General features: G+C 41.5%; 1 protein-coding gene across 1 annotated transcript; it reads right to left on the minus strand.

Moving 5' to 3' along the window:
* Positions 1–16118: 16118 nt before the first annotated feature.
* ALX1 (ALX homeobox 1) lies at positions 16119–54970 on the minus strand. Its single transcript, XM_033953469.1, has 4 exons — positions 54618–54970; positions 46677–46981; positions 27470–27598; positions 16119–16804 (listed from the first exon to the last, which is right to left on the minus strand). Exons 1-4 carry the CDS (start codon positions 54841–54843, stop codon positions 16484–16486), a joined length of 981 nt encoding a protein of 326 aa, XP_033809360.1. The 5' UTR covers positions 54844–54970; the 3' UTR covers positions 16119–16483.
* Between the last annotated feature and the right edge of the window lie 17119 nt (positions 54971–72089).

The following is a 72089-nucleotide window of genomic DNA, read 5'->3' on the forward strand; positions in this document are numbered from 1 at the left end:
TACAGTATAAAATAATGAGATATGTGTATGTTTATTCAAATTTGATATCCCGCCAAATCTTAGAACAGTTCTTAGCGGTTTTGCATAACAATAAAAGTCAATAAAAATGAAAGAATGGAACGCCATACAAATAAAAAGACAGTCCTAAAAGCAATTGCAATCATTCAAGAGAATAAAACATGCAGACAATTACGTCCTGATGTGCAAGGGATGCCTGATATCCTCTCAATCAGTGAAAATGGTCAATTGGAAAGGAATCAATTCCAAAAGCTAACTGGAACAAAAAAAATAGGTTTGTTTTGTTTTTTTTAGTTCATGAAAATTTTTATTGAGTTTTACAAAACCACAATAACAATGTCTTGAAGGCCATGAATTTTGCTTCAGACCGAATATTATTGGGAAGTTGATTCCAAAGGCTGGAAAGCAAATATCAAACAAAACTATTTCTGATCCAAATCATTTACAAGTTCTGGACAGATATTTCACCCAAAAACCTTGGACCCAGTATTAAAAGGGGGTTAACTGGTGAGATAATTTGTGCACTAGGGGTTCCTTTTACAAAGCTGCGCTAGGGCCTTAACGTGCGGATTAGTACATGCTAAATTGCCGTGCATGCTAGCCGCTACCGCCTCCTTTTAAGCAGGCTGTAGATTTTCGGCTAGTGCGTGCTATAGCGCGCGCTAATCCGGTGTGTGCGTTAAAAACATTAGCGCACCTTTGTAAAAGGAGCCCTAATAGCTTCCATTTTTCAAAAATGTATTTTTTTGGTACAACGTCAAAAGCGCGGCAGACATGGGCGCACCGACAATCTCGTGGCGACATTTGCATGCAAGATAAATGTGCGCCACAGCTTCCGCCGGTTTGAGGGCTACCCATTTGTGCTGTGTGGGGGGGGGGTTGGGGGAACCCCCTACTACACTAAGAACACCTCAAGCTCGTCTTGGGGGGGAGTTAGGGGGAACCCCCAGTACACTGAAAACTCCTGTTCTCCTTCCTGTTTTCGCTCTTTGGGAGTTTTCAGTGTAGTGGCGGGGGTCCCCCCCCCCCAGCGGGAGCGTGAGGAGTTGTTAGTGTAGTGGGGATTCCCCCCTACACCCCTCCTCAGAGCACAAAGGGGAAGGCCTGAAAGCGGCAGAAGAGGCAGCGTGCTTTTGTCCTACACGCAAATGTCGCCACGGAGTTGTCAGCGTGCCAATGTCCAGCGCGCTTTTGACAGGGTCACCATTTTACTTGTTCCACCAGAGTTTTCTAAGTTAACGCTATCATACTATGAACAGAAATAGACAAACTGATGTTTATATCTTGTTGAAAACATGGTTAAGGAAAGATCATCAGTCTTTTGGGGGGGGGGGGGGGGTTGAGAAAACTTACCCAGCATCGAGAAGCTAGAAACAATTCGTGACAAGCTCCCTCATATTTCACTCTCTTTTAACAGAATCCTGGAATCGTTGCCCAGCACATCTATAAATTTCATTCTCATCACTGCATGCAGAATGCGTAGGTCAGACATTAGTTAAGTGCCATAGCAAAGGTCCGTAAATCATCTCCTCTCAATCCACGTTACCTTCTCTAAGCCACCTGCACATGGAGACTGCACTAAGGTAGACACCCCAAGAAGAGCAATGATGGGAAGAAAATGCTGATTATAAAAATTTTATTTACAGAATTGTAAATTATTCCAAACTAGACGTACCCCTACCAAAGAATTCCATTTACTGTGAGAGGGAGAAATTTTATCCAGCTATTAAAAGAGTAATTCTATAAGGGACCACTTAATTTTAGGCATCAAGAATACATGGGTAAATAGTATGTGAAAATGTTCACATGTAAATCAGCAGTTTTCTGCTAAACGGTATTGTGTAAATATACCGCTTAGATGCAATGGTGCATACTTTTTTGGGGGTGGGTATTCACCCTTCAAATACCCACATAGAAATTTTTTTTTTTTTCTCATATAAGCTAACTTGCATGGCTACTTAGATATTCTGCCGTATAAATAATAGGGATCATTTTCAAAACAGAAAAATGCCCAAAACAAGAGCACAAAGTGGCAGATAGATGGCAGGGCTTCTTGCAAAAATGTCCAAATCGTTATTTTCAAAACTCATTTCTTTTCCTTAGAATATTCAAAAACAAAGGGCTAGATGCACTAAAGTCAGCGATCATCACTAAACCTGTTTTCACAGCTTTAGCAACGATCGCTTTTACCGACCCGATGCACAAAACGGCACACCGTGTGTTTTTCCACTCAATCGCCCATTTTGTAATCCAGCCATGCAAATTAGCTAAAACCCCATGCAAAGAAGCCAAGGAATTGATGCACTAACATCGCTTGGCTATTAAAAAAAAAAACAACAACCTGAGGTTTTAGCGATTGGAAAAAAAATGAAAAGTCTGCCTGTTTTTTAGGGAAGGAGTCATTTTTATTTCAATGGCACAGATATTTTGCATGTGTTACACATGCAAAATATCTGTCCCATTTTTAAAAATGAAAAAAAATCCCCCACCACCAATGACAGTCCTCTTCTATGACCTACGATAAATGTGGCACAAGAAAAAATTGGCAGGAGGGATACCCCCATGCCATTCCCCCCCCCGCACCAGACACCCCCGAGGCATTCCCCCAACCCATACAAAATGGCAGTAGGGATGCTCACTCCCTCCTGCCACTGGATGTCCCATCCCCCACCCCTGAACCTCCCCCTTACCTTTGGAAGAGTTGGAAGCAGGAAGTCTGCTCTGAGGCTCCTGTTTCAGGCCGCCAGTCGTAAATGATGGGTCTTCTCCCCGGTGTATCATGTGATGCACAGGAAGAAGCCAAAAGCCCTGATTAGTTCAGTTGACTAAGGCCTTTCCCAAGTATCCCAGGATACTGAGGGAGGAGCCTAAGGCCCTGATTGGCTTCCTGCTTCCAACTCTTTAAAAAGGTACAGGGTAGGTTCAGGGGGGAGTGGTGGGGGGGGCGTTCGGTGGCAGGAGGGAGTGGGCATCCCTCCTGCCATTTTTGAGGGACTTGCGGGGGACAGTGGCTTGGGGGCGACTGGTATAAAGGGGGGGCCATGGCGTGGGGGTGTTATGCGTTATGCAAATATGACTCCCTAGTGGTAGTCATGTGAGACTCCCATGATAATAGCCATATGCTAATTGGGAAATTAGCATTTGGCCATTAATTAATTAATTTTTTTAATTTATTTCCCGCCTAAAACCTAGGTGGGTTATAAAATAAACATACACAAAAATCATCTACTAACAATTGAGGAAACAGGAAATGAAGCCACTTCACAGCTGCGCTAAATGGTCTCAGCACATGGGAAGCCCACTTATTAGTGTTAGCGGCAGCGCAGGACACCTTTTTGCGCAGCTTAGTAAAAGGGCTCCAAGATGATCTGGCAGATAAAAGAAACACTATGGTTGAAAAGATTATTTTTCAGTAGCTTTGCGAACAACACAAGACATCAGTATTGGGATCGAGCTTGCACTCGCTTCCTCAAGAGCACCAGGTAATCGAACACATTTGGAGTGTTTCTGCTACGATGGCTATGCAACATTAAGGGTTCCTTTTACTAAGGTGCGCTAGCGATTACAGCCCACGCAGGAAATTACTGCGTGCTACGCTTCCAGAACTAACGCCAGATCAATGCTGGCATTAAGGTCTAGCGCGCGCGGCAATGTAGCGCACGCCATTCCACGCGTTAAAGCCCTAACGCAGCTTAGTAAAAGGAGCCCTAAGGAATAGCTTCCATTAGGAATATACAGTACATAGAGAACCAACAGTGGATCTGAGCACTCGTGATTTCTATAATCAAAATATTCAGAAATAATGTTTATATTTCCTCCACCATGCTTAATTTATGAGCCATTAGCCATTGTTTAGTGATCAGTGGCTATGATTCATTTCCTGTAAACTCTCTGACATTATCAAGGGTATCTTGGATTAACCTCAGCTATGGAATTTCTCATCAGAGCTCACTTTATTTATTTTATTTTATTTTATAAATCTTTATTGATTTTTAAACTTTGACAATCCAATACAAATATCTGAACATAAATATTTCATAAAACGCATTATTAAACATACAATTTATACTTAGAACAATCATTTTCTCCCCCCCTTACCAAATTACTACACTAAGACAAATTATGTAATTATAATATTATAATTAAGTATTTTAATAAACACAGTATCTTTCCCTCCCCCCTCCCTCCCCTGGATGTGTAAGGAATTCTACCAACCTAAAAAAAATAAATAAATCAATACATTACAATTATTATGATGTAACAAATATTACATTACATTACATTAGGGATTTCTATTCCGCCATTACCTTGCAGTTCAAGGCGGATTACAAAAGAATTATCCAAGATGTATTACAACAAGAACTTACAAAAAAAAAAAAAAAAATTGGTCATTTTCAAAAAGAGTAAGAAATGGGTAAGGTTATTTGTTTGGGATAGTTGGCTTTAGTGAGAGGTGGAGTTTGAGACTTGTGGTATTATTTCTTTTTTCAGAGTTTTCTTGAAGAGTATAGTCTTTATTTCTTTTCTAAAAGTCTTGTAGTCGAGGGATGCCGTCAGTAGATTGGCGATTTGGTTGTCTAGTGTGGCTGCTTGAGTGGCCAGGAGGCCATCATATAGTTTTTTCCGTTTGACCTCCTTAATTGGGGGGTATGAGAATGGGATGTGAGTTTTCCTATGTCTGGTTGCAGTGTTGTGGATGAGGCAGTTATTCATGTAGTTTGGACTGTCTCCGTATAAAGTCTTAAATAGTAGGCAGTAGAATTTAAATTGTATTCTTGCTGGGATCGGAAGCCAGTGCGATTGGAGATATGCTTCTGTAATGTGATCATGTTTCTTTAATGAGTAGATGAGTCTTAGTGCTGTGTTTTGGATAGTTTGTAGTTGTTTTGTTATGGTTGTAGGGCATGGGAGGTAGAGGATATTACAGTAGTCAAGTAGGCCTAGTATTAAGGACTGAACTATGAGCTGGAATTGAGTCAATGGACTCCACACTCTATTAAATGTACTGCTAAACCTCAAACACTTTGCATTCATTTTTTCATATTTATACGTGGTACAAACATTTGTCCACCAAAACGTGTAATTTAGTTTGTCATACCTCTTCCAATTATGTGTAATCAATTGGATAGCTATTCCCGTCATTATCATAAAAAGTTGACTTTTATATTTATCCAAAGAAGGCTTGACATGTAAAAGCGTACCACAGATTATGGCTTCATATGTTAGGGGAATTGCTGAATCAAGAATAAGATTAATTTGTCTCCAAATTGATTTCCAGAAATTAAGTATCAAAGGACAATAATATAACAAATGATCCAAAGTCCCTATATCATTATGACAATGCCAACATCTATTAGACCTGGAATTATCTAACTTTTGTAAACGAACTAGGATCCCAAAAATCCTATGCAATAAAAATAACCAAGTTTGTCTCATAGATGCATCGCTTTAATTGAAAATGTGCTAAGTAGTTGTTAGAGTCCTTTTGAAGATTTATTCGTTATATCAAGAGACAAGCCCATAATGGATAGACATTGCACGCCAGAAAATTAAAACAAAAGCAAGCCGAAAATAGTTAAAAACTGATTTAAAAGGGGTTCCCTGAGTGGCGAAACTTTAAAAAATCAATATAGCTTGCTTGGCCTATGCTTCCAGACAGATTTGCAAGGGCATCAGGCAGCCAAGTGGTATAAATTAATTTTGGAATATTTGAATAAGAAACCAAAAACAAGCCTAAGGGATATTTGGAGCATTGAGGTAAAGCAAAATATTTCTGCTACTCAATGGCCATGGATTTGGTCTTGGAGGATGAGATGTACGGCGTCAGCATCTATGAGACAAACCTGGCTTTTTTCTGTTATATAGGATTTTTTGGACCCCTGTTCGTGTGCAATAATTAGATAGTTCTAATAGATGCTGGCATTGTCATCTTGATATAGGGACGCTGGATCACATGTTGTACTTCTGCCCCTTAATATTAGGCTTCTGGAAGTCGATCTGGGTTACAATTAATAGGATATTGGGTACCTCCATGTCTGTGTCTTACAATAATAATAATTTTATTTCTTGTATACCGCTATACCGTGAGGTTCACAATGTGGTTCTCTTTGGAACTATACTGCAACCCAAGTCCCAAATTTCTGCATCTGAGAATAAATTACTTCTTCTTTTTTTGTGTGTGTGTTCAATCTTTTTTATTAAATTTTGTCATAGAAGATAAATAACAAATAGGATTGCTATACAAATCACAAAAAACTGAAAGAATTGTGATAGACTGAATCACACTTTTTGGTGGGAATCCCTATGCTTGTGTTATCGATACGAACGTATGAATACAGAAATAAAGGGTTATGGTAAAAATTTTAATAAGATTTGTGGCCCTTTAGCAAATTTTGTATCCACCAATTAATAGTTCAAGCCTTCCATTTTATTGAGTTTTACATACATCTGGATTGGGAGGGAGGTAGGGATGGGTGGGGGGGGAAGATGGTTATATTATTATTGTTAATAATAAGTGCTGTTTATTGGTACCAATTGTTGTATTTTTGTATGCACTTAGTATATTATTGAAATGAATAAAGACTTATAAAAAAAATAAAAGTGGTAAAGACCAATTTTATAAATTGTTATCTAAAGACAGGCACTGAGGGGATAGTTTCTGTATAGGACGCCGGTCTTAGCAGCTGCCTAAGAAGTGGCTGAAAATCGCACAACGGTGTCCTATACAGAATCACGTGTGTCTGTAAAAACAGATGCCTTACCCCAAATTCTGTAACCGGTGCCCCTGTCACCGGCGCCTGTTACAGAATAGCACCTGCCTGATTGAAAACCCTCACCATCAGCCAATCGCAGTAAAGAAATCCCCAATCAGCTGAGCTAGCAGGCCTCACCAAAGCTGAGCAGCTGCAGCAGGGTCCTCCCCCCCCCAAGAAGCCCCCAAATTAACGGGAGGTATGTCCACTCCCTCGTTCCACTACCTCCAAATCCCTGCCACACCCTGGAAAGTAGCCCAAAGGAATGCCCACTCCCTCCTGTCGCCACCCTCAACACTCCCCCAACTGGTAACACTCCCAAACCCTCCAGGCCCCCCAACACACCCCAAACCTCCAGATCCCCCGGCACCCCCAAACCTCTAGACCCCACCTTGCACCCCCTCATCCCCATACCTTTAATGAAGAAAGGCAGGCCAGAGGGAGGCTTTCACCCTCCGGCCGGCAGGCCCACTTCTGCAAAATGGTGGATCTTCCCCTTCCTGGTGCATCCTGGGATGCACCGGGGAGGGGCCTAAGGCGCCATGCTGTAGGTGTGATCCCGGAGCCTACTTTTTAAATGTATTTTTAATCGGTTTAAAAATGGTGCATTCAATTACTGCGCCAATTAAAGCTGATTAATGCAATTAAGTTAGTCGCCAGAAGGCACAATCTAGGCACCTACCAGCACAGAACTTTCAGCGCCATTGGCAAAATTAGGCCCTAAGTGCATCCGCACCTAAATTTAGGTGTAGGCATTTGTGCCACATTTTTGTTGGTATAAGTGACCTTACTTAAAATGAATTGTTGGTGATTATATTCAAGAAACAATAGCAAATATCAGTTGATAGTATGGAAGAACAACTATTTTGTTTACGCATGATAGAATGACACACATTCTATGGATTGACAATATCAACACAAATCTTTGAGGCACTTATTTCGACATCAACTGTGCATATAGGAGAGTGTGGTATAGTGGCTAGAGCTATGGCCTCAGCATCCTGAGGTTGTGGATTCAAACTCCTCGTGACCTTGGGCAAGTCACTTAATCCTCCACTGCCCCAGGTATATTAGATAGATTGTGAGCCCAATGGGACAGACAGGGAAAATGCTTGAAGAACCTGTATGCAAACCGCTTTGAGTATGGTTGTAAAACTACAAAAAGGCGGTATACAATTCCCAATCCTTTTCTCTGATGTCATAATGCCTCATTCCACCAATAAGAGCCAACCTCATCAGTGATATCACAATGGCTTCATTGTTCTATATTTGGCTCACTCCTGATATTGTATTGGAGGAGAGTGTGGTGCAATGGTTAGAGCTACAGCCTGAAGTTGTGGATTCAAACCCTGCACTGCTCCTTGTGACCCTGGAAAAGTCACCTAATCTTCCACTGCCCCAGGTACGTTAGAGCCCACCAGGACAGATAGGGAAAATGTATGTAAACTGCTTTGAGTGTGGTTGTAAAACTACGAAAAGGCGGTATACAAGTCCCAATCCCTTCCCCTTATTTCCTTCTATGAATGTAATTTCATTGTTTTCTGCTTACGAGTTAATCAGGGCAATCGTCAAAGTATCTACTGCAGCTGTTCAATCATCATTTAGACCAGGGGTGCCCAAATGCAGTAGATTGCAAAGGCAACGCAAGTCGATCGTGTTGCCTTTGCGATCTTGTTCTTCCTGCCTCCCCGAGCCAGGCCAGGCATGTACAAGCACCGGACCCAGAAGCCTTCACCTCCAACGTCAATTCTGACATCAGAGAGGAAGTTCTGGGCCAACCAATTGCTGCCTGGCTGGCCTGGAACTTCCTCTCCAACATCAGAATTGATGTCGGGAGGGGGAAGGCATTTGGGCCTGGTGCTTGTACGTGCCAGGCCTGGCTCAGGGAAGCAGGGAGAAATCGGTGTGGTGGCTTGGGGGGGGGCAGGGAGAGAAAGAATCGAGGAATGGAGAAATTGGCGCAATGGCTTGGGGGGGCAGGGGAGAGAGAAAGAAAGGCAGGGAGAGAGAGAAAGAAAGACAGGCAGGGGGAGAAAGAAAGACAGAAATAAAGAGGGGGCAGGGGGAGAGAGACAGAAAGAAAAGGGGGGAGGGGGTGGCAGAAAGAAAGAAATATTGGATTTACAGTCAGAAGAAAGAAGTGCAACCAGAAACTCATGAAATTACCAGACAAAAAGGTAGGAAAAAAGATTTTATATTCAATTTAGTGATCAAAATGTGTCTGTTTTAAGAATTTATATCTGCTGTCTATATTTTGCACTATGGCCCCCTTTTACTAAACTGCGATAGTGGTTTTTAGCGCAGGGAGCCTATGAATGTCAGTTGCTGAGAGGGGCATTCAGTGCAGCTCCCTGCGCTAAAAACCACTATCGCGGTTTAGTAAAAGGGGAGGGGGTATATTTTTCTATTTTTGTATAGTTGTTACTGAGGTGACATTGCATAAAGTCATCTGCCTTGACCTCTGAAAACCCCCCGAATACAAATGATAATTAACATTTTCTCTGCGTACAGTGTGCTTTGTGTTTTTAAAAAAATTTATTGTTGGTAGATCATTTTGATTTGGTCATTTTAAAAGTAGCTCACAAGCCCAAAAAGTGTGGGCACCCCTGATTTAGACTGTTGGATCTCCCAGATTGGAAAGTTAATATAGTTCTTGCAAAAAAAAAAACAAAAAACTAGCTATGCTAGAAACGTAAATATGTGTGTACAAAAAAGGTACATTATAAAGAGGCACATGGACTTCTTACTAATCGAAAACGCCCAAGTAGGCATTTGTAAAACTGACTTATTAGATGTTGTTTTGTCTCTAATGTGTCTAAATCTTAAGGGGGCATGTTAGAGGTGTGTTTTGGGCGGGATTAGGGCGGGCTTAGCACTTGGACATTTTACAGCGATAATCAACCATTTTACAAAACGTCGAAGGCACAATTTGGACTTTCTGAGCTAGTCCTGTTTTTAAAATGAATAAGGGCCAAGAAGGTACCCAAACTGACCAGGTAACAACTGGAGGGATGAAAATATGGCCCCCACATGCTCCCCCCAGTGGTCACTGACCACCTCCCACCCACCAACTATCTGCATGAAATAGTATATATCTGTCTCTATGACAGCTGCAGATACTATGGCTAGCAGGTCTCTGGAGTAACCTGGTGGCCAGTGCTGTGGACTACAGAGAAGGGGACCTAGGCCCATATGTCACCCTAACTAATACACTTCTGATGGAAAATGTGAGCCCACCAAAACCCCACTGTACTGCCATATAGGTGGCATCTATTGAGGTGGTAGACAAGTGGTACAGTAGATTTTGGGGGGAATTTTGGAGGGCTCACCATATAATGTACAGGAGTTATGGTGAGATGTGTATCTGGCACCTTAATGTGAAGTTCACAGCAGTGCCCCCTAGGATGTCCCACTGCTCTGCTGGTATGTCTGTGTGGCCAGTCCATTAAAAATGCTGGCACCTCCTACATGGAAATGGCTTGTTATGGATGTTTTTAATTTGGACCTTTTTTTTCGATAATGGCAAAATAAATTAGACATCTAGCTGGAGAAAACAGCTGGGCCATTCTTGAAACAGAAAGACAGACAGATGCCTTGTGGGTTTGAAAATGGACATATTCTCCACCAGACTTTTGGACATTGTTCTCAAAACATCCAAAGTCGGACTTAGACATCCTATCGATAATGCCCCTCTTACCTCTCAAATATATGACCATATCTTCCAGAGCATACTGCAAGCTTGTCAGGTGCAAGGTAAGTGGGTATTTATGGAAAGGTGGTTAGATGAAGTCTAGGCTGCATGGTTCTGGTCGAATGCTGGACAGGGGAGAGAGAAAGAAAGGCAGGCAGGGGGAGAGAGAAAGAAAGACAGGCAGGGGGAGAAAGAAAGACAGAAATAAAGAGGGGGCTTTTTTACTTTCTCTGTCAGCTGCAGGGGTCATCCTAATTCAAGGCCAGAATGGGGCTGGGGCAGTAAGAGAGGGAGGAAAGGGTTGGAGGATAAGAGTGCAGGGAGTGGTTGAATGTTTGGAATTTTGTAGCAGCCGGAGATTGGTGGGGAACTATTGGGAAGAGAGAGGAATGAGAGGAGAGAAAAAAAAAAAAAAGAGGGATAAAATGATTATTTCCCTCTTTGTCCTCAAGGTTAAATGCACTCCCCTCTTCCCATCCACTAATTTTAGAAGTTATTTATTGCTTGTATGTGGTTCTTTGGGTTGGATGTTGACGTTGCAGTGGTTTCTTGAGCCAATTGTTCATGTTGTAAAGAGACATTCAGGTGTAACCAGTGGGCTATTGCCTACTGGTGAGGCAGATGGTTTCTTGTAGAAAAGACTAACATGTCTTGCGCTGAGGCAACAGTGGAAATTGACCCCCTCCCCACTCCCAAAGAGTAATTGTGCATGTTGCTATATACATCTATGAAGGATTCATAAGGACTTGTATCCTACGATTCTCAACAAGGAAAACATTAAGTCTACCTTGTGCTCACCATCTAATGAGTTTTCTTGACCTTCTAAGGCACAAAGGGGAGCTGAATTAGTAGAAGTCCAAGCCTTGTGAGCGGCAGTGTCTCTTACCATATGTGGAGTTCATGCCCATGTATTTTTCTTTGCCTTTCTGAACCTGGTGACTGCCTTGCTTTCAGGGAGGATGCCTTCTCACTCATCCAGAGGAGCTTGGAATGTGACAGGGGGAATGACCAAGTAAATCAAAAAGGGCAGCAGTCCTCCAGATGCAAAGGATTTATCTTCTCCTTTTCTCCCCCATCAGAAATGTTAAAAACACATTTTCTAACACCTTAATTCCTATGTGAAATCTTGGTAACCATAGACTGTTGGCATATAACGTCACGAATGAAATGCAAGATGTTAAGTGCAGAACGGATTACTTTCTCAAATGCTTGCTTTAGGCCTGACATTTCCTCTCAGGTCAGACTCTGGCTAGCCCAGCAGGTATTTGTTTCAGCTTTGCAGACTTATGCATTCTAAGAATTTTTTATTTACCCGCGTCAGTTTTTGCATGGAGTGCCTAATCACACGGTCCCTCGCTCACTAATCGCGTGCAAAAATGTTCACCCTTTGGATTGATTTCTGTAGATTGCACCTAAAAAAAAGACCCATGAAAGTCCAATAAAGATTTTAGGCACAACCATGCTTAAAGTTAGGCATGGTTTATAGCAGTGTCTCGCAAACTTCTGGAAGCTGCGGCACACTAAACCCTGTGCCATGGCTGAAGGGCATCTGGAAATGTGCAGATGTCGACATGATGATGTCATGCGCATGCATGAAGGCCCTCCAGATAGGGCCCTGAGCCGCCAGTGGGGGGGGGGGTGCTATAAGAGGAGAGGAGCGTAAAGGAAGAGATCAGCGGCGAGAAGGAGATGTGCCAGCGCCGGCTGACTGCCTACACAGCGTGCCTCTCGCTGATTGTTAAAATGCCAATTATTAGCACTAATTCCAACCAAAATTGCATACTCAATTTTTAACACTTTTTATAGAATTAGGGTGCATATAAATTATTGGCAAGTTGACTGTTAATTAGGACTAGCAACCAATTAGATTTAATTGGCGCTAATTGACAATTGTGCAGGTAACTGTATTTATTTACTAGCCTAGAAACTTACACCTGGATTCTATATATAGCGTCCAAAGTTGCGTACTGAAATTTGGGCACATGCCCAAGTTGTGCACAAAACTTAATTGATCATCAAGGTCTTAGCTAACAACCAATCATTGCCATTAACTGGCACAATTAGAATTTGCACACGCAATTCATCACATGCTATTCTATAAGGCTCACATCTGAAAAAGGGGCATGGCCGGGGGCATATCAGGGGTGTTCTAAAAAGTTACATGTGGCATTGCAGAATTTGGCTTACATGAGCCTAAGTTGGTCACTGGCATTTACATCTGGTTTCAACAGGCATAAGTCTAGCGCCCAAAAGCTAGGTATGGGATATGTAACTAGGTACTATTCTGTATAGAATAAAGCTTAGTGCTGACTTTTTCTGCACCATTTTTAGAATTTCCCCCCTTAGTGCAAAAAATCCATAGCATATAGCTGCAAAGAGGCGGGGCTGTGGGAGGAGCATACACTGCATTTACATGCTACAGTTCTAGAATACTGTTACATACACAACTGTAACATTTAGTTGCAGTCATTTACAGAAGCCATCAGCAGCCACACTTAAATGTTGGCAAATAAATTCCCACGTATGCTAATATTCTAGTGAAGCTTGAAGAATGGTCTGAAATTTGGCAGCTAAGATTCAATGTTAAAAAAAAAAAGCAAGGTCAAACTTTTGGGCTGCAAAAACCAGAGGGAATGGTACAGTTTGGGAGGTGAAGAATTTTTGTTGATGCATCGGGGAGGGGCCTAAGGCCCTGATTGGCCCAGGCACCTAAGGCCCCTCCCATAGGAGGGGCTTTAGGCACCTGAGCTAACTGTAGTCTTAGGCCTCCTTTCCAGTGCATTCTGGGATGCACCTGGAGTGGCCTAAGACTCCGATTGGCCAGATCCATAAGGCTACTCCCATGGGAGTAGCTTTAGGTATCTAACCAATCAGGGTCAGGCCACTCTAAGTACATCTCAGGGAAGGAGGCCTAAGATTCTGTTTGGCTCAGGTGTCAAAGCCCCCTTCCTTTGGGAGGGGCCTTAGGTGCCTGGGCCAATCAGGGCCTTAGGCCCCTCCCTGGTATATCCCAGGATGCACCAGGAAGGGGAAGGCTCACTATTCTGAAGAGGTGGGCCTGCTGCTGATAAAACTACTGGGTGTTCCAGGTGGGCTTCAGGGGTGGGGATTAAGGGGATCATGTGTTTGGGGGGGGTGCTGTCAAGTGGGAGTGCTGTACAGAGTCACAAAGCTTACAATCTAAACAGACAAGAGAGACAAACAGGATGTCATGGATACAGTTAAGGAGAACGGTTAATCAGCTGGCTAGGTTGGAGGGCAGTGGGGAATAAGGTTATGGATTGAAGGCTATATCAAAAAGGTAGGTTTTTAGTCTGCTTTTACACAAGGAAAGGGAAGGGGGCTTGGTGGACAAATGGGTAATTTATTCCAGGCATAGGAGGCAGCTAGATGAAAGGAACAAAGTCTTAAGGACTTAAGCCCCTATAATGTATGCCTATAATGTAGGCCTGGCCTACATTACAGATGCCTAAGTTTTAAGTTAGGCGCAGTTGGGCGCAATTCTGTAAACAGTGCCTAAGCGTGATTGACAAGCAATAGGCGTAGCTGGTTTTAAGAAAAGTCTGGACAAGTTCCTGGGGGAAAAGTCCATAGTCTGTTATTGAGGAAGACATGGGGGAAGCCACTGCTTACCCTGGATCGGTAGCATGGAATATTGCTACACCTTGGGTTTTAGCCAGGTACTAGTGACCTGGATTGGCCACCATGAGAACAGGCTATTGGGCTTGATGGACCATAGGTCTGACCCAGTGGGACTATTCTTATGTTCTTATGTTACATTAGAGGTGCCAACCTTTAGGCACCATGTACAGGATTTCCCCCTATGTGTTAACGATATCCATTATATTCCTATGGGCATCTTTAGTATTTAGTGTGTACTAACATGGGAGCGCCTGTTGATGAAGTCTCCCATTAATACTTAATATGTAATTACCAATTAGCAGAACTAATCACATGCATAAAAGTCAAATTATAGACCTCTTCATGCACATTTTTCCTATTTAGCAAATACGTATCAATTTCATAATACAATATCTACCCACTGGCATTTCAATCTGCTCCAAGCACACTTAAAAATCACTTAAATATTTGTTTGGAGGAGTAATGAGCTGAGGGCTATTATGCTTACTTCTCTGGCATTGAAAACCACTTCAAAAGTGCATAACTCCTTTTGTATCCCCGTGAAGGTCTATTTGAAAGATCTGGTATTTATTTATTTATTTTTTATTCAATTTTCTATACCGTTCTCCCAAGAGAGCTCAGAATGGTTTACATGAATTTATTCAGGTACTTAAGCATTTTCCCCGTCTGTCCCGGTGGGCTCACAGTCTACCTAATGTACCTGGGGCAAGGGGGGATTATTTTAATTATTTTAATTCTATCTTTAAATTATTTATTCATTACTTGTTGGAATATTTCATTTCTATCTCTATCTCTACCTCTGTCTTTTTATTTTTATTTTTCATACTGTTTCTTCAGGTACTTTAGTTAGATTGTGAGCCTTTGGGACAGTTAGGGAATTTCCAAGTACCTATCTTATTTATTTAGTTTTTATTTATTGTATCTTTAATGCATCATTTTTGTAAACCGTTTAGAAACCTCACGGTTATTAGCGGTATATAAGAATTAAATTAAAATTAAGTGACTTGCCCAGGGTCACAAGGAGCAGCATGGGTTTGAACCCACAACCTCAGGGTGCTGAGGCTGTAGCTTTAACCACTGCACCACACTCTCCCCATGATTGTACATGGTGACACATGCTTCCTTTATGTGAAATCCTCACTTACACATCTAACCACTAGCATTTACAAAAGTATTCTTGCGTGTGTGACCACATCTCCAGTCATGGCCACTGGGGCTTGCGTCCATTTGAGAAGCTGAAAGCTATGCCGTCGGCAGTTTCTCTCCAGCAGGGTCTCCCAAAGTGGACAGGTTTCAGCGGAGATGCCAGACTAACGATGTACCACCCATCTGGGCAGCAGCAGATGGGCATGTTGGAGGCAGAGGATCACATTTAATGCTACGATGGCGACAACATCAAATTTATACTGCACAGAAGAAAGCCCCGACAATCTACTTCTGTATTCTCCATGAAAGTCACTAGGACTCAATTACGAGTTGATGGCATCTATCATAATCATTTGACCACTTGCATGCCTAAATTGGCTTTTATAAAATATTGGTCAATCAGTGTAAAAATATGTTCAATGACATGATGGTGTGTACATTACCAATTGGTGTGCACAGGGGAAGAGTCTGGATAGAAGTCTGGTGGAGTCTACAGGTATATGCGTTGATTATAAAATACACAAATTTTATGTGTATATTTGCATAACCTAAATATGTACATTTACACCTTCTTGAGAATTTACCTCTTTAAAGACCCAAATGATGCCACTTTATTTTGCAAGTGTATCTTTTTATATATAAAATTTTTATATATAAAATTTCTGTTTCCACTGTACTGCAAAATTGCCCATGCTTTTCACGAAGCCATATAGATAAGTATTTTACAAAAAGCTCTGCATTTAGCAAGTCTTTTGTAAAATACTCTGCAAACTGTGCATATCAAGGCTTATGCATTCCTTTTCCTACCTAAACAACCTATACAAAATTGAACTTCATAGGTAGTAGAATGGTCCAGATAATTTTTTAGGATTTATTTACTAAAAAGGTATCCATCTTCACAATTACTACATTGTATGCATTTCCAACATCAACCAATACCTCCTGCATGAATTAACTTCACAGCAGTTTCTTTCAGAAGGGTTTAAAAGAGTATTTCAGCAAATTGTTATAATAAAAACCAATTTTTATATAAAAAATAGGATTTGTTAAGTTTAGTGCATGCTACATATGTTCCTTGCGCAAGGCCTTTTTTTTACAATGCTGTTTTCACAACGATACGCGTTTAGGCGGGTTTCACCATACACCATGTCAAAGTTTTTACATACTGCAGAGCAACATGTCCTTTAAATATTAGAGATGGCTGCAAATGTTGTTATTAAATACATAATATTTATTACATGGCCCAAGAAATGTTAGCGGTGTGCTCCTTGGCTTTCATGCGTAGCACAGCAATACTGGAGGATCTTCTTTCAAATTCTGGTTTGGCTTCATACGAGTGTCCATTGGTAGATCCCGAAAGCAAAGAGTCAGTGAAAAAATTGTTGAGGGGGACGTGGCCAAATTGGTTCTGGTGGTTTGAAAAGCCCGTGTAGCCGGAATCAGTCCGAGAGGAATGGGAATAAGGCGTCATACAGGAGGAAGTATCGCGTGGTAGCATGCAGGAAGTAACCACGGATCCCCCGGTGGCATTTCCTGCCCACAGATTGTTCTGGATCTGAAAAACATAAAACAACAACAAAAAAAAAAACATTTATAAATTTTCAGTAAATCAAGCAGTCTTGATTCTGACCCTTCCATCCTCTTCTGCTCTAACCTAAGAATGATTTTTCGTCTTCATGTCTTCTAGTTTCAAAAAGTCTACTCTATATGGATGTAGGTAGAACTATTGTCTAAGATGTTCTTTGATATTTCAGACTCTAAAACACTTGGGGGCTCCTTTTACGAAGATGCGCTAGTGTTTTTATCACACGCACTGGATTAGCGCAGGCTATAGCGCATGCTAGCTGAAAATCTACCGCCTGCTCAAAAGGAGGCGGTAGCGGCTAGCGTGCGCTATTCCGCGCGTTAAGGCCCTAACGCACCTTCGTAAAAGGAGCCCCTAGTGCTTTAGCATTTTCAAATCAACCATTTGATTGATGTCAACAGAAATTATTCTGGATTGTATAAAACTTTGATTTCATATCAAAAGCATTCTTATTATAGTTATTCCAAACGTTTCAGTTTTCTGCCTAATTTGTGAAACCAGTTTAGCTTTCTTTCAGACCCCTTTACATGACTTTGGGGTAGGAAATCCATTATACTGTCATTGGCTGCTATTGAACATACAGTTTTGCAAATATTTGCACAGGTACGGAGGGTAATTTTACAAAAGGACACCTAGATTGAGAGATTATGAAAGCGTGGAGGGGCATTTTCGATAGCATGTCTAAGTCTGAGTTTGTTCAAAAAGTGTGTCTGGATCAATATAAGATTTTAATAACTTATGATAAGTTCAAAAAGTTCACCTCAGCCCCACCACTCCACCGCATGTAATATTTTCTATAGCGGGAAGCAAATTGTGGTGCTTCATCATTGGCTGTCACTTTTTGTTTTTGCACTTTTGTTATTTTTTTATATATATATATATGTGTATTTTCTTTATGGATAGTGCTTTTGGACTGGATAAAACATTTACTTAAACCACATTGCCATTGTTTAAGCGAGCTTTAAGTCTGAGTTTGGACATTTTGGGAAAGAAAATGTCCATTCTCAAAATAGTAAGACATCTATCTTTTTTTTTGTTTTGTTTTTTGGAATGACCTATGTAGACGTTTTGGTCCTTAGTACGCCTATCTTTTTTGGCCATTCTCAAATATAAAGGCATCCACATGAAAAACATACAAAAGCCAGCTTTTCGGACATTCAAGCAGCTAGCATTCTTAGCAAACTGTTCACAGACAGCTGAGCATTCCTCAGCACAGTAGAAGGATTACTGCAGAGAATGTCATATTAAAAGTCCCAGGGACAGATGTCACTTTAACTTGCTTCTAGCACATGGATCTCAAAGTCCCTCCTTGAGGGCCGCAATCCAGTCAGGTTTTCAGGATTTCCCCAATGAATATGCATTGAAAGCAGTGCATGCACATAGATCTCATGCATATTCTTTGGGGAAATCCTGAAAACCCAACTGGATTGCGGCCCTCAAGGAGGGACTTTGAGACCCCTGTTCTAACGTATGGTGAATCCTCTCAAACCCATCCAAAACTCTGTACCCACCTGTACACCACAACAATAGCCCTTATGCCTGTAGGTGTCATCTTAATGTAGGTACAGTAGGTTTTGGAGAGCTCACCAACAGAAGCAAATTCAATGGACATCTGTACTTAGAACTTTTAATGTGAAATTCACTACAGTACTTCTTAGAAGAGCCCCTCTGCTCTCTGGACTCAAATATCTGTGTCTCTGTCTCCACCACAAATATCTGTGTCTCTGTCTCCACTACCACCACATCTACCACCCTTTCTGTAAAAAAAAGTATTTCCTTAGATTACTCCTGAGCCTATCACCACTTAACTTCATCCTATGCCCTCTCATTCCAGAGCTTTCTTTCAAATGAAATAGACTCAATGCATGGGCATTAATGCCACTTAGGTATTTAAATGTCTCTATTAAATCTCCCCTCTCCCGCCTTTCCTATCCCCTTTTACTAAGCAGTGTTAGAGGTTTCTCCTGCGGCCCTGAACCCTAAATGCTCCGACGCTGTTCCGATGCTCATAGGAATTCTATGAGCGTCGGAGCATTTAGTGCTCTGTGTCACAATGGGGGGGGGGGGGGTATAGCACTGTGCTGCCAGCTGCATAAAAGTGAGGTAACACCATCTGAAAAGTGTGCTTTAAATCATTTTCAAAATTGTAAATAATTTTGTTCAACTGGAAGAGAGTATAGCAAGCATCACACATAGTTTTCAGTATTCTGTCAGTTGTTCCCAGAAATGTAGGATATGTCTCTGTCTTGTACATACTCCTCCCACATGTACTCCCCCCCCCCCCAAAGCAATTGTACAATATGTCATTTATATGGACTTTTAGGGCCTGATTCTCTAACCATGCTTCCTGATTTTAGGCGGCGACAGGCATCCTACTGAGGACTGAGAGCCAATCGGGACGCACATTTTCTGAAAAAAAAACCCCAAAAAACCACAAGCAAGGAAGGCAGGGGGAGGTGCCACTGCCTCGGTGCCACTCACCCTTGCTACGCCACTGAGACAATGGAGGATGAAATGACTTGCCCAAGGTCGCACAGACAATCATCAGGAAAAGAATCAAAGCCAGATAATATTAAGAAAAATTAAAAACACGAAAGAAAGCAAACTGGAAAGGAGTCTGCGCATACTGCAGATTTTTTTTTATTTTTTGGGGGGGACGGGGGTATTTTTTAATTCTATGGGACATGCGGTGGGGCCAATATTCAGGTGATAATAGTTTGCGTTTTGTAAACACCGCCTGGACACTGACTACCATTGGTTAAATTAGACCCAGAATATCGAGGTCTTCGGCAGAACCTGGAAGCTATGCAAACATGATTCATTTGCTTCATCTCTCCCTGAAAGCTGCGGCATAATACGCTTGTTTGAGAGTGTGAGCTGTTAGCACAAAGTTGGGGAGGCCTCACTCGGGTCTCCCAATTTCTTCACCTCCCCTCCCCACCCCCCTCCTCTGTTCTCCTTCCCAGCCTGCCCACTCTCAAAAATAGGAGTCTGAGTCCAAAGTATTAAATTCCGCTAAGGAAGTTTTATTTAGGCCGCAGCAAGGTTACAATACAATCCACATTACTATGAATAACAATGTTTAACTAACAATCACTTATCAAACAATCACTTATCAAATAATAATATTTCAACCTATCCTAAACTTTAATCTAACCCCCCCACCCCCCATTGTTATTAGGATGGAGGTTCTTGCAGAGGGGGTTGTTAGAATGGGTATAATCTTGTCAAGACTGGTGGTGGATCTTATCAGTGGGAGTCCTGTTGAGTTGGGGGGAGGGGGTGTTCCTGCCTGTGTCACTATCCCTTTAAAAGGATATTGGGTCTGACTTTCGACCTGCTATCTCTGTTTTCGCTACGGCAAAGAACACCTGATATCCTCAGCCGCAGCAACACAAAATGAAATTTACACGCAAGTCACTAACCTGCAGTACTGAGATACAACACTTTAGTGATTTGCGAAGTATATTTTGCTGCGCTATAATGCCATATTTTACAGTGGTTTTGCAACTATGGCTCTTAGGCAGTTAATTTTATTTAGGGACCCTTTTACAAAGCCGTGGTAGCGGCTGATGCTGCGGCAATCGCTCCGACGCCCACAGGGATTTAATGGGCGTCGGAGCATTTGCCGTGCAGCGACCACTACCACAGCTTTGCAAAGTGAGGGTGATTTAGTTAGCTTTATTGACTGTCTGTTCATGAAGAGATTCACCCAATACGGTTTACAAAACACTGAATAGTTTTCAGGTAATCAAGTATTCTCTCTATCTGTCCTGTCAGGCTCACAAACTAACTTTGGTACCTTTTGAGGACATGTCCGGGGTTCCGGACGGCTTTTCAAAACCCAGCACTTTGTCTGGGTTTTAAAAAGCCTCCTCAAATCGTGTCGGGCATGGAGGAAGCCCGCGTATACGTGGATATCATGCATTCGCGCATGTGCGGACTTCCTCTCTGCCCGACACGATTTGCAGAGAAGAGCAGGCAGCGGGAGCGGGGCTAAGGCGGGACTGGGCGGACCTGGAGGGCGGGTCTAGGGGGGGTCCAGATTTTCCAATTGGAAAATCTGGCAACCCTAACCTGGGGCAACGGAGGGTTAAGTGACTTGCCCAGAGTCACAGGGAGCAGGCTGGAACTGAGCTCACAACCTCAGGGTGCTGAGGCAGCAGCTCTGACCACTAGGCCACTCCCCTCTTATATTCAATTCTAGCTAGCTGCAATCTAACTGCACGCTTCCAGCTCCACCCAGTCATGGATGGAAAAATTGTACTAGTTACCTTATTGGTCAGATAATATTTAAATAATGAGTAAGGAGCATGGGTGGAATGTGAAACCTATGATTTATTTGGTTCATTTTTGAAATTACCCGGAATATTCTATTGAATAGCTTCCCTATATAACACAGAAGTAATATTCTTCTGAAACTAGATATGTGCGCTCAGTACGCTTTGGTTCATTTGTTCACCTTAATAATTTAGTACACACCAAACATCTTCTTAGTTCATAAGAACATAAGAATTGCCACTGCTGGGTCAGACCAGTGGTCCATCGTGCCCAGCAGTCTGCTCCCACGGCGGCCCTTAGATCAAAGACCAGTGCCCTAACTGAGACCAGCCGTACCTGAGCATGTTCCGGTTCAGCAGGAACTTGTCCAACTTTGTCTTGAATCCCTGGAGGGTGTTTTCCCCTATAACAGCCTCTGGAAGAGTGTTCCAGATTTCTACCATTCTCTGGATGAAGAAGAACTTCCTTACATTTGTATGGAATTTATCCCCTTTTAACTTTAGAGAGTGCCCTCTCGTTCTCCCTACCTTGGAGAGGGTGAACAATCTGTCTTTATCTGCTAAGTCTATTCCCTTCAGTATTTTGAATGTTTTGATCATGTCCTCTCTCAGTCTCCTCTTTTCAAGGGAGAAGAAGCCCAGTTTCTCCAATCTCTCACTGAACGGCAAATCCTCCAGCCCCTTAACCATTTTAGTCGCTCTTCTCTGGATCTTTTCAAGTAGCACCGTGTCTTTCTTCATGTATGGCGACCAGTGCTGGATGCAGTACTCCAGGTGAGGACGCACCATGGCTCGGTACAGCGGCATGATAACCTTTTACGATCTGTTCATGATCCCCTTCTTAATCAATCCTAGTATTCTGTTCGCCCTTTTCGCCACTGCCATACATTGCGCGGACGGCTTCATCGACTTGTCGATCAGAATTCCCAAGTCTCTTTCCTGGGAAGTCTCTTCAAGTACCGCCCCGGACATCCTGTATTCGTGCATGAGATTTTTGTTACCGACATGCATCACTTTACACTTATCCACGTTGAATCTCATTTGCCATGTCGATGCCCATTTCTCAAGCTTGATTATGTCACATTGCAGATCTTCGTAATCCCCCTGTGTCTTCACTACTCTGAATAACTTCGTATCATCCGCAAATTTAATCACCTCATTCGTCGTAGGGTTATCAGACGACTGGATTTCTCCGGATGGCTTTTCAAAACATGGCACTTTGTCCGGATTTTGAACAGCCTCTTTCAAAATCACCGTTAGGCAGGAAGGCATCCGCGCATGCGCAGATCCCACGCAATGACATCACGTGCACACATGTGATGTCATCATGTCGCATCTACGGATGCCCTCGTACCCGACCAGAGCAAGCAGCAGGAGGCGGGGTTGGGGCGGGACTGAGCATGATGGGGCGGGGATGGGTGGAACTGGGAGGACTTGGGCGGGCCTAAATGGGTCTGGGTTTTCCAAATGGAAAATCTGGTAACCCTACTTTTGTGCATCTCTGCACATCAGACAACAAGTCTTCTCCATCTGTCTCAACAGGGCACAATGGCTTCCATGTCCTCTCAGGTAGTGCCTCCATTGCAAAGGTCCCTCTTGAGCGCACTTCTCTAGGTCAGCTTCAGTCTTCCTCTTCTTCTCCATCCAACATTTGGTCTTCATTTTAGTACAAAGTTGACATGACAATGGCTCGCATATGTAAAATGTGTCCCGTCAACCGGTCTCTGCATCAGTAACAAGATTCCGTAATCTTTGGAGTTGCTCTTACCCAGTATCTCATCATTTGTGATGAGATCTCGGTAAGCCATACCAAAGATTATTCTCAGGCATCGCTGATGAAATACAATATATCCCCGCTAATTCGTGGTTCGCGAATCACAGACTCAGTCTTTCACAGTATTTTCCAACCGCCTCTTCCTGGTACTAAAGTCAGGCTACACCAATCAGGAGCTGCTTTGACACACCAGATAACGGTATCAAAGCAGCTCCTGATTGGTGTAGCCTGACTTTAGTTCCCGGAAGAGGCAGTCAGAAAATACTAAGAATGATCCTGCACCCAATTTTAAGCACCCGCCGGCACCCCAGCTGCCCTCTCCTGCCTCTGATCTGGTCCTAAACCACATTTGTGGTTTTTCGAAATTCGCAGGGGTTCCTGGAACAGAACCCCTGTGAATTTCAGGGGAGTACACCCAATTGTTTTTTTGTTGTTTTTTTTTTGGGGGGGGGGTTCAATCTTGTTTGATATCTTTCAGGTTTTGCTGGCATCCAATTCAGGTTAAGACAATGGAGTGGAAGAGGTGCAATTTTGTTTTGATACCGATCGATCAATTTAGCAAATATTTAATTTAATCAATGGAAACTGATTTGATGTGGGCCTTCATTCTTCAGTTACTGCACCTTAAATAAGTTTAGCATGTACTTTGTAAATGTTTTTTTGTTTTTTGTTTTTACATAACGCACCACTTAATACTTGTGTCAATAGCGGTTAATCAAGAATAATAAATCCAATCCAATCCCAAACTAAAAGTCCCTATTAACATGAATGTGTAAAACTAATTGGGGAAAAAGAACCCACCTGAAATAATGAAAAATTTCATGAAAAAAACCTCAAATTATTCTTGCCTATGCACATTTATATCTGAAACTAAAGAAAATCTGGGCAGAATGCAATGTCAAGATGCTGAAATATTCCCAAAGAGGTTAATTGATATATGCTTGAAGCAACTGTATAAGAGTCTTTGAGCTCAGCTGCTACTTATTTAACGCACATTTCCGTATTTTCATTGTTGTCGGCCATTATTATTTTTTTAAGTAGACAACATATTGCTTTTAAATTGCTTTGGAACACACATAAAATCGGTGTTTGAGAAAAAGCATGACTGACCAGAGGGGAAAAAGAGCGTTAAAAAAAAGAAACATATGCAATGGCTGGAAAAGGTTATTTCATGGAACCTTTTTTTTTCACACAGGGTTATGGTTTACCAAGCAAACTCCACCCTTGAGGAATTACTCTATGTGCTGTGCAACATTTATTTATCCAAATCATCAACAGTGTCAAAGATTTTGAAATAGAGAACTGCACTGTACAGTCTTTGTACGCTCGTGGACCTGTTGGTTTTATTAACTGTCTTTTCATGAAGAGATTCACCCAGTATGGTTTACAAAACACTGAATAGTTATCAGGTACTCAAGTATTCTCCCTATCTGTCCTGGCAGGCTCAAGTTTTAAGTTTAATTAAAAATTTGATTCGATCGCAAAATCATAATCCAATGCGATTTACAAATAATGATAAAATTGGGGTAAAAAGAAAAACACATTAATCAAACCAGACGGTTAATACAATTTTAGACCAACCAAACACAGAAGGTAAAAAGAAAAAAAATAAAGGGTTAAATACAATTTGTAAACAAATAAAAAGGGTAAGGTAATGAAACAATAGGATGGGGAAAAGGTTACCCGCTCAATTTTCACTTTACAGCATTATTAGTCCTCTAACACGCATCCTGAATATATAAAATTTGCATAACTCAGATAAAAGCGTCCTTAAAAAGCCAGCTTTTCAGGAGACTTTTAAACTTACTAAGTAATTTTTCTTTCCTTATATTGATTGGGAGTGAATTCCAGATTTGAGGGGCCGTGACAGAAAAGATAGTGTCTCTCCTTAAATAAATGAGTCTTAGTGAAGGGACTAAGAGGAGAGATTTCTCTTCCGATCTTAAGGATTTTGTAGGAATATAATAATAATAATAATAATAATTTTATTTCTTATATACCGCTGTACCGTGAGGTTCTAAGCGGTTTACAGTAGAAACAGAAGAAATGCAATAAGTAAGATTAATTAAGATGAAGAGAAAGTACTTAGAGTTCCCTGACTGTCCCAAAGGCTCACATTCTTGTTAAAGTACTTGAGAAAAATAAAGCGATTAGAAGCCTTTCTAAGAAGAATGCAGGAGCTTTATTCGTTAAAATGTTGTGTGTAAGTAATGCTATTTTATACATAATTCTATGATTTACAGGTAACCAATACTTTTCCTTTAGAAGGGGAGTCACATGATCAAATATTTTCCTTTTAGGAATTATTTTTATTGCCGTGTTTTGTAGGATTTGCAATCTACGTATTTCTTTTAAGATTATTCCCTTGTACAAAGCGTTGCAAACTAACTGTGGTACCTGGGGCAATGGAGAGTTAAGTGGCTTGCCCAGAGTCACAGGGAGCAGGCTGGAACTGAGCTCACAACCTCAGGGTGCTGAGGCAGCAGCTCTGACCACTAGGCCACTCCCCTCTTATATTCAATGCTAGCTAGTTGCAATCTAACTGCACGCTTCACGTAGTAAATAAACACAAATACACACATATATATATATATATATATATATTCTGTGTATATATATATATATATATAGAGAGAGAGTCATTTAAGCCCTCCAGACTAGTCCAAACACCTCCTAGATCATGCACACCTACCAGCAGATGGAGACTGAGAACACCTAACTCCAAAAACGAATCTGGGCCAGCCAGGCAGCGATTGGCTGGCCCGGAACTTCCTCTCCGACGTCAGAATTGACGTCGGGGGTGGGGCTTGTGCAGTTGCTGCACGCACCTGATCTGTTGCTGCGTCGGCGTTGGGGAAGCAGGAAGAAATCCCCGGCTCTGCAGTCGATGTTTTGGGCACAGCTTCGGCACGCTTTTTCTGAAAACAGGACATTTCAGCATCCCGAAGCTGTGCTTGGGGACAACGGGACATGCTACGTAAAAACGGGACGGACCCGTTCAAATCGGGACGTATGGTCAAGTTAGTTATGTTATATGTGGTCTTATATACCAACAAATCCTCTGAAGCAGAGTTTGAGGAAGGTTACAACAGCAATTACTGCAACACAAACATAAATATACAATACAGGATAATGTCTGATTGTACTCCTAACAAAGACTTCTGGTACAATGATGTAAATAAAGGCATGCAGAAAAGTAGGTCCATTCATGGGTCACATTAAAGATATAAAAGAAAATAATCCAAAGAAACACGAGTCCATCATGGCAGAAGCAAATTTGCCAGAAACATAGTCTTCTTGGGAGAAATTCCAAGTGCAAAACTCTGCTGCGCGACTCATCTTCTACCAACCTCGCTGCTTTCGTATCACCCCTCTCCTTAAGTCACTGGTTCCTTATCTGCCATCACCTACAGTTTAAGATCTTATTACTGACTTACAAGTGTGTTCATTCTGCTGCCCCTCAGTATCTCTCCTCTCTTCTTATATCTTCTCTTCTTATATATCTCTCAGAGAACTCCGTTCCTCAGATAAGTCACTCTTAGCTTTACCCTTCTCCTCCACTGCCAGTTACAGACTTCGTTCCTTTCGTTTGGGTGCCCCCTATGCCTGGAACAAATTACCCGAGTTTGTCCGTCAAGCCCCTTCCCTTGTTTAAAAGCTACCTTTTTGATATAGCTTTCAATCCTTAACCCTACTTCTCTGCCCTTCAACCCAGCCCGCAGATTAACCGTTCCCCTTAACTGTATCCATGACATCCTCTTTGTCTTTGGGAAGCAGAGCTGAGATTGTGATGTCATAATGCCTCATTCCACCAATAAGAGCCAACCTCATCAGTGATGTCACAATGGCTTGATTGTCCTTAACTGGTGTGGGGCCCATTGGCATCTTTTATTGCTTCTATATAGTTGTCATTTCTCTTTAATTTTTGTCTGATTTCCTTCACGTCCAGGGTGGAAGGGAGGGGGGTGGGAATGTATTACTATTTTAAATAAGAGTGGGTTATTGGAATGATACTTGCATTTATATTATTGATTAAGTAAAGGGGGTGTTGGAAAAGATTACTTTCAAATATTTGTAAGTTTAAAGTGCTTTTCTTGATTTGTTATATGTTCAGATTCATATGTATTGCACTACTTGAAAATTAATAAAGATTTATTAAAAAAAAAATAAATGTCGGATCGAATTCTACCAACAGCACCAGTGTCGGAAGCCGCCTAAAAGACGTCCAATGATTGCGCGTCAATCACGCAACGACACCGTGTGTGGAACTGCGGCCACCTCAAACCTGAAACTGTAGGCCAGGGTTTTTGAGGCCTACTTTTCCGGTGCCTAGGTTTGACGTGACTCGTGTCTATGGTGGCGCCTAGGAACACCTAAGGTCGTTTCCGGCACTAGCCACGCCTACTTTGCCTTAGGCATCCTTAGGCGCTTATGTAAACGCGATCTAGGCACCAGGTCTGCAGGCGCCTCTAAGCGCCTACACTTTTTGTTTTAAATGGCTTTGTCACTTAAGTTGGGCGTCTAACTTATAGCGCAATTTATAGAATAGGGGCCTTCCTGCTGCAATACCCTTTACCTTACCTGTGGGTAGCTGTCTGCCCGTGGCAGTACCGAGATGTCATAGGTGGCAGCAAAATGACTTTTCGCTTGCTGGATCTGGCCATAACGTTCTCTTTTCCTCCACTTTGCTCTTCTATTTTGGAACCAAACCTATACGAGAACATTCGAAAATTACCAGATGGGCCAAAGCATAACATCAGCATTTGCATCACTTTCCCTTCGGTCACGCATTAACAAAATTCACAAAGACAAGTATGTGGTTTAATGAGTTTTACATTTTACAATTGAAACCCCCCAACTATTTCCATTTTCCAGAAACATAAGTTAATTTTCCGCCATCAGTTAATCGGTATTAAACTGTGAACCACTTAGCCCAATGTGTTGAACGTTTCCCATAGAATGGTCTGATACCACTGAAAAAGAATTAGGTGAGAAAGTACAAAACAGTGGAAGTTCAGAAGAAGGACTCAACGCCATGCCATGTTTCAGCGGAACTGCCTGCACCATCAAAAAAACATGCCTTCTTCTAATTGGTGCTGAGTGGTTGGCAGTGCACCAATCAGAGCATACTTTGCCTCCATTCCCAATCGCATTCCCCTTTGCCTTTGCTCTGTCCCAGTCTTCCCTCCACAGACCTTCCCCTCCCACGAACTCCTCAGTCAAAGTGTTATAACGAGTCTTAAAAAATTGCTAAAATAAGTACAGCCCCAAAAGTTAATTTTGGTGCTTCTTTTTGGAAGGAAAGACGCCGACGTGTTCACACGTACCATCGGCATTACATTCTAAGTTCATAATTGTCCCCTGACGAAGGCGACAGAGTTGCCGAAACTTGAATTCTAGTTGGGACTTTGTCATTTGGGAATTTATTTGTTTTAGCAATTTTTTAAAACTCGTTATAACACTTTGGTACAAACTGCAAATAAAGGATTAGTGACGACAGGTTGGGTTTAACATCTCCAATGCCTCTTTTTGTTTGTTCTGTGTTTCTATAACCATAATGCTCTATGACATCCCAATGCACGTGTAAAGAGCCTTAGCCAATAGGGAGAGGAGGAGATAGTGGATGCTCTGGATGGGCCATTTGGCCTTTATCTGCCAAATGTTATCTTTATCTTTAGTGTTTCTATAACCATAAAGTTCTATAACATCACAATGCATCTGTAAAGAGCCTTAGCCTATAGCAGGGGTAGGGAACTCCGGTCCTCGAGTGCCGTATGCCAGTCGGGTTTTCAGGATTTCCCCAATGAATATGCATTGAAAGCAGTGCATGCAAATAGATCTCATGCATATTCATTGGGGAAATCCTGAAAACCTGACTGGAATACGGCTCTCAAGGACCAGAGTTCCCTACCCCTAGCCTATAGGAAGAGGAGATGCAAATGTTAAGAGCCGTGGAGGGGCATAATAATTAAAAAAAAAACATCTAAGTCCCCTTTTAGCCTAAGGCCATAAACAATGAAAGTAGAAGCAGGGAAAATGTCCATTATTAAAAAAAAGTCCAAAGGGACGCCCCCTCCCTGCGACAACGATCCGGGCAGGAGGGAGCCCAAACCCTCCTGCCCAGCGACAACCTCCCCCCCCCTCGTGACAACGATCCAGGCAGGAGGGAGCCCAAACCCTCCTGCCCGATGACACCCCCCTCGATAAGATTGGGCAAGAGAGAGCTCAACCCCTCCTGCCCGGTGACACCCCCCCAAGGGGGGGTTGAGCTCCCTCCTGCCAGGATCGTGTCGGGGGGAGGGGTGGATCGCTGCAGGAGAGATGCCTCATCTCTCCTGTCGCATTAATGATCTCAAGTGCCGCTTTTGGCAGCACTTGGTGGTATCGCTATTGCGGCAGGGGAGATGAGGCATCTCTCCTGCCGCGATGGTTGCGCTGGGGGGTGGATAGGTTGCCGGGCCGCTGAGCTGATCGTGCCAGAAGCTATCAGCTCAGCGGGCCCTTTTTTGGCACTTATACCTATTTTGACTTGGTCTAAGTCAAAACGTATGAGTGCCGACTAGGCAACCTGCCTAAACTTTTGATTATACCTGCTGTACGCCTAGGTCTAGGTCAGCCCACCTCCCGCCCTTTCCCCTCCTCTAAAAACACCTCTTTTTGCTCTATGCGTTTAGAGGCAGGGGAAAGGCCTAAGCTGGTTTTAGATATGTCTAAAATCAGCTTTGATTATGGGTACTTGGACGATTAGGCTTTCTGATCGTCCAAGTGCCCATTTAGGTCACTTTTTAGACTTTTTTTAAATTATTATTATGAGCCCCTTAGTCAATAGGGAGAGGAGGAGATAGTGGATGCTGCGGATGGGCATACTAGATGGGCCATTTGGCCTTTATCTGCCATCATGTTTCTAAAGTGAGTTATGTTCATAACTGCATATACCGGAGCTTCTCTTTACCTTTACTAGAAATGACCAATGATCTCCTTTTGTAACCCACCATCTATAACTCTTTTGTAATCCACCTTGAACCGCAAGGTAATGGCGGAATAGAAATCTCTGATGTAATGTAATGTAATTAGCACTAACTAACTCCAGTTATAACCTTTATTGGTAGGTAGTGCAAATTAGTGCCTAACTTAATAATTAAGTTACACTACCCACAACTGCCATTGCTCTATCACCTGTGTGTGCAAATTTCCATGCTAAGCATGAAATTGTATGTACAAAATCGGGGGAGATTGTCTTGTTCTGTTGAAAAGTCAGGCTATCATGGTAGAGACTGTGTTTTAATCATGCTTATTCTATACAAGAGAGGGGCACCATTCTTACATAATCTGTTCCCTCTTGAAGTTATTTTAACATGCAATACACAAACACACACACACACACATATATATATATATATATATATATATATATATATATATATATATATTCTGTGTATATATATATAGAGAGAGAGAGAGAGAGTCCTTTAAGCCCTCCAGACTAGTCCAAACACCTCCTAGATCATGCACACCTACCAGCAGATGGAGACTGAGAACACCTAACTCCAAAAACGAATCTGGGCCAGCCAGGCAGCGATTGGCTGGCCCGGAACTTCCTCTCCGACGTCAGAATTGACGTCGGGGGTGGGGTGGGGCTTGTGCAGTTGCTACACGCACCTGATCTGTTGCTGCGTCGGCGTTGGGGAAGCAGGAAGAAATCCCCGGCTCCGCAGTCGATGTTTTGGGCACAGCTTCGGCACGCTTTTTCTGAAAATAGGACATTTCAGCATCCCGAAGCTGTGTTTGGGGACAATGGGACAAGCTACATAAAAACGGGACGGTCCCGTTCAAATCAGGACGTATGGTTAAGTTAGTTATGTTATATGTGGTCTTATATACCAACAAATCCTCTGAAGCAGAGTTTGAGGAAGGTTACAACAGCAATTACTGCAACACAAACATAAATATACAATACAGGATAATGTCTGATTGTACTCCTAACAAAGACTTCTGATACAATGAGTTACAGATAATATATTATACAGTATAAGTGTAACGTATTATTCTTGTTTAGATTGTTAAGGCAGGTGGTTCTCATTGAAACACAGCCCGTGTCAGGTCCAGCAATACATTTTGATTTGATTGTTCCTACCTGGATGATCCTTGGTGGGGGGGGGGGGGTTGTCATCTAGGGAGGCCCATTGAAGTAAATTAGTGGACCGATACCAATGGCCAAGGACATTGGAGATTGCAGATTTCATTTTGAGCGAAGCTAGGTGAGGAATAGCAGGTTAGGCTGTTCATGGGAGTGTGGTTGTGTGTGATAAGAGGTATGTGACTGGTGGGAAATACTGTTTAATATTGGTGGGATACTAAGTTAAGGTGGTTAGGGATTGGTGGTGGTTGCAGAGTCACTGATTGGTGGATTTAGGCAGGGAACTGTGTGGAAAGAGAGGGTGTTTTTTGTTTGTATGTGGAATCTGAGAGGTTTAGGCAAGAGGATGGAACTCCTCTCGTATGAGGAAAGACTACAATGGTTAGGGCTCTTCAACTTGGAAAAGAGACAGCTGAGGGGAGATATGATTGAAGTGTACAAAATCCTGAGTGGAGTAGAACGGGTACAAGTGGATCAATTTTTCACGCCGTCAAAAATTACAAAGACTAGGGGACCCTCAATGAAGTTACAGGGAAATACTTTTAAAACCAATAGGAGGAAATTTTTTTTCACTCAGAGAATAGCTGAACTCTGGAACGCATTGCCAAAGGTTGTTGTAAGAGCGGATAGCATAGCTGGTTTTAAGAAAGGTTTGGACAAGTTCCTGGAGGATTAAGTCCATAGTCTGTTATTGAGATAGACATGGGAAGCCACTGCCCTTTATCGGTAGCATGGAATGTTGTTACACCTTGGGTTTTGGCCAGGTACAGTAACCTGGATTGGCCACCGTGAGAGAAGGCTACTGGGCTTGATGGACCATTGGTCTGACCCAGTAAGGCTATTCTTATGTTCTTATGATTGTTTAGCAGTTTTTATCCTTGGCTTCCCATCAGTATGTTTCACGTTTTCTGAAAGGAGCATAACATCTGCATCCTCCAGTATGACAGTCTTATTCATATGTGGAACCTTAACTTAGTGTTGAGGCCACTAAGTAAAACTCTGTACGAGCCCCTGCAGGAAGCGTCCCTTATTGACCTCACTATTAATATGGTGTTCCTGATGGCCATTACTTCGGCGAGAAAAGTCTCAGAACATGTCATGCAGAGAACTGTTCCTCAGATTTATGGATGTGGGAGACTGGGAGTGACTCTGCGCACGGTACCTTTGTTTCTTCTGAAGGTGGTCATTCCATGTGAATCAGGACATCAAACTGCCTGCAGTTCAAGGTTCCAGTTCGTGGATCTGGGATAAGGTGTTGATGTCTCTATATGTTAGGAGAGTGCTTCTCCATTATCTGGAATCTATGAATGATTTTTGTTTGTCAGATCACCTTTTCGTGTTGACTAGTGCTAGCCGACGGGATAGAGTAGCCTCTAAAGGCCACAATTTCAAGATGTATCAGAGCATCAATTGACTCCGTTTACATCGGTTATACTAAGAAATCCCTAGGGGTGGCTTCTTTCTGGGTGGAATCCATGGCTATTTTGCCTGCTGAAATTTGCAGGGCAGTTACATGGTCCATTCTCTACACTTTTACAAAGTTCTACAAAGTGGACGTGGTAGCACAAGGGGGACTTCTCCTTCGAGTCATCAATGCTCTCAGCAGGCTTATCTATCCCACCCAAGACTAAAGAGATTACTTTTGTACGTCCCTTGTGATATGTTGGGGTTTGGAGAGTGGGAGGTTACAGCTGTGCAGGAATTGGGGGGGGGGGGTCCTTCCAGACAGCCAACAATTTTGTGATGGGATATAAGAGGAATTATGGATGTGTGTGATACCGCCACAGATAGGGTTACCAGATTTTACTTATGTAAACTCTGGACCCATAAACCCGCCCCAGGCCCACTTAGTTCTACCAATCCCCGCCCCGTTACACCCCCCTAACCCTGCTCCCCTCAGCCTGTTCTCATCAGGAGGGAGGGCATCCACGCATGGGTGGAGGCAATGCGATGACATCATGCGCATGCACAAGTGCGTGCGACGTCACCACGTTGCAGCCCCTCCCAACGCGATCTGCTTTTCAAAACCCAAAGTGCCGGGTCTTGAAAAGCCATCCGGACTCCCGGACATGTCCTTTAAAAAGAGGACTTGTCTAGGTGAATCTGGACGTTTGGAAACCCTAACCATAGATAGCTGTGATGCCAAGCAACACTGCGGGTCGTGCAGATGGCATACGTGATTAACTGGATTTGGTTGGGACAGAACAGCTATGTTATGACCAGCTAGTTAAGAACATAAGAAGTGCCTCTGCTGAGTCAGACCAGAGGTCCATCGTGCCCAGCAGTCCACTCGTGCAGCGGCCCATCAGGTCTAGGACCTGCGTAGTAGTTTCTATCCCTTCAATCCTTTGTCCTCTATCTGTACCCCTCTATCCCTTCAATCCTTTGTCATCTATCTGTACCCCTCTATCCCTTCAATCCTTTGTCCTCTATCTGTATCCCTCTATCCCTTCAATCCTTTGTCTTCTATCTGTACCCCTCTATCCCTTCAATCCTTTGTTCTCTATCTGTACCCCTCTATCCCTTCAATCCTTTGTCCTCTATCTGTACCCCTCTATCCCTTCAATCCTTTGTCATCTATCTGTATCCCTCTATCCCTTCAATCCTTTGTCCTCTATCTGTACCCCTCTATCCCTTCAATCCTTTGTCATCTATCTGTACCCCTCTATCCCTTCAATCCTTTGTCCTCTATCTGTATCCCTCTATCCCTTCAATCCTTTGTCTTCTATCTGTACCCCTCTATCCCTTCAATCCTTTGTCCTCTATCTGTACCCCTCTATCCCTTCAATCCTTTGTCTTCTATCTGTACCCCTCTATCCCTTCAATCCTTTGTCCTCTATCTGTACCCCTCTATCCCTTCAATCTTTTTTTTTTTTTTTATCCTACCTTATCTATATCCTTCTAACTGTACCCTTCTTCATCCTATATCTTCCCTATCCATATCCTTCAATAACTTCTTCTTTCAAGAATTTATCCAAATTCTCTTTGAAACCCTGTAAAGTACTCTGTCCTATCACACCCTCCGGAAGCGCATTCCAGGTATACACCACCCTCTGAGTGAAGAAGTACTTCCTGGCATTGGTTCTAAATCTGTCCCCTTTCAGTTTCTCCGAGTGCCCCCTTGTTCTTGTAGTTCCCCGTAGGCTGAAGAATCTGTCCCTCTCCACATTCTCAATGCCCTTCATGATCTTATATGTCTCTATCATGTCTCCTCTGAGTCTCCGCTTCTCCAGGGTGAAGAGCCCCAGTTTCTCTAGCCTGTCTGCGTATGAAAGGTTTTCCATACCCTTTATCATACGTGTAGCTCTTCTCTGGACTCTTGATGGGAAAAGGAGAGTTGGGGGGCCTCCTAGGAAGGATTATAATGGAATGTCATCGTTATATTGAATCCTTCTTGAAGTAAAATAAAGCGGCGGCCAAGTTAAGTGCCAACAGAATTGTAGGACTCGTTATTGTATAGACTGATCTTGTTGAGTAAAGTGGTGTGAGTGGCAGATGTTATGAAATATCGAGTCATACATGTGCATTCCTTTTATGAAATGGCAAATACGATTGTAGATTTTTGACCAGTCCAAACCATGACCCCCAACACATTTCCTTGATATCGATTTGTCGTCGGGATTTAATGGGTCCTTTACAAAGCTACAGTACAAATTGGCCGTAGCCCCAGTCAAGCAATTTAACTGGTCAGCAGCTGTTCCTGGCCAGTTAAATTGTTTTGAACAACAACCAGTAAACTCCTAAATTAATGTGGATTTTCAAATTAAAATTTAGGCTCCTAAATTTGAATGAATATAAGGTACAAATTTTCTGTCCTAATTCAGCAGTATAACATTTACAGATTGAAAGCTATCTAATACCTAGGGATAGATTTTCAAAAATCTGCTTAGCTGGTAGGATAACCAGATTTTGACCCACTTCTTTAACTGGATTTTTGGCCACATCTAACTGTTTAGATTAGAGGCTAACACCACCTAGGCTTGATGAGCAAAAATGTGTGTGCCTAGATTTAGGTCAGTCAATCCTGTGCCAACAGTTGTGATAGTTAAATTTTACTTCTTGGCGCTGAAAAACTTTCCTGACCAGCTTAAGAAACAGCTCTGATAAAATGCCTCTGTCCTTCCTCCATTTCTAAGCAGATAAGTTTCTGTGCCTTGTAATTTCGGGTGCACAAACTTTGCTGCTTGATGAGGGAAGGGACTTTTTTTTTTATCTTGCTAACTTCCAAAATTAGTCTGATAGATCTTTTGGAAACAAAGCCTTTAACTTTTAACATCTTAAAATAAGGCGGGACCTAATTTCAGTTTCTTTTGCCTAACATTTGAAGATTTTTCAGTAGCTGCAAGTCAGTAAAGGCAATTATCAAAGATAACCACACACGGCCATTTTGCTTTTGAGGATTTATCTGCATGAGTACACTGACTCAAAAGACCCTGTGGATTTTACACTTCTTTTTTTTTTTCCTGTAAGCAGAGAGGATGCAGATTTGAAAATACTGTTCTGCCTGTGCATTCCGCCTTGCCTTTTCCCCAAACTATTCATGTACCCAGGAACACCCCTTGTTAATGTGCTAATGGTATCCGACTTATGAAGCTTCCATGCACCAGTTTACCTTTCAATATTTTCCTCTGTCCTATACACATTCCATCTCTGAAATTTGACAGGTTAAATCTGAATGGAATAGTTATCATTTGTATACCACCTATCAATGGAGGTTGTCTAAGCCAGTGGTTCTTAATCCTGTCCTGGGGGACCCCCAGCCAGTCGGGTTTTCAAGATATCCCTAATGAATATGCATGAGGCAGATTTGCATGCCTGTCAGCTATATTGTATGGGAATCTGCCTCATGCATATTCATTAGGGATATCTTGAAAATCCGACTATCTGGGGGTCCCATAGGACAATTTGAAGAACTACTGGTCTAAGTGGTTCATATTCATGCATTTTTCCCTATTTGTACCGGTGGGCTCACAATCTTATCTAATGTACTTGAGGAAGTGGAGGATTAAGTGACTTGCCCAGGGTCAGAAGGAGGAGCATGGGGTTTGAACCCACAACCTCAGGGTACTGAGGCTGTAGCTCTAATCACTGTGACACACTCTCCTGCAATATAGTATCAGGAGTGAGCCAAGTAAAGAACAATGAAGCTATTGTGACATCACTGATAAGGTTGGCTCTTATTGGTTGAATGAGGCATTATGACATCAGAGAAAGGGATTGGGACTTGTATACTACCTTTCTGTAGCTTGACAACCACACTCAAAGTGGTTTGCATACAGCATTTCCCCTGTCTGTCCCGGTGCTCTCACAATCTATATAATGCATCTGGGGCAGTGGAGGATTAAGTGACTTGCCCAGGGTCAGAAGGAGCAGCATGGGGTTTGAACCCCCAAAACCTTGGGGTGCTGAGGCTGTAGCTCTGGCTACTAGGCCACTCCTGAAATAATGTGAACTGATTTAAGAAGTCAAATATAAATCAAATCAAGTCCTGTATAAAGGCTCTGTATACCTGTCAAGACAACTTTATTAGACCATTGCTATCAAATTTATAGTGCTCACTGTGATAGGCACTGGAAAAATATATAATTTTTTCCTGCTGTCTCCATGGAGGGTACAAGCAGACTCTTCAGAATGGACACCAGTTTCCAAATGGGCAGAGCAGGGGAGAAAATATCAATAAATCAGATTCAGCTTAACTTCCTGCATGAAGAAGGGATAATAAAGCGGCACTAACGAGGATACCGAGCAGATCACTTTGCCTAAATAAATATCGGCGTATCCTTATGTTTGCGACCAACAAAGAGAACAGAAGTTGTGCGGAATTTCTTTTGACGAATGCTGGAATGTTTCTCTCTTCCACCTACGTGACCAGAGACTGACTGGCGTGACTAATGCAAAGAAACCGGTCTGCCTCCAAAAAGTATTGGGGGGAAAAAAAATCTGCTCCTTGTTATCCTGGTGCCGCCAGATGTGATATCTAATGATGTAAGGTCCCCTTCTAATTGTTTAATCCTGTGAAAGGATACTGTTGATGCTCGGGATTAAAAGCATAATTTCCTCAGAAATTCTTAAGGAGAACTAGACTAAGCAATTTCTAAAAAGAGGACAAGTGTGGAAAAAAAATAGTAAAGGTCTGTACACTCTTTTATGGAAACATAGGGGCCCTTTCATTAAAGCACTAGTGCACAAACATATTGACAAGTTTTGCAGTATTTTAGCAGCTACCATGTGGTAAACTGCGCATCAAATTATGGATTCTATAAATTTGTACGCCCAAATATCCGATTCAGGCATACAAGTTCTAATATTATGACAGTGGTGGGTCTAACATAACTGTTATATTGGGGTCCAATTAGTTTTAGTCACCAATTATATCACATAAGTGACATTAATTAGGTGACATAAGGTGTAGCGACGATCGCTGCTAACTGACCCGATTCACAAAATGGCCCACCACGTGTTTTTCCCCTCGATCGCCCATTTTAGATCCGGCCATGCAAATTTGTAAAACCCCATGCAAAATAGCCACGTGATCGATTCACTAATATTTGCTTGGCTAGTTTGCGTCGGGTTTTACGGTCTTAAAACCTGACTGCTGTAGACCTGTCGGTAACTTTGTTACCGACAAGTCTGCCTGGGGGGTTTTTTCTTTTTTTTTCCATGGCACAGATATATTGCATGTATTACACATACTAAATATCTGCCCCATTAAAAAAAATGAAAATATCCCCCACCGCTCACAACGGCCCTCCCCCAATGACTTCCGACAATCGCGCCCCTCCCACCCGACATGCGGTGACCCACAAATGGCAGGAGGGATGCCCATTCCCTCTTGCCACAACTCCCACCGGCCCATCTGCTTCCCCGAAAAAAAAACGGCTTGGAGGGATGCCCACTCCTTCCTGCCATTGGCCTCTCCCAGGCAGAAATGGCAGGAGGGATGCCCATTCCCTCCTGCCACCGTAACGCCCCTTCCACTCTCCAGTGTCCATACCTTTTTTATTGAGAGCAGGAGGAACCACATACACCTCCTGCTCCTGCTCTTCTGCCCGGTCTGCTATGCCACTGGGCCTTAGGCTCCTCCCCGGTGCATCATAAGACTAAGGACTAAGGCTCTGATTGGCTCAGAAGCCTCATGCTCCTTCCTTGGGAGGGGCCTGAGGCATCTGAACCAATCAGGGACTTCCTTAGGAAGGAGCCTAAGGAAGTCCCTGATTGGCCAAAACAAATGGGACTTCCTGTCAGCTTTTTTAATGGAACAGATGGTGCACATTTAAGTCACGCAGGACATCTGTCCCATTAAATTAAAAAAAAAAAAAAAAAAAAGCAGAAGCCCTGACAGCAGTGACAGGAAGCTGCTTCTCCTGTCACTACTGTCAGGACTCTGCACCGACTCAATCACTCACTCAATTGCAAACTTGATAGTGAATCAATCGCTATTTGAAAATCGGCCAGAGAATCGGCCAACAGAGATTGAGTCGCTATCTTTAGTGAATCTGGGCCTTAGGCACTATTCTATAAACTTGGGCCTGGATTCTCTATATGGCGCTAATATCAACGGCCACCTAAAAGATGGCTGCTGATCACATGTCAATCATGTGTTGGTGCTGAATAGAAAACCACACCTCCAGGAAAGATAGGCTCCGGAAATGTAGGCCAGGGTTTTCCAGGCCTATATTTCTGCCACCTAACTTTATCGTGAATTGCGCCTATGTAGATACACCTATGTAGAGGCTTTAGGCCACCTAATGGCGCTTCCGGCATTAGCCACGCCCATAGTAGTGTTAGGTGACTTAAAGCACAAATGGAGGCACGATTCCGCGCTGATTTTCTAGGCGCCAGTAGACACCTTGAAACTCAGTTAAAAAACATTATTTAAACAGTGTGGTGTTTTTTTTTACTGAGTTTGTGTGCCCACCGACACCTAAAACATCAGTGCCGATTAGAGAATCTAGGTCTTAGCGGCCAATCGTCAATGAGAGGCCTGCGGGAAAAAGCCACCAATCAGTTAACTCGCTTGTGTTCAGCTATCCGTTCATTTTCAATGCACTTAAAAGAACTCGCCGGGATGGGAAAACGAGTTCCCGCGGGGACAGGGAAAAAATTATCCCCATGCCACTCTCTGTTGCTGACACACCCACAAACTCAAAGGGCCGCCGGTATGTATGTTTACCTGCAAGGACAGTGTTTCTAAAACCCCATTCACCCCCATATGGGGTCCTTTTACTAAGGTGCACTAAATGCTAAATGCATGGCAACGCGTCCATAGGATACAATGGACGCATTATAACGTGTTGGCATTTAGCGTGCGCTAAACACAGAAGATCTAGAATCAGAAAATAATATTAAAAATTGAACTAAGGCCAGTACTGGGCAGACTTGCACGGTCTTTGTCTGTATATGGCCATTTGGGGAGGATGGACTGGAGAGGGCTTCAATGGCTGGGAGGGTGTAGATGGGCTGGAGTAGGTTTTAACGGAGATTTCGGCAGTTGGAATCCAAGCACAGTACCGGGTAGAGCTTTGGATTCTCGACCAGAAATAGCTAAGAAGAAAAAATTTTAAAATTTAAATTGAATCAGGTTGGGCAGACTGGATGGACCATTCGGGTCTTTATCTGCCATCATCTACTATGTTACTATGTTATGTTACTAAGATGCGCCTTGGCAAAAAGGACCCCTAAATGATTTTGGAAATGGTCCTCGTGTATATGTATTAAATGTTTTATGATGGATACAAACAGCAGTACGGAGTGGGCCACAGTACCTATGGCCCCACCAACATCACACCTAACTTTAACCCCCCCCCCTCGTTTTTACATATTCTAATTGTAAGAGCACATAAATTTACCCACATAATCTGATTTTCAGATTCAATGTGTACAAATAGTTGGTGTTGGAAAATTATTTGGTTGCGTGTAGTTTATCAAATTTACGTGCAACTTTGCATTAGGTGTCTTACCAACAGTTTACCCCAATGTGGATGCAATTCTACAACGGGGCACCTCCGTGTAGATGCCCAGAGGCTGCAAGCTAGGAGCTGGGCATATGTGTGGTCTTCTAAATGTGGCAGGGATATGTGAAATTTATAGCATTCTATAAGTTATATGTGTAAGTGGAGCTCCGCCTATGACCCATTCATGCTTCTCCTATTATTTCTAGATGTATTTCTAGACGTCTATCGCTAGACGTATGCAGTGCCATGCATAATCACAAAAGAGACAGTCCCTGCTCGAATGAGCTCACAATCTAATCAATGAAGACAGATAAACAGGATGCCAGGGTAGGGGTTACAGTTAGCGAGGGATGGTTAACCTGCTGGCCAAGGTGATGAGCAGAGGGAGAGGGTTAAGTGTTGAAGGTAATCTCGAAAAGGTGGGCTTTCAGTCTATTTTTGAACAAGGGAAGGGAAGAGGCGTGATGCACGGCCTCAGATAAAAGTAACTTATCTGAGGAGTGGAGTTCTCGAGGAAGCTTATAAGAACATAAGACCATAAAAATAGCCTTCCTGGGTCAGATCAATGGTCCATCAGAATCTCAAAAAATAGCAAGATTCCGGAATCCCGTAGAATAACAAGATTCTAAAATCCCAAAGAGTAGCAACATTTCATGCTTCCGATCCAGGGCAAGCAGTGGCTTCCTCCATGTCTGTCTCAATAACAGACTATGGATTTTTCCTCCAAGAAATTGCCCAAATCTTTCTTGAAACCAGCTCTGCTTTCCGCTCTTACCGCAACCTCTGGCAATACGTTCCAGAGCTTAACTATTCTGTGAGTGAAAAAAATAAGGAGAGGCAAGAGAGGAGAGATACTGAGGGGCTGCACTTGTATGTTTTTAATAGGAATTTGAACCGTATGCAAAGGCGGATAGGGAGCCAGTGAATTGATTTGAGGAGAGGGGTAAAGAGGAAGTATGAGCACATTTGAAACAGCTTAAAAGAGCCTATTGCGTGACATGCTCAGGGGTAGCTCGCAATTGGAACACGCTATCCGCATGATAAAAATATTTTAAAATTTCTCCATGGAGAGGGGGCAAAGAGAGGGCTAATCTGTTAGCGTGTCAACATAACTATGCACTGATTAGCTCAGGATTACCACATGAGCTCTTACAGCCTATAAAATAGGTACCGACAAGGGCTCACGGTACTTCTTTTTAAATGTGGCACACAAAAGGTGAAATTAGCACATGGCCATTAACTGAAAAAAAAAAAAGAAAGAAAGAAAATTGGTCATTTTACTTCTGGGATAAAAATGGCCCTAGTGCACAGGAAAAAGCCACGCAAGGGTGCTCTATGGCCAGTTTCTACTGCAGTTCAGTAAAAGGACCTCTAACTTAAGCGGGTACTTTTTGGATAACGTTTAGACACCCTACTATCACCCTTATGGGGGTCCTTTTACTAAGGCGTGCTAAATGCCAAGGCGCCCATAGAATATAATGGGTGCCTTAGCATTTAGTGCGTGCTAATCTAATCTAAATCTAAACTAAACTAAACTAAACCTTAAGTTTATATACCGCATCCTCTCCATGAATATAGAGCTCGGCACGGTTTACAAGAGCTTAATATAGGAAAAGAATAACACATTGAGTTTGGTGGATTGAGTATAGGGGGGGAGGAGAGCGTTACGTTTTTGTGAAAAGACTAGTTTTCAGGTGCTTACGGAATAGTTGGAAGGAGACCTGATTCCGTAGTGGGGTAGTTAGGTTATTCCAAAGCCCTGTGATTCTGAAGGAGAGAGATTTTCCCAATTTTCCCGCAAAGAGGATACCTTTTAGTGAGGGGAAGGATAGTTTAAGTTTTTGGGTGGGCCTGGTGTTGTCGGGACTCGAGGAGTTCCAGGATAGTGGGATTAGGGGAGGGAGGATGCCGTGTAGGATTTTAAAAGCTAGACAGGAACATTTAAAATGAACCCTGGCGATTATTGGGAGCCATTGGAGTTTAGCACGCCTTAGTAATAGGACCCTCGAGTTCTAGTATATTAGACATGTACACATGAAAGTGCGCACATACATGAAGGAAGCTAGATCATAGAATTGCCCTTCATGTGTTGGCGCCAGTTTACCTGATGATTTGGAATTATTTATGGTGACTAGGTGGGGGGAGGGGAAATTCATCAACGTGTGCTACTGTTTAGATGAGTTATTTTAGCACAAGGTCTTATTGGGTACAATGGGCTCCTTTTAGAAAGGTGCGCTGGTAGTTTTAGCGCACGCTAAAATGCCGCGTGCGCTAGCCAATACCACATCCTTATAAGCAGACAGTAGTTTTTCAGCTAGCGCAAACTATAGCACGCGCTAATCTTGTGCACCTTCGTAAATGGAACCCAATGAGCCCCTGTGCTAAAATAGCATGACTTGTGGTAAAATAACCCGTCTATACAGTAGCACACGTTGGTGAATTCCCCCCTTAGTGTGAAACATTTCAGTCTCTGGTAACCACAGCTGAGATTGTGATGTCATAATGCCTCATTCCACCAATGTCTAAGAAACAACTTCATTAGTGATGTCACAATGGCTTGATTGACCTGTACTTGGCTCACTTTCATTGCATGTAGCAGTGATTTCGGTTATTCGAAGTTTATCTCCGTGTACAATTTAAAATCCTGAAGATAATCCAACAAGGTATTTACGGTACTTTACCAGATTATTTGACCAAGTGCTTGGCATTATATAGTCCAAGTAGATCGTTAAGATCGAAAATTGTATGTTATTAGACGTACGAAAAAAAGAAGAGGTGAAGTATGTTAGTGTTATAACATCCTCCTTTTCTGTTGCAGGCCCAATTTTTAAGAAACGAGATAGCTGGAATAATAGGATTCTGCAAAAATGTGTTACAATTTAGGAAATTACTTAAAACACATTGCTTTGTTCTAGTCAGTCAAGTGATGGTGGACTAAGACCTTGGCGAAGAAATCAAGATCAAATTGGATAGGATGATTTTTACTGGTTTTACTTATTTTGATAGCTATGTTTTGTTTCATTATTATTATGTATGTTCTATTGTGAGCCACTTAGGCCTTTAAGCAGATTATAAATATTTTAAATAAATAGAGACATTTCTTTTTCCTTTAATTAAGGGGGGAAATTATCAACCTGGGCTAGCATTAAAACAGGTTATTTTACTGTTAATTCCATTTATTAGTAACTAAATCTCATTGCATAAAATGGAACCAGTGCTAAAATAACACATCGGACCAGCTGCTCACATTGATAACTTCCCAGAGATTCAGTCTCTGGTATCAGAGCTGATATTGTGATGTCATAGTGCCTCATTCCACCAGTGACAAAGAACCAACCTCATCAGTGATGTCACAATGGCTTGATTGCCCTATACTCGTATACTTAGCTCTCATTGAATAAGATGGGACCCTGTGCTACAACAGCACGACTTGTGGTACAATAACCTCTCTTAATTGTAGCACACATTGATGAATTCCCCCCTAAGTCTATCACAAACAGAGACTTTATTTTAATATGGGCCCAGTTTATTATGAAAGTGATTTACTTAAGGGTGCTACGGTGTTATCACATAGCATCATTAATGGGCTTTGGACTCTTTTTCTAAAGAGTGTTAAGCCCTAACGAGAGCTTAATGCATCAGAAAAGGCTGACTGTAAAACATATTCAAAGTATTCGGCAGTAATTTGCCTGTTAGCATGCTTAAATCTTGCTGCTTTTTTTTCTGGGGGGTTGTGCCGTGAGCAGGGAGTGTGGGGTGGAACTAAGCAGTATCCAATTAGCACTTTCACATTACTGCGTGCTAACTGGATAACTCAGGGGCTCCTTTTATCAAGCTGCGGTAGGCGGTTAATGCGCGGAATACCGCACGTTCAACCGCCTGCCGCGCTAGTCGCTAACGCCTTCATTTTTGGTGTGCCGCGGGGGGTTAGCGCGTGATGATATGTCCGACACGCTAACTCCCGTAGCACACCTTGATAGAAGGAGCTCTTAGGTCTAGATTCACTAACCTTGCGATCCGTGTCCGATCCGTGGGCGATGGGAGGCAGGCCGAACGATTCACCAACCATCTTCATGCAAATGGGGGTGATCGAAGGCACACCCCCATTCGACGACATAGATCGCTGGTTAGCGATCCCGACACATGCGCAGACCATCTACTTTGCCTGAAGATGCATGCGTTTGCTGTCCAGTTTTTTTTGTGTTTTGTTGTTTTGTTTTTATTCGCCCCGACTCTCCTCCAAAGTCCCTTTCTGCCTTCCTTCCCCTTCTTGCCTCCGGTGCAGTTCTAATCCTGTGCACGTATCATCTTACTTTTAACTTTTTATGTTCAAATATATTTATTGAGCTCAACAAAAGAAATGAAACAGGTAGCAATACACACAAAAGGCAAAACAAGCCCAAATCATTTTCAAGAAACCCACAACAGATAACAACCCCCCCCCCCCGTCAAACCCCCCAGCTCCCTACCCCACCCCTTTTTATAGCGAGCCTGTAGTTTTAACCCGCTTTAAACCCTTGGGTTAAAACCACAGGCCCGCACTGCTGGGGGAAGGCTGGGGCAGAAGCAGGGCAGCTCTGTGTGACAACTCGTAACTCCAGAGTCGGTGAGGAAGAGAGCAGGTCGCGGCAGAGAGCAGGAGAGCCGGGAAGGCAGAGAGAGAGTTGGGGAGGCAGAGAGCCAGTTCGGGGAGGCAGAGAGCAGGTCGTGGCAGAGAGCAGAGGCAGAGAGCGGGTTTATTTCAGGGCTGCAGGGCTGGCAGGACAGTCAGAAAGAAGGTGAGCGACTGGTCCCAAGCAATCGCTTCTTGTTGATCGGCCAGCCCAATTGGTGTTCAAGATTTTAGTTTAGTGAATCGCATCCCTGCCTACTTTGCATGCTGTTTCCCCTCATTTGCATGCACGGATCGGAATCGGCTCGGCACTGATGTTTGTGAATCGGGTGGGAGGAAAATCGGGTCGCAAAGGGGTCGCAAACCGATCAGTTTGCTTAGTGAATCTAGCCCTTAATGTGGGAGAACTTTGCACCTCCTATTTTGGAAGTGGTAAGCGCTCCCACGTTAATTTTTTTGCACGTCCTTCACATTCATGGAAAAATTTGCATTGGCCTACAAAATAAAATTAACAAATTAAAAGCCCTAAATGCGGCTGCATTGAATCTAACCTTTAAACACGGGAAAGTCCCACATCAAGATGCACTAAGCCCAGATTCTAAAGCCCTTTTACAACTACTAATACTACTGATCATTTCTATAGCGCTGAAAGGTATATGCAGCACTGTACATTTAACCTAATCTAATCTTTGATTTTTTTTTTTATACCAATTCATCCCAACAGGAGGGCTTGATTCGGTTAACAAAATATTAATAAAATTATACAGGAGATTAGACCAGAAAATATGGGCTCCTTTTACTAAGGTGCGCTATGCCTTTTAGCGCACGCTAACCATGTGCTAAACGCTAACACGTGCATGTTAGTCTATGGACGCATTAGCGGGCATGTAGATTTAGTGCACGCTAAAACGCTTAGCGCACCTTAGTCAAACAGGGGGTATATCTTTTAGGCCAAAATTTTATCTTTTATGATTGATTATTTGAAAAAGAAGGATCATTAGTACATTTCTGAAATAAATATGTCTTCAGTACTTTATGAAAAGTGGGTAGATGAGAGAGAACTCTAATTATAGAAGGAAGGTCATTCCAAACTTTTACGAATAAAAAAAGAGAATGATTGACATAAATTGGCCTTAGTTTTTATTCCTTTAGCAGTGGGAAAGTCAAGTTTTTTTCTCCCGCTTCCGAGGACTTCTCATCCGCGCAGAGTTTCACCTATGATTTTTTTTAGCCTCTGATCCACGAGTTTATGTATCAGGACCTTTAGGGATCCCTGAAGAAGACAGTTTTGTCGAAACACAGACCGTGTTGGGTCCATAGTCCCCAATGCTTTGGGTCCTAAATATTTCTTCATGTGGATTATTGGATTGTATTTTTAAATTAAAACCTGCATCTTGAACATCATCCTCTCCACAGTGTTTTTGTTCTTGTCAGGCTTCCATTTTTGTGCAGGACTCAGGCTCAACCTTTTGTTTGCGCTTCAGTGGTAATACAAAAAATAGAGCCTAGGCCACAGTAAAAATGGCTGTTGTGAACAGGAAACACCTGCGTTAAGAGCTGTAGATTGGCAGTTTGGGGTCAATTCCATATGCGGCACCAGAAACACGTCAATCACCGCCTGGCACCATGTATAGAATCAGGCATACCGGTGTCTAGTAAGGACCCTAGAAGCTGGAAATATAGACCTGGGTTTCACAGGACTACATTTCCAGTGCCTAGGTTCCCTTGTGAATCGTGGCCAGCGCTGCCTAGTGACACCGAAGGCCGACACCGCCCATAATCATGCCCACTGACGGCCTTTGGCATCACTAGATGGCGGTAGGCACCATGGATCAAGGCGCCGGTCAGGTAGGCCGCATAGCGGGGCTGCTTTTTTTTTTTTCAATGAGCTTTTAATTGGGTTTTAATTATCGTGCCACTTAAACCCAATTAAAGCAATTAAGTTACGTGGCAGTAGGGCTCTTTCTGTCCTTCGTGTCAAGGGGAAAAGCCCAGGAAAATAAATGGAATTTTTATTCCGGCTGATACACTATTATTTCAGAAAACCAGAATATCTGTGTGTGCAATGATTTACACTAATCCTACCTGAACTCTCGCTTCTGTGAGTTCTGTCCTGAGTGCTAGCTGTTCTCTTACGTACACATCAGGATAATGAGTTTTCTGGAAGACTTTCTCCAGTTCTTCCAGCTGCAAGCTGGTAAACGTGGTGCGGTGACGCCTCTTCTTGCTGCTGGAGACGTTGCTGTCGCATTTGTCTCCAAGTTCATCCAGCTCTCCTTTGTCTTGCATTCCTTTGGCTGGAGACACTCTCAGGCTGCAGCAAGTCTCCATGGGCCTACCCAGCTCCGTGCGAAGAGTCTGGCCTTCCACTTTAGTGATCCCATAGTTCACTGTATACAAGGGAAAAATGAAACAAATTACGTCTGATGTCTCACAAAGCATACATTCACAAGGGATTAGGTCACATTGCATGCAATATTTGCTTCAGAGACTCAAACTGGTAAGGGATCTTGTAATTCTTTAATCACATATTGGAAATAATGAACATTTATAGACAGTTTGGGGAAAATTCTGGAAGAGGTGCCTAACTTCAAGTTTATTTAGTTTTTGATAAATTACTTATCTAGGAAAATCTAAGCGGTGTACAACAAAGTAAATTGTATAAAGAAAGGTTGAATTAGTAAATTGGCTTCATTAATGAGCTTTAACGAGCTCATAATTGAAAAAAAATAAAATTTAATTGGGAGATAGGGGCCTATCTTCTTAGGCACAATTCAACAAAAGATAGGTGCCTATTACATAGTACCTAGTGGCACCTAACTCCAAAATAGGCAGGTTTAGGGGGTGGAGAAAGACTTAGATGCCGCTAGGCGCAATTCTCTAAAGGACTTAGGCGCCTATAAAGTAGGCCTTTAAAACCCTGGCCTATTTTACAGGTGACTAAGTTTTAAGTTAGGAACGATTCTGTAATGGACGCTTAAGTGTGATTGACATGCAATAGGCCCCTAAATGTCATTACAGAATCTGGTCCATGTTTTTCCCCCCCAAACATTTTTGAAATATTTTAGCATGAGTTATTTAAAAGGATAGATGAACACACATGAGCTAATGGCTATTTTCTAGGAAATACCGCTCATGCCTTGCTGGTTTAGGGCCCCTTTTATAAAGCCACGGCAAATGCACCGAAGCCCTGAGGAATAGAATGAACTTCGGTGCATTTTCCACGTGTGGAGAGGGGGGGGGGGGGAATCACTACTGCTGCTTTGTAAAAGGAACCCTTATTTTTGAGAGAATTTGGTTAAATTAAGATTCATTTTGATGGGGGAAATGTAAAATAAATAATGAGAATAAATGAACGTTAACTTAAAATAAATCATGACAATGTCATCTGAATCGGTACATATAAAATAGAGATAAGTCCAAAACATTTAGGGCTCCTTTTACAAAGTAGCGCTAGCGGTTTTAGCACGCGCTAAAATGCCACACGCGCTAGCCGCTACTGCCTCCTTTTAAGCAAACGGTAATTTTTCAGCTAGCGCACTCTATAGCACGCGCTAATCCTGTGCGTGTGCTAAAAATGCTAGCGCACCTTTGTAAAAGGAGCTCTTAACATTCATCCATTATATTTTTTTTAAAGTTTTATAAAGGTGAAAAAATGAATAATTGTTCTTTATCATGTTAAAAATTCAGCATTAGTATTTTAAATAGACGTCATTCGCTAAGCTATTTTTCCATAGACAAAGAAAGAGAGAAAGTCATAAGCAAACAAATCCGTATTTTGTTAAGTTTGACCGAATAATCTAAATCCAGACACAGTATTTGCTGTATATCAGATTGGAAGGAACCTGTTTACAGCATTTCTCTCATTAATGGCCATAATGAGCTATCCATTAAAATTAAACTTTTCCATCCATTATCATTTTTTAGTGTGGGTAAAAAAAATCTTTTGCATATAGGGTTAAGCATTTTTTTCCTGGGGGATGTGACTGCACCTATTCAGAGACTTTTTTTTTTTTGCTAAAATATAAGGGAATTTTTTTGCTAATAGATTTTTAGATAATGAGAGCTATTCTAGATAATGGAATTCAAGAAGCCAACGATTTTTGGATAACACGAGGGGCCGCTGAATAGTTCACAACCCAAGCAAGAAGAGAATGATGTGGAGCCGTGAAACTTATAAGTTATTCCGCACGTTTCTTGACACTTTTCATTTCAGTGAGGCAAACGCATCTAATAAATGGGCCCAAGTATAGGGAAACCAAGCCATTGTGACATCACCGATGAGGTTGGCTCATAGGCATTGGTGGAATGAGGCATTATGACATCACAATACGAGGGGGCCGCTGAAAAGTTCTCAGCCCAACCAAGAATAGAATGACGTGGAGCCATGAAACTTACAAGTTATTCCTCACTTTTCTTGACACTTTTCATGGATTCACATCATTCTCGTCTTGATTGGGCTGAGCAAATTTCAGTGGCCCCTAATAGAAGTTCATGATCCTTTTTCAGATAATGGGAGTTTTTAAATAAATGGATTTTGGATCTGAAGTGCTTGACTGTACCAGTGAATATTGGCAATTTTTTGTTATTGTTTTTTTAATGCATGCTGTATTGTTAACCATCCTGTTCTATTCTATTACATTTATAACCCACTCCAATCTCCAACTAGATTCTAGGTGGATAACAGCACTTTAAAACATTACATCAACATTTTTAACAAATAATAAGATTTTGAAACTTTATGAAAAATGTAACGCAAAGAATTTTCTTTAATTCCATTGCAAGATCGTTCCAAAGCTTAGTGCCTGCATATTCAAAAGATTTGCTCACCAAAGATTTCAAATGTCATCATTAGTAGGATACTCAAAGGAAAAGTAGGTTTAAAAGGGAAGGAAGTGCTATATTATTTATCAAGGATGCATTATTTTTCTATGGGAAATGAAATTCTAATTAAGATCCCTCAGAACTTGTTTAAAAAAAGCACCCTAAAGCATACGTGTCGTGATTTGTGTTCAAACTGAAGCACTTTTCATTTTATTTTAAACTTGAGGCCTAACTTCCCCTGTCCTAAAGTGCAAATCTCACTATTGGAGCTATTTCCAATCAGGCAAAAAGCATGATTCACAGCGCAGTTTATACGTTATTTGAAGAGAGTTGGGTCCAACGCCGATGGCTAAAAATAGTGCTGGCACCGACCTCAACCCTGCTGGTTAAAGCTTGGTGGGAAAAAGCTAAAATGCTATTTTCCCACTGAGCGAGTAGATAGTTGGAAGCCCACAAAATTGTCTTAGCTCAGATTGTTTTCTAAGCTAACCCGCAAACTTGAAAACAGTATTTTTTAAGTTGATTTTTTTTTTTTTTTTTACCATTATGACCAAATATGCTCCTGCTGCAGTAATCTTGGATACGAAAAAAAAGCTGTAGGTAGGTAGCCATTTTTTCTTCTTAAATCTTGTGGAGTGGCCATTCCACATTCATTTCATTTTCATGCAAATACTACTTGGGTTTGTTGTTTTTTTTTAACAATATGGATATGAACGCTCACAGCATTTCGAACCAAGCTAACACAATTGTATTTTTTTCATTTCTTAATTTATTTTTGATAACATGCCTTAAAAATTTATCAAGGTGAAGTACAATTAAATAAATCAACATAGAAGCAATCATCAAATATAACACAAAACTTTAAAAAAATGTAAAATACAATATCGTGTCCATCCCTTATCCTCTTCGTCCTATCTCTAAAAAATTATGATAGCTCCCTAATGCAACAGCTTCATGCAGTAAAGATATAATATTTTAAAAAAATCTATTATAATATCCCTCTTACAATGGAAATAACCAATTTATTAAACTTCAAGTAGACATTCTTCTGATTTAAAGTCAGGGCAGAGAATTCCATCACTTTGGACCTAAACAAGCAAAAGTTCTCTGTCATGTACTTTGTTGTAAGGATTGAAGTGACCTATGAGGGACAAAAACAATTTAGCCGAATAACACAGTTGCTATTTCTACAAAACCCAGTAAACCAAGCAAAACACTGTAAATTTGATTCTACTCTGCAATCAATGTACATTTTACATATATATATATATATTAAGAAAAGCAACAAAATATGATCAGAAAGGTTTTTCATCATAAACAGTATGGTTGCAGCATTTTGAACATCTAAAGTTGTAATAACTGACTTTTGAAGCGCAAACAAGCAATTGCAATACTCAAATCAATTGGTTATTAATACATGCAACCATTCAACGCCTTCACTTATGCAGACAGTGCCATGCTAAGGGCTAAAAGCAACAGCAGTGCCTAGTAAATATATGGCTTTAGGGTTAACGTTGGCATCCAATCTATCATGCTGCCATGAATGCTTTGGAGAAGAGCCACATACGAGGAAATTGGGCATGCCAGCTGAAAATACCATCAAACTGGGGTAACTAACGCATGGTTACCAGTTCTGAAAGATTTTCCCCAGCTTAGGAGTTGCTCTCTTCAAAGGGCTAGTAAGATATTAAGGTGGATGACACATGTCATTCAGTTTGGACTTCAACTTAGGGTTGTCTGTTACTGCTAATAATGTCACTGTGCACCGCTAATAGGCTCCATTCATGGTGGGTAATGTACACATGATGACCGTCCATGCGCTTTACACGAAACAGATACACAGCACACTCTTGGGCTAATGGAAGACAAATGAAGAGTCATGCATGAATCTGGAGCGTAAACTGAGGCAAAAGCACAGCTGGAAAGCCAGGGGAGGTGGCCCGTGTAGTCTGGTTTCCCTGTCCTGCCTCAAACGAGTACAAATCATCTCATAAAACCAGCAGAGGCAGAAGCTGAACATTGAGGTTGGCTGATACGTGTCTGTGCGCGCTCAGGCCATTTCTGATATTAGCGCGCTACTGACACCGACACCTATTGGGTAAAAAAAAATTGTCCCAGTTTTCCTCAATTTTACCTCAGTGAAATCGAAAAGTCACTGTATTGCAAACCATAAAGTCCCCAGTCGTTTACCTATCAGCTCCCAGCTCAAGCAAAGTAGCTCTTAACTGTTAATATTTAGCGGAAGTCGCTTTATTAGTAATAGCCAATAATCAGCACTTGAAAATAAAAAATACAAGACGAAAAAATGACAGGAAAAAGAAGGCCACGTGTAGTAAAAACTAAAAAGAGGTTTTGTTTTTGAAAGACTAATAATAGCTCACAAAAAGGTGACCGGTCAAGATTCATCTAACGTCCGGAAACCGTGAGCACTTGAAGTCTTTTTCTCCCCCTGGGCTGCTAATACCGATAACAGGATCATAAAGAAAACAAAAACGCTTGCCCCCCCCCCTCTTTTACTAAGGTGCGTTATACTTTTCAGCACGCGCTAAACACGCGCTAAATGCTAATGCGTGCATGTTATCCTATGGACGCATTCGCGGTTAGCGCACGCGTTGATATAGCGCATGCTAAATCCACGCTAAAACGCTTAGCACGCCTTCGTAAAAGAGGGCCTTGGAGTTTCCTACATTGATGTGTTGAGTAGTCTATGATTGACATATAACAGAAGGGTTTCTACTCTATTGCAAACGTCATGACTTAAAATCAGCGGGCTGATCGATCTGTCAGTCTGAACAACAGAAGAATTTCTATCCCAGCAAATGCCATATATTTAAGCAAAATGAAGCAACTTAATTAAGGCTTAGCTAACGAGATGGGACAACTGCAGAGTTGGCATCACAATAGCAATTGAAAAGTCATTTGGGAAATATAATATATTGAGAAAAACAAAATTACTATAAATTTTGAAACAGAAGGCCCTCGACTTCTTAGTTTTTATTCTTTTTTTTTCACTTTGGTCTCCAGGCCATCTATTAAGCACAAAGAAAGTCATATTTTGATAACTCTGATGTAGTTTGGCCATATTTCTCTGTAGATTTTTCACAAGTTTTCATATGCGATTTATTTATTAAAGTCAGAATCAGCAGATTAACATTTCGGTACACATCTGGGCAGCTTTAATAACAATAATTCCAGCATTTAGTTTATGTTGCTTTAAGAAAAGTATATATTGCAAAGATTATAAATATAATTTAGAAGATGTTGACTGATAAAAATGTCTACAAAGTTGTTGGGTTTTTTTTTGGGGGGGGGGTTGTTTTTTTTTGGGGGGGGGGGGTTTCCTGGCTTTCTACTTCGTAGTATTGTGACTTTCATTTTTGCATTTATGTTCAAGACTTACTTTGAGAATAATTGCATTCAAATAACTAATAGCCAAGCCCCTTTTAAAAATATATTGTTAGAAAAAATGATTTGCACTGATGAGACTATTTTTTTTTCATTACAACTTCTCCTTTGCATGCAAATAAATATAAATGTTACATGCAACAAGGATTGAGGGAAAAGGCTCCCAGAGAGGAAAAAGTGAATGAACTGTCAACAAGCTGAAATGCTTACTGGATTCGGTTACAGGGTAGATGGATTATTTGGTTAACATTTGGACTTAGCCATGTTCCCAATTTGAGCTTACGGTTATAAAACAGAGGAGTTCACTAAAGCATTATAACATGACCTTGCAATGCTGCTCTGGAAACCTTTAAGTCTTATCATTTCCACAGTACCGCTAGGTCTACAGTGCACTTCTCTGGGGTTATATTAAGAGAAAGTTTGCTAGGCCAGAGGCTGTTACAAATCACTTAACAGAGATCTCAATTCTTCCGTATAATCAGTTTTCCTTTATGCTAATAAATATCCACTGTACAATTTTAGTTTGGGCCAAATAATGCTTATCTTTTTCAAACAATTTAGTTTGGTTTCTAGAAGATGGACATGATACATTTCTGGAGTTGCATATCGATAAAATATTCCACTTTCAATTAAGTAATCAATCACAATTAATTATAAACCCTGATCTCTGCACATATACTGATTTCAAGCTGCTAGTTTATCAATATATATAAAATCTGTATGTTCCAGCATAACTCTGAAACGCATGGAGAAATTTCAGCCAAACTTGGTATACATATCACTTACTACCTGAGAAAAAACACTGTGGGGTGGGAAGGGGGTAACATGTCAAAATTATCGAAAAAGACATTTTATTGTCCACCCCATAGTTTTCAGCCTCACTGAGATGATGTTCCAGCATAACTGTGAAACCTATGGACAGATTTCAACCAAACTTGGTATACATAAGACTTACTAACTGGGAAAAAATACTGTGGGTGTGGGAAGGGGTGACATGTAAAAATTCTAAAAAATGACAGATATTACTGTTTACCCCATAGTTTTCGGCCTCGCTGAGATGATTTTTAAGCATAACTCTGAAACGCATGGAGAGATTTCAACCAAACTTGGTATACATATGACTTACTATCTGGGAAAAAAATAATGTGGAGATGGGAAGGGGGTGGCATGTAAAAATTCTCAAAAATGACAGATGATTGGGATAAATAAATATCCAGGCAACGCTGGGTAATCAGCTAATGTTTAATACATCTGAGATATTTTTTTTTTGTCTGCTGTGATATATTTTATAGGCCCATCAAAAAAAGGTATTGAGGTTTGCAAACTTTGGAGATCTCAGAGGCCTCATTTTCAGATATCATATCTTTCCTAAATACTGCATTAAAAAAACAAAAACAAGAAACACATTACCTCAACCACAGATGCTGAATGAACCTTGTAGAGGTTTTGTTTCACCGTCTCCATCTATCCAGTAGGTGTTTAAATGTCTATTTACAGTACTAGACCACCGTTTCCACTAGTAGCAGGGTCCGGATCTACATATAAACTAAACACGCTATAGCATAGGGCCTCACATTGCAAGGAAAATTACTAAACCTAAAATTTGCTTCCTTCTTGATTAAGGAGGACCTCTTAAATATCACAGCTTAGGGACCACAATAGGCATACATTGAGCCATGAAGAGTAATCCTGTATTTCTACCACTTTTTGAAAAGAACATCAGAAGCATTTAATAAAAAAGTATATAGCACGCTCTCCATCTAGGATTTTACAGGCTAAGAAGGTGGAAGGACTCACCGTTATTCTCCTGACAGGGGGACGTCCTTTCCATTCTCACATGATGCTCTGTTCTTTGAATGGCATTAAAGGCCTGAACACATTTGCTGGCCGAGCTTTTCCCATAGAAGGACTCATTGTCCAAAGTTTCCATAACGTGCTCTAAAGTGCCTCCTGCTCCCATGTAAAAGTCGCCGGCTTTGCTGTTCTGACTCTTCAAGGCAAATTTCTCGCTCAGAAAATCCATAATCACCTAAGATTCTTGCAAATCGCCTCTTTCCAACAGAGGTGGAACTGTGTTAGCTGGGGGGGGGGGAGGGAGAAAGAAGATGGAATTCCTTCTGCAGGGAAGCTGCCTCTGGTGCTGAGGTCTTTTTTTATTGCTCTTGTCTTGGAGGGGTACCTGAAGTGGTTCTTATATCTTGAAACTCAGCAGGGCGCCTGACGTAACCTCCCATTGCTAATGAATATGAAAATGGGCAGCCAAGCTAACTCCACCCAGGGTCCCTAGAGAGCTAATCCCAACACAGAGAGAAAACTTCAGCCCGGGAGAAGCAGACAGACAGACCAGCCCAACTCAGAAAGAAACACGCATTCTGTAAACAGAAACATACTTTATAGCCATTCTCGGATTTCTTTCTTTTTTTCCCCCTTCAATGATTTTGATGTATAAATTTAGATTTGTTTAAGAAATGTATGTTGCATGCATTTTGTTTTTTTTAGTTAAAAAGGTAGCCTTCTGAGCACAAAATCTACAGCTAAATGCAAAGATTATTGCACGAATGCGTAGCATCGCTAACACTTGCAACCGAGGCCCTTGTCAAAAGCTGACTAAAATAAAGGCATTTCTGTGGAGAATAAAGAATAAGACTCCACTGGAAAGTGATTCCATTACTGCGAGTGCTATGTATCACATATATAGTGCCGAAAGGTGTACGCAGCGCTGTACATTCTTGACATTCTATAAAATGAAATCAGGACTTCTCTTCACCCTATTTTTAATTGTGCAATTGGCATGCAAATTTAGAACAAGCTTGAATGGAGCTGGGCTTTCATTTTCTACCTTACCAAACTGAACTTGATTTTGTGAACTTTAAAAGTTTTTAAAAGACATAAACTTAAAAATTTTTTTTTTTTAAATAAATTGCATTGTCAACCTAACTTTTAACTATATCTTACCAACCGATTGTTTTCTCTCTCTTTCACTCATTGCATCAGAATGCTTTAAAAAATAAAAGGAATACGAAATTAGTATTGAAATTAAAATTTACACTGCCATACCTGACGAACATGGTGGAAAGTCATCATAGATGAATTTGTGAGATTTTTATTTTTATTTATAAACGTGCACCGGGCAATAATTTTAGAATAACTTCAAACAGAATAATAACTTCAAACAGAATAATATTAGTCACCCCCCCCCCACACTAATAAACCCCTCTTGAAAATATCCTAACACTAGTTTTATTGATATTGTGATATATTTATTTTGATCTACAGCAGGGGTGTCCAACCTTTTGGCTTCCCCGGGCCGCATTGGCCGAAAAAAATATTTCTGGGGCAACACAAATGCGCAAACACTGCAGTAAAATAGAGGAAGGAGCTGGTAAGGCAGTAAACACCCAGGGGCAGCAGAGGAAAACACTGCTTCGCCCTCGACCAGGGCCACACAAAATACTTCACTGGGCCGCATGCGGCCCTCGGGCCGCAGGTTGTACACCCCTGATCTGCAGCCTCAGCACCCTGGAGTTGTGGATTCAAACCCCACGCTGCTCCTTGTGACTCTGGGCAAGTCACTCAGTCCTCTGTAGCCCCAGGTACATTAGATAGATTGTGAGCCCACCGGGACAGATAGGGAAAAATGCTTGAGTATCTGATTGTAAAAACCGCTTAGATAATCTTGATAGGCGGTATATAAAATCCTAATAAACTTGAAACATGAATGTAGCCCCACTTATCTCAGTAGTAGTTCAAGGTGAGCCACATTCAGCTGTTTACCTGTCCCCAAAGGACTGACAATCTAATTTTGTACCCGAGGCAAAGAAGGGTTAAGTCACTTGCTCAAGTAAGGGAAAGCGGCAGGATTTGAACTGGATTTCCCATTTTGTCAACCCAGTGCTATAACCCCCTAGGTTACTTCTGCATTCCATAGTGCAATTGATTAATTAATTGTAATATTCTTAAAAAGAGAGAGACAGAAACAAAGGTTAAGGTATTACAGCAGCGGTCTCAAACTCAAATCCTTTGCAGGACCACATTTTGGATTTGGAGGTACTTGGAGGGCCGCAGAAAAAATAGTTAATGTCTTATTAAAGAAATGACAACTTTGCATGAGGTAAAACTTGTTATAGTTTATAAATCTTTCCTTAATCGCTTCTGATAATTTCAGCTGAAAGCAGTGCAACATACAGAAAGTGAAGTTGAGATAGCTTTTCACTTTCTGAAAGATTTATAAACTATAAAGCAGGGATTTCAAAGTCCCTCCTTGAGGGCCGCAATCCAATCGGGTTTTCAGGATTTCCCCAATGAATATGCATTGAAAGCAGTGCATGCAAATAGATCTCATGCATATTCATTGGGGAAATCCTGAAAATCCGACTGGATTGCGGCCCTCAAGGAGGGTCTTTGAGATCCCTGCTTTTTACCTCATGCAAAATTGTGATTTAGATTCTAAAGTATCAACTGCAAGAGGCAAGATTTTGGGGTAGTCCTCTAGGCTTTTTTTTAGAGGGGAGAGTCAATATCCGACTTGTGCCTGGAAAACTTGTGCCTTAAGTGTCCAGGGATCGCGTCTGCAACCGCCTTCAGTTCTCACCTCCTCCAGCACCGGACACAACCGCCATCTTACATCAAGCAATCACTGCTAGGAGAGGGGCCGAATTTCACAAGAGTTCACAAGATTACGTACACACGCACAAGCTGCACTGCCTCCAGTGGTTACCTTACAATCTGGAACGTTGCCCGCCTCACTGCTGTAAACTCACACAAGCGCTTTCCTGCGTCTATACGCGATTTTACTCTTTGCTCCGTCTCACAATCACGTACAGACGCAGGAAAGCGCTTGCGTGAGGTTACAGCAGTGAGGCGGGCAACGTTCCAGAACAACGGTAACATTCCGAGGGCCTCAAAATAGCACCTGGCAGGCCCGCATGTGGCCCACGGGTTGCGAGTTTGAGACCACTGTATTACAGCATAGTTAGGGTAGCTTAAAGTTCATATCTGCTCATATGATTGGCTAAATCCAACAGGAGTCTGCTTAAGCAACCAGGTAGGGCTCTATTCAGCTAAAGAATCTTCCTCTTCATAACATGCTATCAACACAGAGCTAAACAACAGCAGACATTTCACTTTCTTGGAAAGTCACACGCGTTTCATTTATTTCACATTTTAATTAGATTGTAAGCTCTTTCAAGCAGGGGCCGTCTCTTGCATGTTTAATGTACAGAACTGCGTGCATCTGGTAGTGCTATAGAAATAATTAATAGAAGTAGTAGACATTGCTCAACAGGAGAAGTAAAAGGGGCAATTTTATAAATGGACAGGGAGGCTTCTATGCGCATTGGGCGCTATTCTATAAGGTAGCAATTAATCGCAAGGGGGCATATGCATGGGTGAGACGTGTGTGTGTCCCAGTTAGGTGGATATTTGTTGAATATTATAATGTATGTACATTGCATGCTGCACACCTGGCATGTGAACTTATGCCTGCCATTGACATGGCCTAAGTGGGCATGCGACGGAGCTACTAAGTAGTAGATTTAAAACAAACCAAAGAAAATATTTCTTCACACAACACGCAATTAAACTCTGGAATTTGGTGACAGAAAATGTGGTGAGATCAGTTAGCTTAGCAGGGTTTAAAAAAAAACAACAAACAACCAGGTTTAGATCATTTCCTAAAAGAGAAGTCCACAGGCCATGAAATCCACTGTTTATTCCTAGGATAAGCAGCATAGAATCTGCTTTACTACTTGGGATCTAGCTAATACGTGGTGGTACCTGGGTTGGTCACTGTTGGAAACAGGATACTGGGCTTGATTGACCTTCCATCTGTTCCAGTATGGCAATTCTTATGTTCTTACACATGGGCATGCCAGTACCAGCTTTATTGTAGTATTCTAGAATGGAATCTTGGTGTTGAGATGCCGTTATAGACTTGGCACTATGTGCGTAGCATTGGGGAACCTCGATGGGAGTCCCAGTTTGTCTGATGAAATGTAGAGAAGATGGTTAGATTTCACAAAGGTACAGTATATCAGACTACGCAAAGAGTCCAAGATTTAGGGGAAAAGAAAATGCATCATTAAATAATTTTTTTTAATATGAATTAAATTGAGGGTAAAATAAGAAAACATAAAGATGAGGAATGTGAGTAATAGCCAGTAACATGTCAAAATTAAGACCAATAGCCACCGCCTTTCATTTCAGTCAAAACAAGGAATTATACATGTCATAAAAAGATCAGTGAAGGGGGGGGGGTAATAAGAGATTTCAAGATGAAAGAGCTTAAATGGGGAGAAGTGAACATTGGTAAAACAGTTCATTATCCTCTGACTATATGAGCTGTGCAGTCAAACCTGAAAATGATTGCGGTTTAGACTCCACCATTAAATAATAATTGCAATAGATGCAAATTGGGAAAAGTCAGGTATAAATGTTTCCTATGTTTGTTCCAGGGTAAAGATTATTCCCCTCTTTTACTAAGGTGTCCCTAAAATGCAGAGCTAGAATTGCTGATTTATTGCTTCCGTGTTGTTTGCAGTTCTGTAATCCTCACGTTTTTTTTTGCTGCCCATCTCTCCTTGCAGATCAGCTGCATGTCTCTGCAAAACTACCTCCAGCCCTTTGAGCTTGTGATTGACCTCAATCAAAAACTTGATGGTAATTTACACTTCCCCTGTAACCATGCATTTACTAAACAAGGAGGCGTTCGCCAAACGCACAGAATGGTCAAAATAATGGATGTGACTCCTCGCTCTAAGATCAAGCGTTTAAGGCTAACTAAGGTATGTAAAGTGTTCGAAGGGAAAAAAAAAAACCTACACAAATAGCATTGTTTTGCTATAAATATTTGTGTTTTCCTAGAGTTACAGGTTAAAGAAAGATCTATGAAATCAAAGACATTGTTTTTTTCATTTGGAATCAAATCACATTTGGTGCCCACTTAAGCAGATCACACGGGGTGCGGGGTGTACATGAATAGTTTGACATAAGGACAGTGCTGGGTGGATTTCTATGATCTGTGTCCCGAAACTGTCAAAGAAAGAGCGGGATCAATGATATGCACTTTATACGTCATAATAATGAAATTAATAATGAATGTGACTGTCGGGAAAACCGGATGACTGCGCAGGTCTTTGATCTGTCATCATCTGCTATGTTACTATGTAGCAGTGTGTACTTACTTTTCGCTGGGCAAGTCCGTGAAAATTTTCAAAAAGCAAATACAGTATCCCTGCACAGCTATTTTGAATTTTATCTGTCCCAGGAAATTAACACTCTCACATTTATATCCACTCTTTGACATCCACAAATATTCTGGGTTATATTTTATGTATATGCCCACCCTTGGAAACACCTCCTTGGGTCCGTACAAAGTTATGTGTGCACAGACTGTATGCGTGCAACTTTATATGCACATTTGAAGGTGATTTATATATTATTTTCACATATAAAATACTGATTTATGCACATAAATGGTTACCTATAGAATTACGGTAAGTCACACCTATGAGGGACTGCTGAAAAGTTCTCAGCCCAACCAAGAAGAGAATGGTGTGGAGCCATGAAACTTACACGTTATTACACACTTTTCTTGACACTTTTCCTTTCAATGAGGCAGATGCATCTAGCAAATGGGCACAAGTATAGGGAAAGCAAGCCATTGTGACATCACCAATGAGGTTAGCTATTAGGCGTTGGTGGAATGAGGCATTGTGACATCACAGTACGAGGGGCTGCTGAAAAGTTCTCAGTCCAACCAAGAAGAGAATGATGTGAAGCCATGAAACTGACAAGTTTTTCCACTCTTTTCTTGACACTTTTCATGTCAATGATATGACATGAAAAGTGTCATGAAAAGTGTGGACTAACTTGTTTCACGACTCCACATCATTCTCTTCTAGGTTGGGCTGAGAACATTTCAGCGGCCCCTCCTAAAATTATGGACGTTGTAAATGTACTTTATAGCAGGTCTGATCAAGAGAAGTATTAGTCAGCGCATTGAAACAGTCACTGATTTATACATGTTCACAGGTAAAGTATGCATGGATATTTCCATCTGCTCTCAAGCAAGCGTAAAGTCTGTGCCTTCGATCTAGGTCTGATTTTTGCAGGACCTGTGCCTGCATTTTATCTAGTTACATAGGCATCCATGTGTCTATAAAATATGCTTAAAATAGGCAACTTCTCCACTTGCAAACCTTATATAAAATTCTCACCTGTATGTACATTTTTAGAATTACCTGTTTTCATCTATGAAACTTGCCTTTAGAAATAGATTCTAAAATTTCTTCAATGAAGATATCGGTTGGAAAGAAAGTGACTGTATAGCCAAGTGATTTGCTTTGTGCATATCCATACGTACGGATGGCTTAAGCACACAAGGCACATTTTAGTTTGGACATTGCACAGCACATAATCGGGAGGGGGGGGGGGGACAGGGCAGACACAGAATGAATAACAGAACATATTAAAGAAATATCTAGACCAAAAGTAAGATGTGAGAATGTGTGCAGAAGTGGTAGTTAAAAATGGACTTCTCTTTGGAGAGGGAGAAAGAGGAAAAAAATGTACTGAGTTTTGTGATATAATAGACTGATGTGGGGGGCCGCAGAAAAGTTATCAGCCCAACCAATAAGAGATATGATGAGGAGCCATGAAACTTATGAGTTATTCTACACTTCTCTTGACACTTTTCCTTTCAATGATATCAAATGAATAGAAAAGTGTGGAATAACTCATAAGTTTCATGGCTCCTCATCATATCTCTTATTGGTTGGGCTGATAACTTTTCTGCGGCCCCTCGTATTGTGATGTCATAATGCCTCATTCCACCAATGCCTAAGAGCCAACCTCATCGGTGATGTCACAGTGGCTTGGTTTCCCTATACTTTGGCCCATTTGCTAGATGCATTTGCCTCATTGAAATGAAAAGTGTCAAGAAAAGTGCGGAATAACTTGTAAGTTTCATGGCTCCGCATCATTCTCTCCTTGGCTGGGCTGAAAACTTTTCAGCGGCCCCCTCTTACAACAGACAGAAGGAAATAATGTACACAACAGTGGAGTGATGACGACTATAGAAATTTGACATATGTATACGGAGGATATCTTTCAATATTGGATTTTATTCAAGAAAAGCTCTTTTGCAAAATTGCCAAGATGTTCCCAAACTGCTCCTTCTCTTAGGGCTCCTTTTACTAAGCTGCGGTAGGGTTTTTAACGCGCGCTGCAGATTAGCGTGCACTACATGGGAAAACTAACGCCAGCTCAATGGAGGCATTAGCGTCTAGCGTGCGTGGCACTGTAGGTAGCACGCTAAAACCTCTAGCGCAGCTTAGTAAAAGGAGCGCTTAGTTGCCGCTCTTTTTAATAAATAGTTGTATTTATCTCCTTTTTACTTTGTTAGATGATCCAATTGTTGATTTTGTTTTCACATAAACATAATAATGGAGGTTCCCGCCTCCCCTCCCCCACCCCTTTTTATAGACCCAGCTCATATTTCTGGCAGTCCAATTAAAAATACAAATATTTCATTGCTTTCAATGGTGTGTGTGTCATAAAAGCTTTGTCTGCTTGTGTATAAATAGCTGTCTTAAAAGCACTAAATTCCTTTTCAAATACAGAGTGTCTTTTTAAATGAAAGACACATGGAAACATTGTGAATCCCGCAGTGCCCTTTTTTATTGCAATAAAAGATCTGTTTGAAAAGGGAACTGGTAAACCCCAGGGGTGCTTCAAGGACCTGGAGTGTCAGCTCTTCTTCTCCCTGCCTCTCTAATAAAAAGGTTGGCTCCAAACTTATCCAAAACTATCTTACCACCTCCGATGTCCCCCCCCCCCTTCCCTTTCCCCTCCCTTCCCATCCTCACTCAAAAACAAAAGGCAGCAAACAAAATTAAACAAGTTAATGAATTAGCAGCATTGTCTAATGTATCAGAGATTTCATTTTCCCCATTTTGGATCCGATTTAGTAAACCCCCCCCCCCTCTCCAATTCCGTTTCTATATTCCTTTCGATTGAACTTTTATTTCATGTTATCCATTGCAATGCCATAATTATAGGAACATGAGAAAAAAAAAATTAGTCCAGAATATATGTTCTGTCCCTGACAGTACTAGATAGGCTGCCAGTCCAGTTTAAAACAGAAAAGCATCTGATTTCCTCCCTAGCATCTGAAATGTTTTCTATTAATCAAATTTTCCAATGGCATATGTTTTATGGATGTTTGGTGCTTTTGAAATAGATATCTTAGCTTTGAAAACCTTGCTGCTCGCAAGAATGTTTTAGTTCCAATTTCTTGCATTTTGCTGCTTTTTTTTTTTTTTTTAAGGGACAGATTTAAAAGAAAAAACAAGTCCCTACTCTAGTCCCTGACTAATCTGCATACATTTGATGTATGAGAAAAGAGAGGTATTTTTCATGAAATCTGTTATTTGTGTAGTTGCTTTGTGAAATACTGGAAGGAATGAGTTAAAAAAATTTTTAAAAAGAGAGAGAGAGTTGAAGAGGCCATTTCTTTTGTTTTTACAGTCAGAAAGTCTGGTCCCCTGGATGGTCTCAGGACTGAGGACTGACCCCAAGGCCATGAGTTACATCAGTGGATACAATCCAGCGTTACTGATTTTTCTCAGGAGGCAGTGTCCCAAAGGTACCACAGTCCATTGTAAAGGCAAGGTCTCTCACACATCACGGTGCTGTCCTGCTGCTCAGAAAACTAGTCTTGAGAAAAAAAAAAAAGATCTTTCTTTCAAAAACTGCAAAGCTGACTTTATGCACTTTTTTAAAAATTCTTAATGTAAAAATTCCTTTATTCGGCTATACCTTAATATAGTGGTCACGTGCCTTATGAATTGCTTTCATTTATAACTTTAATATAAAATCACAATTGTTTCAGATAAAGTCTTTTTTGTCTCATCTCTTTGTTGGAAGCTAGCCCCCCTCCCCCCCCCCTTTTTAGAAAAGCATAGTGCGGTTTTTGGCGCCGACTGCGGCGGAAACAGCTCCTACGCTCATAGGAATTCTGTGAGCATCAGAGCTGTTACCATCGTGGCTGGCGCTAAAAACCACGCCACGCTTTTGTAAAAAGGGAGGGGGGGGGCGTATAAATGTTTACAAAACCATTGCAACAAATGTATTGCCTTAGCTTCTGAAGGTTCCCTCACGTTTCTTGGAAGAAAAAAATATTTTTCAAATCTGGATTGATGCGCTTTTTCTTCTTTGCGGAGAAAATGTTCATACGTTAATATCGTTCTGCGAGAAGGGAAAGAAATTCCTTTCATCAATACTTTTGGAATGCCTAGATTCTAGCGTTTCTTTGGTCTTTAACTGTCCCTTGTAAATAGCAGTCGGAACCAGAGTAAACAAGAATCATCATTCATTACAATGCTTCTACAAAGAGTGTAGTCTTAAGCATTTTCTTGATCCGACACACTGTCTAATCAAGACAGACCACAGTTTCTGGTTTTATTCATTATGGAGACCTTATCACCTTCCCTTGTTGTGTAAGACAATCTTCCTTCTGTGTGCTTTCTAATAAAAGATCTCTGAGTATTAAGAAGTCAGCATTAAACAAATACCCTGATAACAGATGTAACTGAGACCTACTGGCTCATTTTTGGGTCTTTTTACTAAGGTGCGCTAAACGCTAATGCGCCCATTATATTTTATGGACGTGCTGGCGTTCAGCGCGTGCTAAATCGGCTAGCACGCCTTAATAAAAGAGAGGGGTTTGTTTACTTGTAGAAAGTAAAAATTCAATGTTTTGGAGAGGTTTCTTTGTTATTAGATTTGGACTATAGCTCTGTGGTTTGGTCTTTCACTCGGAAACATGTATACGCCATTTTGTTCTTCATGCCTCTCGTATAAATTAAGAGATAGTACTTTAAAATGGAGTCTCTTTAGGAGTGCGGTAACACTAGCCAGCAACTTGTTTTTTTAAGAAGAAAAATCATATCGCTGTGCAGGAGAACTGGAGAAGCATGAAAAAAAAAATCATACATGTTATATTTTTTTTCTCCTATACTGAATGCAATATATTAGCCGCTGGTCCATCCAAACTGTACCACCACCAACGTTATTATCATTTTGCCAGGAAAAGTATTTATAAAATGATCTTAAGGTATATGGAAAGCAACTTAAAATGGCAAATTGCCATCCCTCTGCATTTCTTTGCAGGGCTGAATTTTCAAAGGATTCAGTATAGCCACTCCCGTTTTTTTTCTCCGTAAACACATTTAAATGTTTGCAACGCATGAACATTGAGATTGGGATACTCATTAGGAGGAGAAACAGTGGATTCCCCTGTTGCAAAGCCAATTTGTGAATCTCATTACCAGAGTTTACAGGACACAAAACCTCAGTTCAGTTAAACACATGAAACTATTTAATGCTTCGAAGAAACCTGATGGTTTCATTAACGAAAAGAAAAATTATTAAAATGGGCTAGCAATTAACATTTGTTATTTGTAAATTAACATAGTTATTTGTAACATAGTAAAGTAACATAGTTATTTGTAAATTAGGTTCAGCTGTATCAAATGGTGCCTGCAGTAAACAATGTACATTAATGCATATTTTATTTATTTTTTAACTTTGTCTTTATTGAATTTTCACATATTTTATATATTAAGATGTATTAACGTCTTTTATGAACAGATCCATCCAAGGCACGCTTTCACATAAAACATACAATTTATTTTAACAGCATAACCACAGTAAAATTACCACATATAAACCAAAAGTAGAATCGGTGGGGAAAACAGGCAAATTTAATCCTAATAACAGGAATAATACCATACATTATCATAAAGATATACATTAAAACCACAATAGTAGAAAATCATATAACAGAAATATAGTAGAATTCAGTAGAATATAAATGAGACATAATAGGCAGCACAGAACATTCATGTAACATACTCATAGATATGGTACTTAAGAGGCTACCGTTAAAATGTACTATTTTATGGTTTATCCCACTTATTAGTTACAAGGTCCTATTGAAGTTAGTGGTAAAATAATACATCTTAACGGTAGCCCAAATTGATAACTTCTTCCCTTAAGGCTCCTTTTACAAAGGCGCGCTAAACCGTCGGACGTGCTACCCACTACCGCCTCCTCTTGAGCAGGCGGTAGTTTTTGGCCAGCGGGGGGGGGGAGTTGTTAGCGCGTGATGATAAGTCACGCGCATTAACCCCGCTAGCGCGGCTTCATAAAAGGAGCCCTTAGTGCAAAGAGTTTCAGTCTCGGGTAACCAGAGCTGAGATTGTGATGTCATAATGCTTCATTCCACCAATGCCTAAGCGACAACCTCATCAGTGATGTCGCAATGGCTCAAATGTCCTGTGCTTGGCTCACTTTTATTACATTTAGCACTGATTGTGATTTCTAGAAGCATTCCTTTTTCTTTAATTAAGGGAGGAAGTTATCGATGCAGGCTACCGCTAAGAAGTTATATTACTAACCCCAGTTAATTAGTAAAAAGGTCCTATTGCATATAATGGGACCTGTAGCAAAATAGCACAAGTTAGTGGGAAAACAACACATCTTAATAGTAGCCCGTATTGATAACTACGCCCATTAATGCACAATAAAACAGGAGCACATTTTGGTAAATCAAGCCCCTTGGTATTTATTTATAATGTTAAGAACATAAGAATTGTTGCTGCTGGGTCAGACCAGTGGTCCATCGTGCCCAGCAGTCCGCTCCCGCGGCGGTCCTTAGGACAAAGACCAGTGCCCTAACTGAGACTAGCCTTACCTGCATACGTTCTGGTTCAGCAGGAACTTGTCTAACTTTGTCTTGAATCCCTGGAGGGTGTTTTCCCCTATAACAGCCTCCGGAAGAGCGTTACAGTTTTCTACCACTCTCTGGGTGAAGAATTCCTTACGTTTGTACGGAATCTATCCCCTTTTAACTTTAGAGAGTGTCCTCTCGTTCTCTCTACCTTGGAGAAGGTGAACAACCTGTCTTTATCTACTAAGTCTATTCCCTTCATTATCTTGAATGTTTCGATCATGTCCCCTCTCAGTCTCCTCTCCTCTTAACATAAAGTTTATTTGTACATATATACAAATTATGAAATTGCAGGATGCTTATTATGAGGGGGCGGCTGAAAAGTTCTCAGTCCAGCCAAGAGAATGATGTGGAGCCATGAAATTTACAAGTCTTACCACATTTTTCTTGACACTTTTTGCTTCATTTCATATCATTGAAACAAAAAAGTGTCAAGAAAAGTGTGGAATAACTTGTAAGTTTCGTGGCTCCACATCATTCTTTTCTCGGTTAGGCTGACAATTTTTCAGCAGCCCCTTGTAGATACAAATTTTGGCTAATGAATATTTTATTCATTGCATATAAAGCCGGAAATGCTATTACAATGTTAAATATCATGTGATGAAAACTAAACTGATTACAAGTTGGAATAATCTCCCTGTCTATATTAGGACTGATATCAGTTACTTAAGGTTTTGTAAAAATGGGAAAACTTTTTTTTATACGACTTCTAGTAATATTGATATTTTAATTATTGATGGATTTTGTATTTTTCCATAGATTTTACAGCCTCTTTGAATGTAAATCACCTTGAACTTTTTTGGTATAATATGATTAATAAACTGTATATTAGATTAGATTAGTCATACTTTTCTGTCGTAGGTTTTAACCCTCCCCCATAAATTTAGAATAACTTCTTAGACCCTCTTTTATTAAGGTGCGCTAATCGATTTAGTGTGCGCTAAATGCTAACGTGTGTATTAGTCTATGGACGCATTAGTGTTTAGCGAGCGCTAATCGGTTAACGCACATTAGTAAAAGAGGGGGTTAGTTTTCTAACAAAGTAAACCGGAGCAATCCACAGGCCGCTCACTTAGGTTACCGATGCATCATTCTTTTAAAATATCAATAAACACTTATAGTGTTTCATTTACATATTTTGATGCAATATTTTAACAGACTTATTAGTAGCTGCAGCATATCTGTGAAATCAAGCTAAAAGCAAATAATACATTTTTTTTGCTTTATTCAATATCCTCCGTACGTCAGTTATAGTACACTACAGGGAAGATTTTCAAAGAGAAGCTGGGTAGTTAACCAGTTACTTTTAAACTAAACAGTTAACTATGAATGGTCAGCTGTACTTTAAATAGTGGCAGAGGAAACGCCCAAAGGTTGTAGGATTCGATTTAGGAGAGCCATTTCAGCAGTACCCCTGGATGGGATGCACTGCCAAGATGCACATCTTAATTGGCAATCAGCCATTAATAATAATAATAATTCATTTCTCATATACCGCTAAAGCCGTGGAAGTTCGAGGCGGTTTACAAAAAGAAGGCTGGACAAACAGCGAAAATTGGTACAATCAGCGAAAGAAGATACAATTGAGGGCTGGACAATCAGCACATATAATATAATATAAGAAGGACTAGACAGTCAGCAGATATTGGTACAGTAAGCGAATGGAGATGCAATTAAAGGGAAACAGGATGCAGGTACAATATAATATAGGGGCCATATGTAAGGGTGAGTAGGGAACGAGGATGCAGGTACAATATAATATAGGGGCCATATGTAAGGGTGAGTAGGGAACGAGGATGCAGGTACAATATAATATAGGGGCCATATGTAAGGGTGAGTAGGGAATGAGGATGCAGGTACAATATAATATAGGGGCCATATGTAAGGGTGAGTAGGGAACGAGGATGCAGGTACAATATAATATAGGGGCCATATGTAAGGGTGAGTAGGGAACGAGGATGCAGGTACAATATAATATAGGGGCCATATGTAAGGGTGAGTAGGGAACGAGGATGCAGGTACAATATAATATAGGGGCCATATGTAAGGGTGAGTAGGGAACGGGGGCTAAGAGTTCTTGGGAACAAGGGGATGGATTCTAACAGCCGTTTAACACTAATTGCCACCCAGGGCAGGATCAACCAATAGGCCAAGTAGGCACGTACCTAGGGCCCAAAATGGTCAGGGGGGGCCTGATGAAGGAGGGCATCAACATTGTTTTTTCCAAATGGCGATGGGCCCCTCCAGCATTGATCAGCAACGTGGCACTCCCCCCCCCCCCCCCGATCGACAACACGGGCCCCCCCGATCAGCAATGTCTCCCCCCCCCATCGACGGAAAGTAAGACAAGCAAGCAAGGCGGGTAAGAAAGGCAACAGGAACAGTAATTGTGCAAGCGGTGCTGCTTGCCCAAAGCTTCCCTCTGACGTAGCTTCCTGTTTCCACCTTGGCGCAGGGTGGGGGTGGCGCGGGGCAGGAGGCCCAGTGTATTTGTGTGCCTAGGGGCCCTCGACGAATTAATCCTGCCCTGTTGCCACCAACTGGGATTTGCACAGGCATCTGACTGCACACTATTTTATAATGCCGAGTGCATTTCCAATGATAACATGCCTTTACCAGAGTGCAAAAACTGTTGCTCTATGCTTTTAATCTTATTCTCTAACCCAGCAATCTCTTCCCACCAACAACACTTCCAAGATTTTGAATAACTAATTATTGAGCCATAAATTGTAGTATTTAATGCATCCTAGCATGTGCCTATCTTTGTGTCCTCCACCCGATTGGATGCACAGTAATCTGTTATGGCTTGTCTAATACAATCCTTAAACACTCGCTCATGCAATAAAGTCTTATTAAACCTACAACAGGACTGGACACACCAAACCACAATCTCACTTAAGCAGCACAGGCACATGATCCGATAATGCAGCTGTCGCAATATCTGAGCTACTCACCCATGGAAAAAAAAAGTCAATGCGCGAATGGGTATTATGGGGAAATTTGTAAAAAGTAAAATCCTGTTCTGCAGGATGTTGCAAATGCCAGATATCATTATGTTCCAAACCCTTTAACGTACTGTTTCTCCGAAAATAAGACCTATCCCAAAAATAAGCCCTAGCATGATTTTTAAAGATGCTCCTAATATAAGCTCCAAAATAAGCCCTACCCCCAAAATAAGCCCTAGTTAATATCGACCCCCGAAGCCCCCCATCCAATGTCCCAGCCACTCGACTCCATCCCTGACACTAGTGCTGCCCGATTGGCCAAAAAAAAAATCAGATTCGCAATTCAGTAACCTTCACCCTGGTGATTCCTGAAAGAGCTCCGCTCCGAGACCTCCTAATGCAGCAGAGGCAGCAGCATTCTGAACGGGTTGCTTCATGGTCTTCCCTGCTGGGGCTTTCTCTCTGCCGCGTCACAGTGGGAAGGTAAGTGGGGTTCTGCCGCACAGGGAGATGGGAGGGAGGGTTAGAAAGATGCTGCAGAGGGAAGGCCTGGCCCCAGTGGGGAAGACCGTGAAGCAGTACATTCAGAGCGCTGCCACCGCTGCTGTTTTTGAAGGCCTTGGAGCTGAGGTATGTCAGTCTCACAGTGGGAGGGTCGGTGGGGTTCTGCTGCACAGGGAGATGGGAGGGAGGGATAGAAAGATGCTGCAGAGGGAAGGCCTGTTCAGAGCGCTGCCGCCGCTGCTGTTTTTGGAGGCTTTGGAGCTGAGGTATGTCAGTCTCACGGTGGGAGGGTCAGTGGGGTTCTGCTGCACAGGGGGATGGGAGGGAGGGATAGAAAGGGATGGGTGAGAGGGGAGGAAAGATGTGGGGTGGGGGAGGGGGAGAAAGGAAAGAGGAAGAATTGGGGTGGAGGAGAAGAAGGGAGAGATGATTGTTATACATGAAAAAAATAAGACATCCCCTGAAAATAAGCCCTAATGCATTTTTAGGACCCAAAATTAATATAAGACACTGTCTTATTTTGGGGAAAACACGGTATTAGACTTGCTCACAGAACATTTTGAATTCCTATCTAAAAATGTACACACAGACTGATTTTAATTGGATTTATATATGTAGTTAAAAGCCCAATTTTAGCCATGGAAATCTTCTAAAGAATTGATACCATCATGTACCATGGTGCAAAAAAACATGGTAGAAAGGAAGACATTTTAAAGGGGCATTTCCCTACAAAAAAAAAAGGACTCTTTGAACTGTCCTATGCCGTTTCAAAGCCCGAGAGATCAATAACGTATCTGAGAACAAAATGCAGGTTTGTTTGTACCTAAAAGAGCACGCCAACTGAGATATATATCACAAAAATAACTGCTGCTATCTAGAAATATATTTCAAAGTTAGAAGATCGATCTCATATTAGAATGGTAAGACCAGATGTGCAGGTTTGACACTTTTTGCTTCATTTCATATCATTGAAACAAATAAGTGTCAAGAAAAGTGTGGAATAACTTGTATGTTTCGTGGCTCCACATCATTTAGGCTGACAATTTTTCAGCAGCCCCTTGTAGATACAAATTTTGGCTAATGAATATTTTGGCTAATGAATATTTTGTTTTGCATTATTTCATTTATCTCCTCTTTTACTAAGACGATTTAGCGCGCACTAAATAATAACACGTCTATAAAATATAATGGACGCGTTATCATTTAGCACGTCCTAATATTTAGAGCGCGCTAAATCAGCTAGCATGCCTTAGTGAAAGACCCCTTAGTGACACCAACCCCCTCTTTTACTAAGGCGCGCTAACTGATTAGCACGCTCTAATTGATTTAGCGCACGCTAAATGCTAACGTGTGCAAGTTAGTCTATGGACGCGTTAGCGTTTAGCACATGCTAATTGGCTCGCGCACCTTAGGGCTCCTTTTATCAAGCCGCGCTCGCAGTTTAACGTGCGTAATAGCACACGTTAAACTGCCGGCTGCGCTAGCCGCTACCACCTCCTCTTGAGCAGGCAGTAGTTTTTGGCCAGCGCAGGGGTTAGCGCGTGATGAAAAGTCACACGCTAACCCCGCTAGCACGGCTTGATAAAAGGAGCCCTTAGTAAAAGAGGGCCTAAGGGAAGAAGTTATCAACATGGGTTACTCTTAAGTCATATTATTTTAACACTAACTTGTGCTGTTTAGAAACTGATCCCATTCTATGTAATCAGAACTCATTACTGGATTTAACCTTAAAATAACACATCTTAATGGTAGCCCACATTGATAAATTTCCACTCTTAAAGAAAAGAGAAATGTCTCTAGAAATCAAAATCAATACTAAATGTAATAAAAAATGAGCCAGATAAGGGCAATCGAGGCATTGTGACATCACTGATGAGGTTGGCTCGTAGGCATTGGTGGAATGAGGCAATATGATGTCACAATCTCAGCTCTGGAATATTGCTACTCTTTGGGTTTCTGCCAGGTACTTGGGACCTGGGCTGGCCACTGCTGAAAACAGGATACTGGGTGTGATGGACCTTCGATCTG

The sequence above is a fragment of the Geotrypetes seraphini genome, chromosome 7, assembly GCF_902459505.1.
Source record: "Geotrypetes seraphini chromosome 7, aGeoSer1.1, whole genome shotgun sequence".
NCBI lineage: Eukaryota > Metazoa > Chordata > Amphibia > Gymnophiona > Dermophiidae > Geotrypetes > Geotrypetes seraphini.

What these genes read in the sequence shown, in the direction of transcription:
- ALX1 (XM_033953469.1), bottom strand. Translation starts at nt 54,843, where the DNA reads ATGGATTTTCTGAGCGAGAAATTTGCCTTGAAGAGTCAGAACAGCAAA. An exon ending in CCCCTGTCAGGAGAATAACG is followed by an intron (nt 46,982 to 54,617) that starts GTGAGTCCTTCC and finishes CCTTGTATACAG; the next exon opens with TGAACTATGGGATCACTAAA. An exon ending in GGGCAGACAGCTACCCACAG is followed by an intron (nt 16,805 to 27,469) that starts GTAAGGTAAAGG and finishes TATGTTTTTCAG; the next exon opens with ATCCAGAACAATCTGTGGGC.